Raw genomic sequence first — 72,089 nt, 5'->3', positions numbered from 1 at the left:
TAGAACGGGCGATGGATGAAAACAACCAGCACCTCCTCAGTCTTATTTTGTGCACCTACAAGCAAAGAAGGCAGAACAACATCAGTCAAACAAGCAGTAAGCCAACATGAACAATTGAAAGACACACAGGCCAATGTATAAAAGACAAAACAGAAGACTAATACTACCAGCACCACAGCTCCCAGCCACATGAAGTCCAGAAAGAACCAATAAAGTCAAGCAGGCCTATATATATACCAATATGGACAGAAAAAGGAGGATGCCTGCTACACATGACAGGTTAATGCGAGGAATAAAAATACCCCGTGGCTAAGAGATTGTAAACCTACACCGCAAAAACACATACAAAGGCATAAAATTATTACACACACAAAAAGTTACCTACACCCCTGCCCAGACAACACATTTGGGAATGCAATGCCATACACACATGCCCTAATGATGTTAATTGAATAGACCGAATGAAAACAGCTACATAAAGCACCCCCGCTAACTACTACCTCTGGGACTGGCCTACTGTCTGATGAGACCAAAAGCTGGGAGGCCAATGATAAATGCACAAAGGAAGTACCTACAAAATGGACGCCACCACATGGCCTGGCCACCCACAGCAACATGAAAAGAAAGAGAAAAGAGAAGACAGACAATAAATGCCTATGGGAAAGGGACAATGCTGTGCTTTGCTTCACAAAGTAGCTGCACCGCTGCCCACGTGGTCAGCCCACCCAGAAACCAGAAGACAGACACAGGAATTGTTCCATACTCCAAAAACTACAACCAAATGACAACTTCAGTTTTTTTGGGTGCACAAGAAACACATTCAACATTTTCGAGAAACTTTTATGCAACTCGGGACATATTGTTCGCGAGATTGCAAAATCGGCGTGTTCGGCAGCGCGAATTGAATGAAACGTCGTTATCGCGTTCCCGAGCAAGTACATTGAGCGCGCGAACAAGACAAAAAATGTAATGTCGCGTGTCCAAACTGTGCGACGTTACCAAAAGTACGCAAGCTGTATTCCTAAGGTTACCTACTGGCAGGGAGTGCCATATTAGTTACACACACCCAAAAGCTGAAAAGTACCCACATAAAAATTTTTTTTGAAGCAATCCAAAGCCATACACGATGTACACATTAAAGAATCACCACAAAAAGAGTTGATTAACTTTAATGCACCTATGGCTATGAGTAGTAGTACCTCTGCCCTACTGCCAGAATAGTCAAAAACCTTGGATGCCTATGGCAAAAGCACAAAGGAAGGACACACAAAATGGCCGCCACCATAGGGCCTGGCCACCAACAACAACATGGAAAAATCACAAAGGATGTATACACAAAATGGCCTCCACCACATGGCCTGGCCACCAACAACAACATGGCAAAATCACAAAGGAAGCATACACAAAATGGCCGCCACCACATGGCCTGGCCACCAACAACAACATGGCAAAATCATCACAAAGGAAGTACACACAAAATGGCCGCCACCACATGGCCTGGCCACCCACAACAACATGGCAAAATCACAAAGGAAGCATACACAAAATGGCCGCCACCACATGGCCTGGCCACCAACAACAACATGGCAAAATCATCACAAAGGAAGTACACACAAAATGGCCGCCACCACATGGCCTGGCCACCCACAACAACATGGCAAAATCACAAAGGAAGCATACACAAAATGGCCACCACCACATGGCCTGGCCACCAACAACAACATGACAAAATCATCACAAAGGAAGTACACACAAAATGGCCCCACCACATGGCCTGGCCACCCACAACAACATGAAAAGAAAGAGAAGACAGACAATAAATGCCTATGGCAAAGGGACAATGCTTTGCTTCACAAAATGGACACACCACCGCCCAAATTGGTCACCCCACCCATAAACAAGAAATCATTACAAAGAGGACAGAAACTGGAAGTGGTCCATGCTCCAATAAGAGAAAACTACAACCAAATGACAACATAAATGAGGACTTTTTGTAGCACAAGAAACACATTAAACATTTTCGAGAAACTTTTATGCAACTCGGGACATATTGTTCGCGAGATTGCAAATTTGGCGTGTTCGGCAGCGCGAATTGTACAAACGTCGTTATCGAGTTCCCGAGCACGAACATTGAGCGCGCGAACAAGACAAAAAATGTAAGGTCACGTTCTCACACTGTGCGAAGTTACCAAAACTACCCAAGCTGTATTCCTAGGGTTACCTAATGGCAGAAATTGACAGATTAGTTAAACACACCCAAAACCTGAAATACCCCACACATAAAAATAAGATTTTCTAAATCAATCCAAGCCATCCATGATTTTCGAATTAAGGGTACACCACAAAAACAGTTGATTAACTTTCATTACCCTATGAGTAGTACCTCTGGCCTACTGGCAGAGTAGGCCACAAGGTTGGAGGCCTATGGCAAGAGCAAAGTGGCTGGAAACATAAAATGGCCGCCAACACATGGCCAGGCCAGCCACAGAAAGTTAATACAATGAACTCAAGCATCCCTACACACTAACTACATGGAGTACTAGGGTCAGCTATTGGCTTAAAAAAAATAAAAACATTTAAATTACACAAACAGAAATTCCACAACAGACATTGCTATTGCATAATGACCATAATCCAATGCCATCCATGATGTTTGTTTACAAACTGGAATAAAAATTTAAACACAGACCACAGAAACATGATTGGACCCATGGGTACCTCTCTATGTAGCCTGGATGAAATTAAAAAAAAATACAAGTTGGGACCTCATAAAAGTACAGGCCTCCATCAATAATTTAAATCCAGGATTGAATACTGTAGTTAAAAAAAATCTCAAATCAAACAAACACAAGTCTACATCATACTCACTCATACATTACTCAAACTTACTTGAAAAAGAGAATTCCAAATCCAAAAGTCCTCAATAAATCCAAGAAAAAGCAGTAATGCAGCCAAAACACACAGAAAGTGATCCTTCCAGCTCAAAACCCAAATGAAAGTGAGCACCACATGGACAAAGCACTGGGAGAAGCCTGGTGGACAGGAACAGGAAGTTGTAAACTCAAGGGCCCTTCCTCCTTACTCTACAAAAAAAGAGTAGAAACAAAAAGAGGACTCCTTCCCCCCAAAAAATACAGCCAAAGGTACAACTTTAAGGGGTTTTTCACTTTTTTGCTAACCAAAATGGTAATTTATTATGGTTTTAACATGCTCGCGAGTTATTCTGTGCAAGATTGCAGTTTCTGCGTGTTCGGCAACTCGATCTTACCAGCAAGCATCCTCGCGCGTCCTTATGACGCTATCGCGCATCCAAATGACGTTATCGCGTTCGCACAGTCGCAAGGGATTGTGCGGGAGGGTTTACAAACATGGTGGCACACGCGACCGGGAAAAAGCGAACGCAGAACCAAGGTAAGCCATTGCTGCGCACGCGATAATGTTATTCAGCGCGCGAGAACTATGCTACGCACCGGATCGCGGAGTAATCGACAGCTATGCGTTCTCCACGGAACGTGGAGTTGCCGAAACTCCGCAAGCTCCGCGAATGGAGCGTAGTTCTTCACCCAGGGTTAATAATGTACTTCATAACCGTGCAAAGGTATATCACACTAAAAATGGGGTATAAACTTGGTTACATCCTTATTTCCTTTAAAACTCTAAAACCTTATTAAGGAGCCGGGATATGTCCACTTTGTATAGACCTTTTTACATGGTTTACTAAAAATCAATCAATGTATAAATACAAAAACCTCCAAATATCGATGCGCAAATCACATCCTGATTCTAAAATAATATACTGTGTCAGTCATGCCCTCCTGATAGCAAATGATTTCAAACAGTAATGGGATAAATCGCCTGACATAAATATCTATCCCATCTTCACATACATGATCAGATTTGAAGAGTGAATAAAAGTAGTGCCAAATGTGTTAAGTGTGCAAATTACTAAAACAAATCACTAAATAGTAAACGGGAAGGAAAAATGAAAACTATGGTTGCCTACATGGTGGACTGAGCCCAGTCTCAATCATTATGCATTGTTGATGACCACAAGTACCAGATTAAATTAAATTGAATTAAAAGTGCAAAAAGTCAGATGAGCTATACGAAATACTGGGTGAGATTACATATTAATTGATGACTATCTTTGTCAATATCATAGGAAAACAGAGTTCAGCAAGCTCCGAAGTTAAGAGCTAAGAGCTAAATAATACAAGACTAGTCTACTATGATACATAGCCATAGCTGCCACTTATGACTAAATGTATCATATCTTGTGGAGGTGACTGTCTCTATATTACATAGATTTAAATGATAGAATACATGATAGCAGGTGGGATCCTGATTGGTATGTCATATAAACTGAGGATCACCTTGTGAACACTGAATCATAAGACAATAAAATGATCTAACATAATAAATACTTATCAAATGATTAAAAAACATCTTAAGACCGCTTATTAAAAGATACCTGTTCACTACATCAATGATATCAAAAGTCAATCAAAGACTAAACTTTAGATTAAACATGTATGTAAATCCTCAGTGACGTTCAATCCACCTGGGTGTTTAGCATCAAGCTGTAAAATGGACTTAGTTTCTAATTTACGGAGCTTGGCTTTCCAGTCACCCCCTCGTCTGCTTGCTACCACTGCGTCAATCACAAAAAACTTAAGACCTTTATTGTCGCTCTGATGAGTTTCCTTAAAATGACGAGCTACAGGGTAGGTATTACCCTGATTTGTTATAGCCCTACGATGTTGTTGGATGCGTTTATGCACTGCATGCTTCATACTACCTACATATCTTAGGTGACAGGGGCATTGGAGAACATAAGTAGCATATTCTGATTTACATGTGAGGACCTTGTTTATCTTGTGATCCTTATCACTAAAACCATCCTTGTATGTCTTGGTGTTCACCCCATGGGTACAGGATTTACAGACTTTGCACTTGAAAAATCCACTATTGGTTTGTAACCACGTGATTTTTTCAATGACCTCGGGGTTAGTATTGACCAGGCGGTCCCTCATGGAAGGAGCTCGGCTGTATGTAATCGTTGCTTTGCGGGGGAGAGTAGGGCCAATCACAGGATCGCTCAAGATTGTCGACCAGTTTTGGTTGACAATATGATATAGTTCTCTATGCTTTCTGTTGAATCCTGTGATGATTCTAAACTGATTTAGTTGGACAAGTTGCTGGTTTTCATTGGCTGGATTGATGGGTTTATTAATAGGGACAGAATGATTGTAAGTTTCAAGCAATTCCCGTCTGTCTCTAAGCATGGATTTCGTGATAGCTCTGTCAATTACTTTTTCAGTATATCCTCTTTTGAGGAATCTACTCTTGCTGGCTGCTTGTGCCTCCTTAAGATCTGTGTCGCTGCTGCATACCCTCTTTAGTCGCAGCATTTCACCATAAGGTATGCTAGCTGTCAGATGAGTCGGGTGTGCGCTATCCGCGTGCAAGATGGTATTACCAGCAGTTGCCTTTCTAAAAAGCCTTGTCTCAATTTTGTTGTTATTAACATACACTTCAGTGTCTAAAAAGGCAACAGTGGTTTGGCTCATTGACACAGTAAAATTCAAATTAAGCTTGTTTACATTAATTGCTGTCACAAAATCCTCAGCTTCTTTCCTCCCCCTTTTCCACACCACAAACAAATTGTCTATAAAACGATACCAGGCAATAATATAGGTGTTAAATACCTCCTTATGGTCGACCCTGAGGACCAGTTCCTCCCAAGCTCCCATGTGTAAACAGGCGTAGCTTGGGGAGAAACTGGCCCCCATTGCAACTCCTTGTAGTTGGCGGTAAAGAAGGCTGTTATACATGAAGATATTATTGTCCAAACAATATCTGAGCATTTGTAACAACATGATGTTGTGTTCCTTGAATTGCTCTCATCATCGTGAAAGATAATGTTGTACAGCTGCAATTCCATCATCATGCACTGAACTCGTATATAATGAAGATACGTCTAGTGCTAGCATCCAGTATTCCTCTTCCCAAGCGATGTTTTGGATTTTATACAAAAAATCCCTGGTGTCTTGAATGTAAGAGTCTAAAGATTTCTCTGAAAATAAGAGAGGGACCCCTTAAAAGTGTCAAGGGAACTGAGGTACAAACCTAAGCTGAAAAGTGCAATTCCTTTGGCTCAAGTGGAATTATAAATGCAATAGTCGAAACAATTTAAAGCAATGAATTTTTCACAAATATAAAATTACTATGTAATTACATTTATTCAAAAATTAAAAAGCGAAAGATAAACACCTTTCCAACATACAAGAAGTTAAAAACATTTCATATTATAAATTTCATAAAATTGAATTATATCCTTCAACAAATATTACAATTCTATCATAGAAAAAAGGCTCTAAAATGATGACTTTCAAAATTCTAGTTATGACCAGCATAAAAAGAAGAAGAGACAATATAACAGTACGACCTGCTCCCTTGTCAATTACTCAAACACATTCTAGAACAATTGTAATAAACCTCCTAATCAATGTTTTGATTTCATCAACATTCAACCAGGTAAGGTTAGTCCTTAAATTGTGTGAATCCCAATCTCAACGTGTTTCGATGGTATCTTGCTTATACTCCCATCTTTATCAAGACCAACAATATTTCTGTCTCCTTTTCTGGTATTCCTGATAGTAATTTTCTTTAATCCTGTTTAAGACTTGTCCACAACTGCTTTTACGATATATTTCCGCAGTCTTGATATGGACGATCCTTTCTTTAACAATTTCTGTTATTGCTTAATACTGGTTCTCCACTCTGTTTTTTAAGCAAAGCGGTTATGTTGCCTGTTGCTCGGGCGTCCTGGAGTTAAGGATCTCCAGAAGGAGAACGAAGTTTGACCCCCCGGGACCTGTATCTGGACACCGATGTCACCTGACCATGTCATGAGTGATGTAATATGTGACGTTATCAGCAGTGCATTGCGGGGGTGCGAGTTGAAGCTAGCTCTGCTAACTATAACATTTGAATTTCTCTGGTTTTGTACGAGTGAAACATCCAACTAACTATAACGTCCCTGAAACCTGCTTTTTTCAGCGAATTTCAATGTTTTTTTAAATGCTAATTTCTAATAATAATGTTCATTAAACCTATAGTTTTTTCAATGATTTTAAATTATCATTCCATTCTCAACCTGGTGACAACAGCCGATATCGCCAGTTTTCCAGCAATAGCTTCCGCAAGAAAAATTGCCACAAATGAGAGCAACAACTAACGCTATTAATATGCAGAGTAGGCGTTCTCGTACAAAAATAACACAAAAACACCACTTCCCGATATTTTTAACGAGCAGCCAAATCTTTGTTGCGATCCAAAAACAGGCGATAAGCCGCGTTAGCAGTAGAAATCTAACATCTGTCTTTTACTGATGTAAAGCAGGATGACTACCATCAGTGTGAAAGGGAACCCAGCCCAGAATCACATCTGAAGACCAGCCCATGTTATAGAGCTCCTGATCATGTACCTCTGACACCCAAGAAGGCCACAACACCCACTGCCACCACCCTCAGGACCTGCCCCCCGGACCACCCCCTCCCTACTACCACCGAGGCAGCACAGAACAGGACAGCGAACCTTCCAAAAACTGCATGGCCCCTCAGGCACACAATAGCTGAATGTTGGGAGATGTGGCAACCAAGTGTGTGTGAAGGACGCAAGTCACCCACCAATAATAATGCACACAATACCAAGTTTAGCAGTGATGTGCTGGGCAGACCTCACTATGCAGAGCACGAACCTCTCCATGTGGACATATACTGCTGGTACTTGTAGTGTTGTGCACAGTGGACGCAACCATGTTACCTCAAGTATTTAGGAGAATGTCGGTCATTTAGCTGTGTTGTCCCCCCTGGAAGCGGAAGCGGAGTGGGCTGGTCCAACGTACCCCACTCCAGCATAGGAGTATGAAGAAATAGGCTGGGGCTCTGGGTGTGGTTCATTTGTGAGAAGGCCAAATCGTCTGCCAAGATGGCGGCCCTCATCCTGCCATGGGGCCTCGGCTGTGACCGCCGGCCTCCTCGACACAGGCCCCCTGCGAACCCAGCGGCACAGCACCACAGACTTATGTCTGTACATACTACTGCCTTCGATCTACACTGTGGAAAGCAGGGCTCACAATTCAGATGGAGTGGCGATTGCAAATTACACATTGCTCCCAGTGTGGCCCACCCGGCCCATGCACCATCGCAGGCCGCGCACATGCTGAGCGCCAGGGGTACCACTAACTCAGTGCACCACAAGTCTATGCCACGTGGCCTTATTAAGGCAGAATTCATTAGACAAAAGACATTGCTACCAGTGCGGCCCGCCCGGACCACAAATCATCGCAGGGTGTGCACACACTGAGTGCTTCAGGTGCCACTAACTCAGTGCACCATAAGGCCTTGCCACGTACCCTTCTTAAGGCAGAATTCATTAGACAAAAGACATTGCTACCAGTGCAGCCCGCCCAGACCATGCATCATTGCAGGCTCCGCACATGCTGAATGCTTCTGATGCCACTAACTGTGCAGCTCAACTCAACACCACGTGGCTGTGGGCCCTTGCTGACCACAGCCTCCGGCCTACACTGCTGTCAGCAGAGCTCACAATTAAAATTGAGTCTTGATACATTAATTATGGAGTCCAGTAGGCAACTACCTACAATGTCCCTAAAACCTACATAATATCCTTTTAGTATCCTTGCTTCAAGAACTTGTTTTACATCAGTTAAAGCTCTACTACAATGACCATATTCATCTTGCAAGTCCAAACGAACACTGAATGACACTCTGCACTGCGGACAGCAGAGCTCACAATATGAACTATAACGTCCATGAAACCTACATATTTCGACAATATATTCCATACATATTTCATGTTTTCTTCCATACGCCTACACTGCGGTAAGCCGAGCTCATAATTTGAATTCAGTCTTGATTTATTAATTGCAGAGAGAATTGTGCTCTATGTCCTCGGATTTTGTTAAGAGGATGTGACAAGAAGCATTCCTCGATGTCTGTGCTGACTACTGCCTTCGATCTACACTGCGGATAGCAAGGCTCACAATTCACATTGAGTCGTAATTGCAGATAACGCAGTCCAGTAGGCAACAGATATTGCTCCCAGTGCGGCTCGCCCGCACCACACATCATTGCTAGTTGCGCACACGCTAAATGCTTCTGATGCCCCTATCTCAATGCAGCACAATTCATGGACCCTTTATGATACATTGCTTTGTATATAATTTCACATCTGCTGCCCCTACCTCAGTGTACCACAAGCCATGGACCCTTTACAATAGAATCTTTTGTATATTATTTCACATCTGCTGCCCCTACCTTAGTGCGGCCCCTACCTTAGTGCTGCACAAATCATTGACCCTTTATGATTGAATCTCTGTGTCTGATCCAATGATTACTGTTGTACTTGTTACCAGCACCAACCATTCCCGGAGGGATGGCTTACAGTCACCCCACACTCATCCAGCACAGACGTCACTGGACATGTGACCCTGGTAATAAAAAGGAGTCAAGCGCACGTGCCCGTACCCAGTTTCACTATCTATCTGTGTCTGTGTGTTCATTATGTATGCAAGATGCTGCCCCTGGGCCCTACCACATTACATTGTGCTGTGGACAGCGTATGCAACCATGTTACCTCTGGCAGTGGGGAAAACTTTGGTTATGTAACTTTGTCTTGGTCATTGTACAAGTACGTACGTAGAGACTGGATCATTAGAGTAATGCAAGGCGAGTGTATAGTGAATTTATAAATACTTGGGGATTGGCGGAGTGATTGGGTAAATACATATGTTGGCGGAGCCTAACCCCCGAGCATGAGCTTGGCTCTAATTGGCTGCCCTCCATGTGCCAAAAACGGAAATCTGGGCTTTGCTTGAGCCTGCATTGCTACAGCTGCAACACTCCACTGAATGTGCAATAAACACTCATATCCACACAGATGTGTCATGTGCACGATCATTCATGTGTGGAAGTATGGATGAATGTAGGGTCAGTGAGTTCCCCTACCTTCCATGTTGGCCATGTTTTGGGTCTTGGTTCACAGGGTGACACATTGGCGCTTGCTGCCTGGGTGGCGGCTGCACTACAACATGGACACCCGCATCAGTTGATCCCTCATACAGCCCAGGCTGGAACCACACCCAGAGCTCCGGAATCATTCTTCACAACCTCTCGCAGAAATGGCATATGCCAGGCCAGCCCACTTCGCTTAGGCATACAGGGAGGGGCAACAGCGCTACATGGCCCAGATTTTTATTGTAGTGATCTGCTGCTCACAGGTCTAGTTGTCAGTAAGCCACAGCCACTCCCTGCCGCCTGGTTTACACCCACACCACACCCATGAAACACAGGCATGAGAGGACACGTGACCCTGCCAATAAAAAGGACCGTGCGCACGTGTTCCATGCCATTTCCATTTCAGACTTGGTGGCACGGGATGCACTGCAGCCAGCACACGCACACCGCCACGGGACGGTGACTTTCGGTGTACTGAGGTAGGGGCACTGTAAGTGCTGAGCGGGTGTGCAGCCTGCTGTGATGGCCCGTCCCGGAGGTCCGGACAGGTCAGGTTTTGTGTGCCCTACTAGACCGCAGTGTAGGACTGAGCCATCGAACTGCGGGGGCCTACCGCCACGTGGCGTGGCCTCACTGGTCACAGCGTTAGTGCCACCGCAAGGGCTGAGCGTGTATGCAACCTGAGATGATGGCTGGTGCACTGGAATGTCCTCTGCCATGGTGAAATCAAGATGCAGCACCAAATGTGAGACCTGGTGGCCTGCAGAGCGGGGCTGCATGATATGCAGAGTGCCCTGTCCGCGGGCCCCGGGGTTGGGGCTTGCAGCGGCACGTGGTAGGCCCTCTTTTCTACACGGAGTTTGCAAAAGGTCAGCAGAGAGGCTTGTTTGCGCAGCAGCGGGCAGTCACCTCCTGGTAGTGGTAGTGCATGGGGTGAAGCAGCAGGCAGACACCTCTAGGCAGTGGAAGTGGATGGGGTGCAGCAGCCTGGGTGTGCAGCAGTGGGACAGCTATTTAGGTGTGCGCTGTTGTATGTACTCTACCGTTAAAGATTCTATACTAAGTTTATGATGAGTAATCTTGAGGGCTGCCCTATATCCCTGCACGTGGTTGGAGACACACCGGTGGCAGAAAGGTGAGCTGTAAGGATTTTTTCCACAGTGTCAACATTCACTATCCCTCTCCATCTCTTCCTTTCTGTCACCCACACTCTTTCTCTCTCTTCCTCTCTCTCTCACTCTATCTCTTCCTCTCTCTCACACTGTTTCTCTCTTTTTCTCCCGCTTCCTCACACTCTTTCTCTCTTTCTTTCTCTCTTCCTCTCTCTCACTGTTTGTCTCTCTCTTCCTCTCTCACTCTTTCTCTCTGTCTTCCTCTCACTCTTTCTTTCTTTCTTGCTTTCTCTTTCTTCCTCTCTCACTCTTTCTCACTCTCTTCCTTGATGGACTCATGAACGCACAATCTTATCTTGCTTTTTGTCTAGCAGTCCTATGATGTTGCGTGGCCATCCTGCAATCAACACTCACCCTGAATTGTGAGCTCGGCTTCACCGCGTTTACACAATGGGTGTGGAAGTTGCTTCGGCACGTGGTGGACGCTCTTCAACACATGCCGGTGGCAGAAGGTGAGCAGAGAGGCTTGTTTGCACAGCGGAGGGAAGTCACCTTCGGGCAGTGGGAGTGGATGAGGTGCAGCAGCCTGGGTGCGCAGAGGCGGGCACATACCTCTGGGCAGTGGAAGTGGATGGGGTACACTAGCAGGGCCGGACTGGCCATAGCTGGCACCGGGCAATCCCCCGGTGTGCGCATGGCTGGGGGCCGGTTTTGGGCCCCTGGGGGCCATTTTTGTTACAGGGCCCCGGCAAAGAGCTCGGCGGCACCTCCAACCCCCCGAGTGGGGAGGGGGGGCCGGACGAGCACTTTACCAGGGCCGGTTGTGGTTCCCAGTCCGGCCCTGTACACTAGCCTGGATACTGGACAGCGATTTAGGCGTTCGCAGTTTTATATACTCATCCATTACTGATTCCATACTATGTTTCAGATGACTACGCTGGAGGGCTGTCCTATATCCCGGCATGTGGTTGGAGTCACACCGGTGGCAGAAAGGTGAGCCTTGAGGATTTTCTCCACAGTGTCAACACTCACTCTCCCTCTCCATCTCTTCCTTTCTATCACTCACACTCTGTCTCTCTCTATCACTCTCTATCTCTTCCTTTCTCTCTGTCACACTCTTTCTCTCTCTTACTCTATCTCTTCCTCTCTCTCATACTGTTTCTTTCTCTCTCTCTCTCTTCCTCCCACTCTTTCTCTCTCTCTCTCTTCCTCTGTTTCTCTCTTCCTCTTTCTCACACTATTTCACTCTATCTCTCTCTCTTCCTCTCTCTCATTGTTTGTCTCTCTCTTCCTCTCTCTCTCTCTCTTTCTCTCTGTCTTCCTCTCACTCTTTCTCTCTATTCCTCTCTCTCTCACTCTTTCTTTCTTTCTCTCTCTCTATTCCTCTCTCTCACTCTTTCTCTCTCTCTCTCTCGTTTGATGGACGCATGACGCACAATCTTATCTTTTTTTTTGTCTTGCAGGCTGTGATTCACAAATTGTCGAGGGATGACACGCCATGGCTGTACCTACTTTTATTTTGTTGTTTTGTTTAAACAAAATGTTTTATATTTAAATCCATAGATGACTGAGTTTCCTATTTGTCCAACCTCACATGCATCTTTTTTATTATAATTGTGCGACATCAGCCAATTTATTACGTTCCAGATTTCCTAAGTTTGCTATCATATTTGTTTGTGGGGGGGTGAGGGGGGATGGCGGACAACGGGCTGGTGGCAGGATGTGTTGGGCAGTATTTTAGGGTTTAGGCCAGTGCAGTAATGTTTGGGTAGAGTAGGGGATCGTGCTGAGGATAGTGTTTTAGGGATTAGGGTAGTACAGTAGTATTTGGGTAGTGTAGGGGGTCGTGCTGGGAGTAGTGTTTTAGGGTTTAAGGTAGTGCAGTGGTGTTTGTGTAGTGTAGGGGGTCATGCTGCGGACAGTGTTTTAGGGTTTAGGATAGTGTAGTGGTGTTTGTGTAGTATAGAGAGTCCTGCTGGGGGTAGTGTTTTAGAGTTTATGACAATGAAGTGGTGTGTGGGTAGTGTAGGGGGTCATGCTGGGAGTAGTGTTTTAGTGTTTAGGGTAGTGCAGTGGTGTTTGGGTACTGTAGGGGGAGTGCTGGGGATAGTGTTTTAAGGTTTAGGGTAGTGCAGTGATGTTTGTTCAATGTTGGGGATCATGCTGGAGGTTGTGTTTTAGGATTTAGAGTAGTGCAGTGGTGTTTGTGTACTGTTTGGAGGTTTGTGTTGGTAATAGCGTTTTAGGGTTTATAGTAGCACAGTGGTGTTTTTGTAGTGTAGGAGGTCATGCTGGGAATAGAGTTTTAGGTTAGCGCAGTGGTGTTTGTGTAGTGTAGGACGTCATGCTGGGAGTAGTGTTTTAGGATAGTGCAGTGGTGTAGGAGATCGTGCTGGGAGTAGTTTTAGTGTTTAGGGTAGTGCAGTGGTGTTTGGATAGTGTAGGGGGTCATGCCGATGGACTGACTCACAGAGCTCTGAGCCGATCGACTGGCTTCTAAAGGCATAGCCACGACCTGGTGATGTGGGGAGAGGTAGCGTGAAAGGGGTATCTCACACAGACACACATGCGGAATATTTTCAGTGTGGCCTCGCACAGGTAGAACTACGGACCCGATGGCTTGTAGAGGGAGCGATGCAAGCTCCAGACTGAGTCACAAAATGTTTGACAGCTTGCAGACCCAGAGCTGGGAGCCGACGCACTGACTTCTAAAAGCATAACCGTTAACTGGTGATGTGGGAGAGGAACCGTGAAGGGGGTATCACGTGGAGACAGTGCTGCAGTATATTTTTAGTGTTGCCTTGCAGAGGTAGAACTACGGACCCAATGGCTGGTAGACGGTGAGATGCAAGCTGATGGACTAAATCACAAAATGCCTGCCAACACTTCCTAGTTTCAACAATTCACAGCCAATTAGCCGCAAGCTCATGCTCGTAATCCCTCAGCCAATCAGATATCAGAATTCTCAAATATCAATATCTGTAAAATTAGATTTTTCTCAAAAACTACTGAACAGATTTACACCCTTTGAACAAAAGCGTGCTTTCTGGACCAAGACCTTTCTCCCTGCCAAATTTGGTTTAATTCCGTTCAGCAGTTTGACCTGTAGACTTGTCTAAAGTTTCCAATGGAAATTGCATTGAGAAAACACATTTTGAACCCTCTTTTTTTCTCAGCCCCCCCTTGACCAATCACCCCCAAACATTCAAGATGGTAGCTGATCAAAAAGAGAAACTTTTTGGAAAATTTCTTAAAGATTTGAAAAACAATGCCAAAGTTATTAGCACATGGAAGGCTCCAGGAGGGGGACCACGCAACCCCCCTCCCAACATGAGTGAAGCCCTGGGGCTGCGGGGGCCCAAGCGGGCCACTGCAGCCCCAGTGAGCCACCACTAATATTTTTTAAGAAATGCCCTCGGATCCTTGCCCGAGGGGCTTCATTAAAATAAAACGCGGGTACTAGTGACCCCAGCGCAAATTGCGCCAAATTGTTTTTTCAATGCTTTTTTGGGCCCTGTGGGTTCTTCTGGGGCCCCCTGAACAGGCCTAGAGGGTCAGGGTGTTTCTACCCTGCCCCCCTCTCATGTTTTATATCTTTGTTTCTCTGTTTTCCGGTGACTCGCTTCTACCGAGTCACAAGATGGCTGCCATCACTTCCTGGTTTGTAGTGTCGGCAGCCAATCACAGTGAAGCTCGTGCTGGGGACTTAGGTTCTGCTCAGATATCGAGACTCTTATTTTTTTAATTTCTCAAAAACTACTGAACGGATTTACACCATTTAAGAGAAAGGTCGCTTTCTGAACCAAGCTCTACTTTTTTGCCAAATTTGAGGTAATACCGTTCAGTAGTTCAGTCTGTAGCCCGTCACAAAGATTCCTGTGGAAATTAACATGGGAAAATGTGTTTTGGGACCCCCCATTTTTCTCCGCCCCGCTTGATGAATCACCCCCAAACTTTCAGGATAGGAGCTGACCTGGATAGACTTTTTTTAAAGAGAATTTCACGAAAACTTGTCAAATGACGCCAAAGTTGTTAGCAAATCAAAAAATGCTTTTCCTATGGAAACTAGGTTCTAACTATAACTACCTACTGGTGACCGCCAGTAGTTAATGATTCAGTTCATCTCCATTTTGGGATACGAAAAGGGCACACCAAATGAATTTTTTTCAGGTGATAATTTATTCACAATTCAAAGAAAATCACGCCTGCATTCGCATCTTGTAAAGTGATATATGAATTGTGGTATGTTCTGTGACCAGAGGAACAGAATAAGGGAGAGAACACTCATGCAGCTACAGCGGTGCTGGGTGAAGGGTCCCTCTGACTACAGCAAAGCATCAAACACTGGAAGCATATCAGAACCTACTCTCTTTTTTTTGCAGAATTATTATAAAGAAAAACCTTACATCAGCAAAAAGTTTAATTTCACATTAAATGTTGTTATTTAAAGTTTGTGAGATAAAAATACTTTTTAAAAAATAGGTACATCCAACATTTTATAATTTCATCCGTAATAAACATGATGATGACCAAACTTCAAGGTAGACAAAGTGCTATTGGTGCAGTGCATTCAGATCCTTTAAAATGCCAAAAAACTCCTTACTCTACATTATAAAGTTCAAGATCTCGTATTCCGAATAAGCATCAAACATTACATCTAGCCCAATAATGGCAATCGACTTGGAAAACAGAATACAATAACACTCTTGTGATTAAAGTGCTGTGCATGTTCAGTATAGTGCAATACAATGTTTTGATAGTTCAAGAGTTATCATATTTATACAATCTAACTTTAGCCAGCTACTGACTTACTACTTTATCCATATACTTCCAGACAACTATAAATCTTTTTATCGCACCTCCCTTTTTGCATAGTAGCAAAACAAGGCAATGGCTGGGAGATCGGCACATTCAACCAAAATGTCTCAATAAAGTATTGTAAACAGAGCATTTATTTAGGATATATATTAGCTGGTGCTCCGAAGGAGGAAGAGCTATCCCTTCTTCCCCAATGGAACGGTTTCAAGTCTTAATGTTATTGTTCTCCAGGCACACAGAATAAAATTGAGATTGTGGTTTTAAGAGACTTTTTTTATTCCTTGATTCTGATGAACAGAGCCCTTTTGCCAACACGTGTTTCGTCTCAAGCTGTTGAGGGAGAGGTGTGGCGCCGCGGCCAGGACGACTGACGCTGGAATCCGGGGATCACGGTTCGATCCCTGGTGCCAGCAGCAGATTTGCCCAGCACCATGTGACTGGGCAATAGCTTGTGTAATCTTCCCGATGGCCCCCAGCGCCTGGAGCCCCTTACGGGTGATTGTTTGCGCTTTACAAATGTGGATTATTATTATTATTATTATTATTATTGATGTCACAGCAGACTACCTTAGGGCAAGGTTTTAGACCCCTTATGCAAGCTCAGTATTATGGCTTGTCAGGTAGTATCATTGGTCGTCACGTCCGGCTCTATCTTGAATTGCTGAGCTTGATTTTGTATGTAAATGATTGGATGTATTATTAGTCGCTGTATGTGTCTCCTTCACATATCTCAGTCCGCCGTGTGTGTTGGCAACAAGTTTTTGGTCCAAGCCATAATACCGAGCTTGCGTAAGGAGACTAAAATCTTGCCCTAAGGAAGTCTGCTGTGACATCAACAGCTTGAGATGAAACACGTGTTGGCAAAAGGGAAACCACAATCTCAATTTAACTCTGTGTGCCTGGAGAACAATAACATTAAGTCTTGGAACTCTTTTTGCATAGGCCTCCTCAAAAGTTTTGGTTCAAATCATTTTATAATACCAATTTAAATAGTCTGGGGCTTTAGTTGTCTTCCAATTCTGTAAAATCAGGGCCCGTGCCATAAGAGAGGATATTGCTATAAATGCTTCCTCTCCTTTAAGGATTGGGGAGTTTTGTCTATGTCTTTCTATCCCAAAAAGTGTGATTTCCGCTTCTGATTGTAATTTCCTCTCTAGGCCATCACTTAGGGCAGAAAAAACTTTCTTCCAGAACTGGGCCAACACTGTGGAAGTAAAAAAGATATGACGCCAGCCCCCTTGGTCCAGTTGCTGGCATTGGAAGCATCTATACCTGGGTGCATTTTGGTTAGCGCTCTAGGAGTATTGTACACCATCCAGCGTGATAAAAATGACATTATTTTCAAATTAGTGGCTGTTAATGCATTGTTGCCATAATGCAAGCTCACCTACCACTCTGCCACTGAGAAAGTGCACTGTGTTTTGAGAGTAATTTTATCTAGAAAACTTGATATTATGGTGCACAGCCTTTGGCTCAGTAAAAGACGATAACAATTCCCCCCCTCCCTTAGATTAGTTCTAAAAAGGGCAGCGGAGACAGACCCTGGGGCGCGACTAGATAGAAGGCAGGAATTTTTTTATAAGTTGAATAATTTGAAGATACCCTAAACAAAAAAGCTGGCACCGTACTCCACACCTTGCTTGTATCTCTTGCCAATTTAAAAACCTCCCACCTACTATAAAATGGCCAAGTTCTTTAAAACCCTTAGATTCCCAGAACTTTATCTGATTATTCTGGATATGCAGACCCAGACTTGCATTCTGAAAGCTTCAAATGTTCATATCCAGTAGTGTAGGTCTCCCTGGAGTAAAATGACCGAAGTCTAAGCCCATACTCCTGTAGTGTCTTGTATCTAGTTTTCTTTGGGAGTATAGCCATTTTTTATTTCTTTTTAAACAGAATCTGAGATCCTGCTTCCTGCACCATTTTTTCAACAAAAAACTGTCCAGAGCGCCCTTATAGTCTATCAAACGAGCCATTATATCCGAAAGAAAAAGCCTCTTAATAGATGCGAACTAGGGGGAGGGCCAGCCCCCCTTGGCTAATGTCTAGTTGTAGGACTGGGAGTTTTACCCTTGAAGCCTTCTTACGCCAAATAAATTGGCAAAAGATTGCCTTTAATTCTTTCAAATATGACATATTGATTTTGAGCGAGACATTTGTAAAAAGATAAATGGTAAAATTGAAATTTTTATAAGAGCAAATCGGCCAATTAATGTGAGCGGGAGGAGGGTCCATCTATGTAGTAAACTCCTAATCTTGGTAAGCATTAACCCAAAAATCAATTAAAAAGATCCTCATAGCGATTGGTAACGTAAATACCCAAATATCGAATTGGGTCATGGGAGCACGTTTGCCTTTGAAGATTGCCTGGAAGAAATTGGTACCCAGAATTAAATAACATTTCTGCTTTATCATGATTGATTTTGTGGCCCCCAATTGATTCAAACTGCGTGAATTCTGCCAACGTTATTTCCATATTCTGCTCTTCAGATCTAAGATAGAGAATAATATTGTGTGCAAACAGCTTTAATTTAGATATACCCTCCATTGGTGATTTTATCTCATGGTTATTCCTTATCCTAATTGTAAGGGGTTCTAAAAAAAGGTATATAGCACAGGAGAAAGGGGGCAGCCCTGATGGGTGCCTCAATTTATGTCAACTATCCCTACTGCGAGAGAATTTATGATAACCTGGGCCCCTTTATATAGGTTCCTTAACAGATCACTTATTACAGTTTGAAACCCCATAATTCTCAAAATATAAAAAAGTGCATCCCAATTTACAAGATCAAATGCTTTTTCAGCATCGACTGTCATAATTAATGCAGGGGTTTGGTTGATGTTGAAATAATCAAGAGCCTGAACTAAAAATCCGGTATTCGATTAAATTGATCTGCCCACCACAAATCCTGTCTGATCGTTATGGATCAATGTCTGTGCTATTGGAGAAAACTAATTTGCCCACATTTTCATTAGCATTTTATAATCAACATTCAACAATCTAATCGGCCTGTATGCATTAACATCTTTGGGATTCTTACCCTTTTGTATGAAACTGACTATGATGGATTCTTTAAAAGTGGATAGAACCACATTTCTCGCTTTCACAAAATTAAAAAGCTCAATCAAAAATGGTATTAGTTCCTCAGAGAATACTTTATAAAACTCAGTGGGAAGACCATCATTACCACAGGCCTTCCCACTGGACATTGAGGAAAGGACACGCTGAATTTCTTCAGCAGTAGTTTTAGCTATTGTTTACTCTGCCTGCGTATTTGTTAATTGAAGGAGCCTGGTGCCATAAAAGTATTGGCCTCATTTGATGCCATATATTTTGTTGCATTCAGCTTATGATAATCATCTAGAAAGATTTTTGCAATCTTTTCCTTCTCAGCAACAAAAAGCCTGGTCCCTGGTTCCTCCAGTTCTGATATTAATGCTGCCTCCTGTTTAACTTTGCTTAACCAAGCCAGTAGTTTCCCCACCATGTGACTTTCCTCATGAACACGCTTCTGGAACTCCCTTGAGCTACTTATTTCTTCAAGGATAAAAAATTCCCTTTGCTTCTGCTTAGCTTTGGTTAAGGTCAGCTCGGCTACAGAATGTTGTGCAAGGCTACAATTTGTCAGCATTAAAGCTAAATCAACTGTCTGTTTCAATTCTGTTAAGAGTTCTCTCCTAGTTTTAAACTGTACAGCTGTAAAAGCCTACATCTGCCCCCTAATTGAGATCTTAAAGGCTCCCCAAACAGAAAAAAAGTGCTACTGTACCCATATTCTCCTGGAAAAATACTTTTATCCATTTCTTCGTATCCTCAACCCGTTGAGTGTTCAGGAGGAGGAGGCGGTCCATTTGCCACCGGAACTTTTCCCTTCTCTTTTTTTTAACTAGTGAATGACCTGAAAAATAATTAGCCCCATTTTCTGCATTTCAACAATAAATATAATGAGAATTAAGAAAAAAATCAAAACACGAGGTGGACTGAAATCTGCGAGCATGAAAGGTAAATTGTAAAACTTCTGGGTGGGCCCTATGCCATGGATTGATTAATTTATAACCCTGCTTTATAAAGTCTACTACTGTTTTAGTCTTGGGTTTCAATGTTTTTTGTTTAATTAGAGTAATCCCATTCTAAATCTTGACTAAAATTAAAGTCCCCACCTAAAATTATGGGGCCCACTGCCCCTCCAGCCATCTCATTGATCTTCAAAATGGTTTTGGGATCATCTTCTATTGGGGTCTAGTAATTCACAAATTTATAAAGCCTCCCGTTCACCCCGGCAACTACCCAAATCCACCTTCCCTGGGGGTCTCTCAGGACTTGCGGGATCCCCCAATCGATCCTTTGCCCAAAATAAATAGCTACTCCTCTTATTGCCCGCCCTGCTGAAGCAAAGTACGCCTGTGAATATTTGGAGATAAAAGGTGTTGGTGTGTTTGTTTTTAGATGAGTTTCCTGGAAAAATAAGATTTGAGGAGAAAAATAAATTAACCATATTATCATTGCGCCATATTTTTGTTGGTTAGAAACTCCATTTACATTTACAGAAACTATACGCACTTTAAACGCCATCATGTCTTACTGGTAAAGCCAGGCAGTCACATTATGAAATGAAAGCTTCTATATAATAAATCCATATTTTTTTATTTTTTTATGCGTTTTTATATAGCGCGAACTTTACCCGAAGGTGTCAGAGCGCTTCACAATTGGAACAGCAGCGTTACATGAGGAGGAAATTATAAGTGGGCATGATACAAAAGCAAATGTTACATTACATGAGGCAAAGGTGACAATTGTGCATGTATCAAAAGCAAACAAAATACAAGAAGAGGTAGCAAACGATACGTTACAAGAGGAAAAAGTGACATGTGTGCAAATTACATAAGCGTACAAGATACAAGTAGAGGTATAAAACTGCAATAAATGGGAGAAACTCAAAAGACAAGAACACACTGGGAAGGCACTTCTATACTTTTTTCCTCCCCTTCTCATTTTCTCCTCTTCTTGCTCGCAATTACTTTTTTATTACTATAATCCTGCTCTTTTTTTCTATTGCTCCTAAACCTACCCTCCACCCCCAGCCGCCCTCACTCCCCCCAACCCTTGCCAGCCCCCTTGTCCCCCCACTTTTGGCAATTGGGGAATCGCTCAGCAAACCCCAAGCCTCCCTCCCCTAATTGGAACTAAGTCTGGATGCCATGGTACTGCACCCTAAGTGAACTACTCCTTCCCCCCATCCTGTGTATTCCGAACTGTTCAGTATTGAAAAAGATCATCCCCCATTGTCCTTTCTTATCTACTTTTTAATTGTAATTTCCTGTAGCAGTTTCTGAGCTTCGTCAAGATTCTCAAACATATGGAACTTCCCTTAAACTGAGACTTGTAACTTGGGTTGCTGAGCAATGACTGCTTGAGCACCCTGTGCCTTAAACAAATAAAAAAGTTTAACAAATTGCTTGCGCCAGCATGCAGCTGCTGCTGATGTATCCGAAAAGGTACGGCAGCTAGGAACCTTGCCAGTTGAAAATCGTCTCTTTTGAATTGCCCTAGTAAGTATCTATTCTTTCACTATTGGGGAATGGCTGTGCTGGTATCCTGTGTGCTCTTGTAATTGTTAGGTTACCTGTAAACTCCGGCAGAATGTTGTTTTTAATACATTTCTAGATCCATTTGTGGGCTTGAGAACCTTCACACCCTACTGGAACTCCCACTAAGCCCAAGTTGGAACGTTGTGAAAGATTTTCCATCTCTTCAAGCTAGCTTTCAAGGAGGATTTTCTGTTTTTTGTCGAGTGTAGCCTGATGCTGCATCAAACTCATTTGATCTTCAAGCAGGGAGATGCGAGATTCGGCCTCTTGCATTCTGGCCGGATAGCTACTGATTGCCTCTTCAATTTTCGGCAGACGATGTAAAGGTGCAATCTCACTTGCCTGTGTTGCCTTAAGCTCTCGTATATCATCCAGAATCAGACTTAACATGGTTTTAATATCATATTGGGCAGTGTGACCTCTTTCTTGTCGTGTTTCTAATGATTGCTTTTCTGAGGAAACATCTGTTGCTTGCCGCACCTGATCTTGCTGACCCATCTCAGATAATTTACCTAAGTTGGAGATCGTTGTCCATGACTAGGAGTCTATAAAGGCGGCATTCTGAGGTTCTGCGAATCGGAGAGCCCTTTTTTCTTTTTCCACAATGCTTTGCAGCTGAGTGAGAAATTGATCAGTTTGAAGGAGTCCTGATGGTAAATGTCACAATCCACGGTCCGCAACGTTATGGAAGGGCGCTGCCTGCGCGCCACAGAACCCTCGTTGGTCAGGAACTACAATTCCCGGCATGCATGAGCATGCCCAGAAGCAAAAGCCGGCACAGCGAGGCAGACGCTGCCGATTATTCTTCTCTTGAGGTCGCGTTTGGTGTTCTGAAGATGCGGTAAGACTGTTCCGATGTTATTCTGCTAGTTCCGGGTTGCATCCCGCTACGGATTTGGATGCAGGCATTGGAACTTCTACTGCGCTATACTTGTTACATTTTGGCTGCAATTCTGCCAGTTTCGAACTCTTTGCTAAGATTCCTGGTATACTATTTTGACAGCATTGAGGCATTAGCCTGTTGGTTTGGTGGTTTCTCCCTGTTGGCCGAGGTCACGCATCCTGCCGTCTCATGCAGGGAGAGATAGACCCTCGAAGAGCGATCCTTATCGAGCTCTTGTGTATCTGAGAGTCCTGTTTTGCTTGGTGTGGTACAAATACCCTTGTGGTACCATCAAGTGCACTGAGCCAAACCTTGTGTGTTGGGAATCCCACCACGGAGTAGAGTGGGGTGTTTACTTGGCTCACCACAACAATTGGAAACAGACAAAGTTAAGAAGTATTAATCCTGTCTGTTATTATATGCTTTTTCCACACGACTTTTATTTATTCTGTCTATATAGGAGAGAGGATATGAAGGGTTACTGTCAGTGGGTTTGGTTAGGCACAGAGATGTTATATCTTAGTTAACCAAAGTCCTGGTTCCAGCCTTAATCTCTCCATATAGTGAAATCAACCGTATTTTCCTTTACAGGTAGGAAGAGGGGGTTCTAGGTAGTGTACAAGGGGGAAGGTGCCTAGAGTGTATTGTGAGTTGTGTGATCGTTAATGTGTCTTGAATATTCTCTGTTATCATTTCAGATCTCCCTCCCTGCTGTCCCCTTCCTTTCCTTCCCTCGCTTGATTATCCTGGTAGTCTGTGTGTTTCACTTCAGACTCCGGGGCCGTCAAGAGGTGAAACCCTTATAGCATCGGCACATTCCTGAAGAAAACGGAAGACGAAGCCTGACAGAATAATCGGACCACGGCTTTCTCTTCCCGATTGTGCTGAACGTCATGGCGACCATAGAGGACGTAATGGCGGCTTTGGCATTAGTACAAACCGAATTAGCCGCCTCTAGACAGGAGGTAGCCGCCTCAAGGTCCTTGACCGCCCAGTTACAGACTAGGGTAGACAACCTACAGAGGGTTCCTGTAGGCCCTGGTGGCAATCCTGTTCCTTCCACCTCCGTTGTTGTCGAAATGCCTGCGCAAATACCCCTGGCTCCCCCTGAGAGGTTCCTAGGGGATAATACGAAGGTCAAGGTCTTTATGACCCAGATACTACTGTATTTTATGTGCAAACCCAAGATGTTCGCTACAAACCAGGCAAGGGTAGCATTCTCGATATCCTATTTAGGGGGTGAAGCAGCACAATGGGCGGTTCCCGTGGTGCGGCGTGATGACCCCCGACTGTATGATTGGGCAGAGTTCCGCGTCGAATTCGAGAAAACCTTCGACAGAGGAGCAGAAACCTTTTCGGCAGACAGGGATCTCTTGGAACTGAAGCAAGGCACTACAGACCTGGTCACGTACCTCAATAACTTTCGCCGTTTGGTGGCAGAAACCGATTGGCCAGAGTCCAAACAGTCTGCCGTCTTTTATCAGGGGCTTAAGGACGAATTGAAAGACGTATTGGCAACCATTGATCCACAACCTCGTACCTGTTCTGCTCTCATTGAACTCGCTTTGCGTTTGGATCATCGCATGAAAGAACGGAAAGGAGACAATAAGAAAAAGGATCGCCCGGTAACTCCTTATGAACCACAAGGGGAGAGGGTCACAGCGCCAGCAGAAGCTATGGAGATAGGGGCGGTGAGGGCCTCTCTGACATTAAGTGAAAAGGATCATCACCGGAAGCAAGGCCTCTGCCTTTATTGTGGCAAAAAGGGACACAATTTACGAGATTGCCCTTTAAGCCCAAATATGGGAGATTTCGGAGCGGACAAACAGCGGCAGGCACCATTGATAGAAGACCGGAAAACTCCAGTGCTTGAAGGCAGATGAAGGGGAACCCTCAAGCGCAATTGTCATCCCTTCAATAACCCCTGGTCGTATCTCAGAGAGAAGCCACCTGTTCCTAGAAATGCTCATCGTCATAAACACAGAGGAGAAGCACGATAAGGCCATGATAGACTCCGGAGCCACTGGGTGCTTTATGGATCACGGAGAAGCCAAGAGACTGGGAGCACTCCTCATTGCCAAGAAACTCCCAGAGACGGTGTATGCGGTGGACGGCAAAGAACTAGAGGCAGGTCCCATTAGGTATCACACCCCTGAGTATGATCTTAGCTGTGATGGTTCCCATCACAAACGCATATCGTTCAGCATCATCAATGCACCACACTATGGAATCATTCTGGGTCTTCCATGGTTGCAAAAGCATGAACCTTTTATACACCGGACGTCCAGATCTGTACAGTTTTCCTCTGCTTTCTGTATGGAGCACTGCATTCAGGAAACCCGTGGTCCTTCTCGGGTGTTATCAATGATACACCATATAGCCACAGTGGCAGAAAAAGAGGTAGAACTACCAGTTGTATATAGAGCATATGAAGTGGTGTTCAGTGACGCACAAGCTGAGGCACTTCCGCCTCATAGAGAATATGACTGCCGAATCGACCTAATACCCGGAGCGGTCATCCGAAGAGGAAGGATTTACGCCCTAACGATACCAGAAAATGAAGTCCTGCGTGCCTATTTGGACAAATACCTCGCCGCAGGATTCATCGGGCCTTCAAGATCTCCCGCAGCATCTCCGCTGTTCTTCATTCCGAAAGCCAATGGCGAGAAACACTGTTGCATTGACTACAGAGCGCTTAACGCTATAACGGTGAAGAACCAGTATCCCCTGCCGTTGATTCCGGTATTGCTGGAGCAAGTCCGAGCGGCTAAGGTCTATACGAAGCTTGATTTGAGTGGGGCCTACCACCTTGTGCGGATAAGACAGGGTGACGAGTGGAAAATGGCCTTCAAGACGCAGTATGGGCTCTTCGAGTATCTCGTTATGCCCTTTGGGCTCTGTAACGCCCCGGCGGCGTTTCAGTTCTTTTTGAATGAAGTCCTACGGGAACATCTGGATAGCTACGTGGTGGTTTATATAGATGACATGCTGATATATTCCACCACCACCGAACAACATGTCGTACATGTGAGTCGTGTGCTCCAAGCTCTGCAGGACAAACACCTGTATTGCAAGATCACCAAGTGTGAGTTCCACGTCACTATGGTGGAATTCTTGGGCGTGATACTCACACCGTCTGGACAGGTGATGGCCGAAAGAAAAGTAAAGGCAGTAAAGGATTGGCCTCGACCTTGTAACCTTAAAGACATCCAAAGTCTGTTGGGATTCGCCTACTCCTACAGGTGTTTTATTCAGGGTTTCTCCGCCATGGTCACGCCGCTGACCCGGAAGAACATTCCGTTCGTCTGGGATACAGCAGCACAAACCGCGTTTGACCGCCTGAAAGCCGCTTTTTCTACAGCCCCGGTGCTCACGCATGCCAATCCAGACACTCCTTTCATTGTGGAAGCTGACGCATCCGAGGTGGCGCTGGGTGCGGTTCTCTCCCAAAGGAACGAACAAACCGGGCATCTACATCCGATTGCCTTCATGTCGAGGAAGCTGAGTACAGCCGAAGCCAACTATACCATCGCGGAAAAGGAGCTTTTAGCCATCAGAGACGCATTCTTGGAGTGGAGGCATTGGCTTTTGGGGGCGAAACACTCGGTGACAGTTTTTACAGATCACCGCAATTTGCAGTTCATGCGAGCAGCCCGACATCTCACCCCAAGGCAACTGCGTTGGATGCTGTTTTTCGAGGAGTACCAATTCGTCGTCACCTACCGTCCTGGTATCAACAACAAAAAAGCAGACACATTAACACGACAGGAGAACCCTGCGATGCACGCCATAACCCCGAATCGCACAATCATTGAAACCACCAAGGTCGTGTGTGCCATACAAACAGGGGACTTCGTGATGGGAGTGAGAGCAGGTGCAAGAACGTGCGTATGGAGAACCTGGCTTCGACACCATAAGGAATGAAAAATGAAGCAAGGGATACCAATGAAAGGGCCACAGGTGTTGGTTCCTACCAAGACCCTCAGAAAACCGTTTTTTCTTGGTGCCATGACGCACCTAGTGCAGGCCACATGTGATATGCAAAAACGCTGGAGAAGGCATTAAGACAATTCTGGTGGCCTTCTATTTGTCCGGACATGAATAGATGGGTGAGAGAGTGTGCCACCTGTGCACGTATGAAATTCGACCGACAGCAATCCCAAGGGCTGTTACAACCCTTACCTACCCTTGAAAACCTGTGGGAGAGGTTTTCTGTTGACTTCATCGTTGGTGTTCCTAAAGATCAAGGGAAAACAGCCATAGTAGTAGTGGTGGACTACCTTACCAAAATGGGCCATTTCATTGCATGCACTCAGGACCTCAGGTCCCCATGGCTGGGCAGTTGGAACACCTACTATTGGTAAACGTAGTACGCCTACATGGCCCACCCAGGGTTATAGTCTCAGACAGGGGGGCTCAGTTCACGGCCCGTTTCTGGAAGACCTGGTGCTCTGAACTGAAAATAACATCTTCGCTTTCCACTAGGTTCCACCCCCAAACAGAGGGGCAAACAAAGAGACTAAACCAAACACTTAAGCAATATCTGCGTAGTTATGTTCAGGATAACACTGGGTCATGGGTGGACTGGTTGTGGGTGGCAGAGATCGCTTACAACAGCACACAACACTCTTCCACACTACATTCTCCCTTCTTCTGTTCTTATTGGCATCATCCCAGATTCAGTCCTCTATTGCTCCCTGGTTCCGCCATCAAATTACCTGAGGTTAAGAAGAGGTTGCTTCGTGTTCGCAAGATCCTCCTTGCCACACGGAGTAATCTGGTGAATGCCAAAGCTAGGTACAAGAAGCAGGCTGACAAACACTGTAGGCCTCTTCCGGTGTACAAGAAGGGTGACCGTGTGTTGGTGTCTACAAAGTACAATAATTTTAAGAATTACAGTGTGTTCAACCCAAGATTCATCGGTCCCTACCGGGTCATAAAACACATTAACCCTGTGGCTGTGAAGGTGCGCCTGCCCGCACACTTTAGGATTCACCCGGTATTCCATGTGTCCCTTTTGAAACCCTCTCAGTGCCTGGTGAGACGGGCTCCCCTGCCTGTATGGGTCCAGCAGGATCGCGAATATGAAGTGCGGGATGTGCTGGATTCCAGGTTTGTGAGGGGTAGGCTGCATTATCTACTGGCTTGGAAAGGCTATGGCCCTGAGGAGGACTCTTGGGAGCCGGCCGGGGCGGTACATGCTTTTCGTTTGGTGGCTAGGTTCCACAGGTCGTTTCCGGACCAGCCTGCAGGGGGATGTACTGTCACGATCCACAGTCCGCAATGTTATGGAAGGGCGCTGCCTGCACGCCACAGAACCCTCGTTGGTCAGGAACTACAATTCCCGGCATGCATGAGCAACGTGTTCCGTCATCACGCGACTCACGCTCACGCATGCCCGGAAGCAAAAGCCGGCTCAGCGAGGCAGACGCTGCGATTATTCTTCTCCTGAGGTCGCGTTTGGTGTTCTGAAGATGCAGTAAGACTGTTAAGATGTTATTCTGCTAGTTCTGGGTTGCATCCCGCTACAGATTTGGATGCAGGCATTGGAACTTCTACTGCGCTATACTTGTTACCTTTTGGCTGCAATTCTGCCAGTTTCGAACTCTTTCCTAAGAGTCCTGATATACTAATTTGACAGCATTGAGGCATTAGCCTGTTGGTTTGGTGGTTTCTCCCTGTTTGCCGAGGTTGCGCATCCTGCCGTCTCATTCGGGGAGAGATAGACCCTCGAAGAGCGATCCTTATCGAGCTCTTGTGTATCTGAGAGTCGTGTTTTGCTTGGTGTGGTACAAAGACCCTTGTGGTACCATCAAGTGCACTGAGCCAAACCTTGTGTGTTGGGAATCACACCATGGAGTAGAGTGGGGTGTTTACTTGGCTCGCCACAACAATTGGAAACAGACGAAGTTAAGAAGTATTAATCCCGTATGTTGTTATTATATGCTTTTTCCACACACCTATTGTCTATCCTGTCTATATAGGAGAGAAGATCTGAGGGGTTACTGTCAGTGGGTTTGGTTACGCACGGAGATGTTAAATCTTAGTTAACCAAAGTCCTGGTTCCACCCTTAATCTCTCCATATAGTGAAATCAACCCTATTTTCCTTTACAGGTAGGAAGAGGGGGTTCTAGGTAGTGTACAAGGGGGAAGGTGCCTAGAGTGTATTGTGAGTTGTGTGATCGTTAATGTGTCTTGAATATTCTCTGTTATCATTTCAGATCTCCCTCCCTGCTGTCCCCTTCCTTTCCTTCCCTCGCTTGATTATCCTGGTAGTCTGTGTGTTTCACTTCAGACTCCGGGGCCGTCAAGAAGTGGAACCCTTATAGCATCGGCACAATCCTGAAGAAAACGGAAGACGAAGCCTGACAGTAAATTTATGGCAGAACCTTGTTCTTGTGCTACAGGCATTAACATTGAACTTGTTTTGGATTTGATAAATAGAGGGTATTGCTTCGATTTTCCTTGCGCCGGGCTAGAAGTACCTTTTTTGTGTACCACTTTATTCAACCCCTCATCTTAAATCAGGCTCTCATCCTTATGCTGTGTTTCACCACTTCCTTCATTAGAATTAGCTACTTTTCCAGCTAAAGCAGTATGGGCTAGAGATTGCCGTTCAATGCCTGTTGCTTCTGCCGATCTTGCCTGGATAGTTTCTATGACTTGGGCTCTGGCCTTGACCTCCATTCCATGTTCCGTCAAGTCTTCTTCTGAACTTATGGGGCTTGAAACTGCGGCTGACCCTCGGCGAGATTTTTGAGAGCGCTCGGCTGTTGCCACTGCAGAAGCTATCTTAATGTGTGCTACTCATGATTAGGATTTGAGGCCCACTGTCGAATCTACGTTAGCCATCACGTTAGAAATCTTTAAATGCTTCCCCATCATAGCAAGCCTTAAACAATCCTATTGAAAACCATACCTCGATATAGAGAACCAAACTGGAGGCTTATTGAAAAAGTAAGAAGACATTTTGAGACAAACCGCATTCAGCGGAGAAGGCAAATCTCTGCATAGTCTGCAGCGTAGCGGGGTTGGCCAGCCCCCGCCTCCACCTCCCCTATATTAACAATGCATTTTAGAACATAAAATAAATTAAAACCCACTTACCTGTACTGCGGCGCCCAGGGATGCCCTCCCTTTCTTCGTCGCTGTTTCTTCTAATCCGTGCGAAAACTGAGCACACACGCGCGTCCGCACATGCGCATTTCTTGTGAGGAATGCGCAGGCGCACGCACAGTTTTCGCTTGTATTAGAAGAAACAGTGACAAAGAGGAGGAGGGCAGCCCGGGGACGCTGCAGTACAGGTAAGTGGGTTTTCATTTATTTTTAAGTACTAAAATTCATTATTAATATAGGTGGGTGGCGGGTAGCATTGTGGGGCTACACGGAGTGCCATGCAGAGGGCCATGGAGTTTTTTTGTACATCCGTGGCCCTCCGTGTAACCCCCCTATGCCCACTACCCCCAGGGTTACTTTCAATTAGAAAGTAGTCCAATCTGTAAACGTGACTATATTTTTTACTGTGGTAGGTATACCCTCTCGCCTTCCATCTCAGATGCCTCCAAGCATCTACTAACCCAAGGTTCTGCATGAAGCTTTCCAGCCATGCCTCGTTCTTGGCACTGGGGCACTATCCCTCCGTGTAGATCGGTCCATTACAGGATCCAACAGCATATTAAAATCCCAGCCAACAATCAGAGGGACTGATATATCTACTAAACTCAGTTCCAACTCTATAATATACTGTGTGTCGTCCTCATTAGGTCCATATGAACTCACTATCTGTCCATTTCATAACTGCTGACCCATCTACCGGAGCTATCCGTATTTGAGGACTTGAGCTCAAACCCACTGCCTCTTCTAATTAAAATTGCGACACCCTTGCAGCATTGTGCTTGGTCTGAGACTGCGAAATTCTGGATCCAACCACACCTGCCAAACAAATCCTTACTCTCACTTGCAAACAAATGTGTCTCCTGTAAAACCATGATTTGCGCCTGACTTTCTTCCAGATACCTCAGCACTACCCTCTGTCTGGGTTTTGACCTAAGGCTGTTCACATTCCATGTAAGTATATCAATGCTAGCTATTGTTCTTCCTCTCTAATTCCACTTCCTGCTTCATCACTGATTCAACTCTCCCAACTGCGTGATTCTGAGGACTTTTTTTGTTTTTTTAACCCACTGCTCCCCACCCGTGCCCCTGCTTGAATTTCCTGCTCGGGGTTTAGATCTTCCTTATTCTTCAGGATCGTATTCCGTAACAACTTGATTATAAAGGCCTTCATGTCCGACCACTCCTCACCTTCTGGGATATTCAGAAATCTCAGATTATTCCTTCGGGAATGGTTTTCCAATCTCTCAAGATCTTCCCTTAAACTTTGGTTTTGCTCGGCTAACTTAGAAGTCTCAGATGCATTGTCACGTACTGCTTTACCACTACCACATCTTCTTCTAACATCTTGGAGCAAAGGGTGACCGCGTCTAGTTTTTGGGTTAGCTCCAAGCAGGAGGTTTGTATGCCTACATGATCTGCTTCCGAGACTTCGAAACGGTGCTTACTTTAGTTTTTTTAGACCCAATAGAATACTTGACAGAAAGTCATCTGAGTTTCCCTGGGTTGCTTCAGTATTTGCCACTTCTGCACTTCTCTGACTGTATCCATTTTCAAATTGTTTGGACTCTCCTGGAACATCTGTTGGATCCAACTCATCAAACCTGTTACTTACGGGGATTGTAACATTTTCTTCTTGAGATACCACAGAATTATGGTTGGGCTCATTCTGTTGTGAAGATCTGTCAAAGCTGCGTGTACCACTATTTATACTGCTTACATTTGCCTCACAATTAGCCCGCATGCTGAAAGTATCTGATCCCATATTTTAAGGAACTGCACCACCAGAGCCATCTTTCTGCCTACTTGGTAGGACATGAAAGAATGATTTGAGTGAGGGTGTGATTTTAATTTTAATGGGTGATTTTGTAGCTTTGTTATTTCCACTATTTTTGGCTAGAGATTTTCCTTCTCTCCTACTCTGGAGGCTCGCTCCACCTTGCCGACCTCGCCTCTACTTAGCAGTAACTTTTGCTTCTTGCGTTGTCCCTGGAAGAGGGTCTGACGAGATAGATAAAAAACTCGCCTTACCTCCTCTAGTGTTCCTGGTCCTCAAAATGTACCTGGAGGGTTTGTCTCCAGCCTCACCTTCCTTGATGATACCTTTCTCCATATGCAAGAGTTGACTTGCTCTCTCACACCACCTCTCACTCCACCTCTGTGCTCCTAGTGTGGTTGGCCGGTCGCCAACCGTCTCCTCAGCTTCCTCAAGTTGTTCTGACTCTGCCACCACTCCTGCCGCCGGCTTCCCTGGAGCGATGGAGCTCCACCGCCACCTTCTTCCACTGCATCCCTGACCCATAACACTTCGGCTGGCTCTCAGAAGACACCCCGTTTGCCACCCATGAAGGGGCCCACATCGCCAGCATCCCTACAATACGCTAATTTTATTTCGGTATTACCCCAGCGGTGGCTCTCTTCACATGATTCTGTTACACTTCCCTAATAGTGCCCGCGGCCTTCTAGCTCACGGCAGACATGTTCCCGTGCTACGAACACAGGTTCCAGAATCGTGGAAAGAAGCTTCCATAGTTTTGATCTTTAAACCAGCCAAGGACCTCGGGAAATGTGAGTCATACCGACCGATCTCCCTGCTGAATGCGGACTATAAGATCTTTGTTAGCATTCTAGCGGGCAGATTGGCTAAACTAGCTCTCCAACTGATTCATGTGGATCAAGAAGGATTTATCCCTGGGAGGCAGATCCACAAATTGACCCAAAAAATTAATTGGTAGCATAGACCTGGCTACATCAAGGGCGGTACCCTTGGCGGTAGTTACATTGGATGCCGCCAAGGCCTTTGACCGCGCATGTTGGGACTATTTATGGAAGTACTGGAGGTTATGGGGTTTGGGCCACAGTTTGAACAACACTAAAAGCTTTATATAACCGTAAAACAGCTTGGATCCTCGTCAATGGTTCTATCACTAAGAGTTTCCTAATCTTTAGAGGAACGCGGCAGGGGTGCCCCATCTCACCATTATTGTTCGATTTTTTTATATCGAACCATTTGCCCAGATGCTTTGTCAGGATGATGAGGTAATCGGGTACGTATAAAAAAAGAAAATCGCACTATATACGGATGCTCTTGTAATCTTTACAGCAGATCCGGTCTCAACTATTCCAGGGTGGAAATTTTAGCTAAAGAGTTTGTGGCACTATCTGGCTATCGGGTCAACAACGTGAAAACTGGGATATTGTGTTGGAATGTCCCAGATTGGAAGGGAGAAGTTCAGAGAGAGATCAGATACCTTGGAATAGGCATCACCAACTCATTAGCATTTTACATGCAAAATACATCTGTGCAAACATACACCCAATACACAAAGTTTTAGCCAATCAGAAGAGTTTGAAAACAAGGTGTTGTACAACCAGAATACTTTCTGCTTACATGTTGTGTGTTATCCAGCCCCCAAAGTTAATCAATACTGGTACCCATGGTTCAGGGTTGTAATGGCAGGACAAGTCTGTATGCTTCAAAAGAAAGGTTGTGGAATAGGAAAACACAGGGAGAGAATAGCGAAGGCCAAAAGATAAGATACGGCAAGAGAAGAATACTAAAGGCTAACAGATACTTGATACAGAGATTAGGTAGTCCAGACAAGGATTAGTTAGGTCCGCTAGTGTCTGAAATGGGTTTCAAGACAAGGACGGAGTGGGTTTTTGATATGTTGCAGTCCAAGGGGCAGAGACACTTGTGGTACTGAAAATTCTGGACCCTGCTATTGTATGGTACCGAAGCTCTACACTCGTGTCAAAAAATATCATCATATCATGACAAATTTGGTATCTGCAGACCGGTAATGATTAAGATACTATGCCTATGTATTTGCGTCACGATCGAGTGACGCGATCACCCTAAAATCATAGTTTTCGTCTTGAACCCTCGGGCTCCATTTTGTGAGCGGCATCCATTTTGTGGTTGCCCTTACATAGTCAAAACGACCAAGGCCGAATTTGATCTGAAAGGACACGTACACCTTTGCTGACTCCTCCATGACCTGGGCGAGCTGACTCCACTGCCTCAAGCCAAACCTGTTTGGGCAGTTCCTCGCCCAGTGGCCGAATGAGATTAGTATCAAAGCACAACATGTCATAAACCATTCATCCCATACAAGCTACGCTTAATCACACACACACCTGTCCTCGTTTCTTTTTTATGACTAGCTTTACAAGGAGGAGGTGCCCGATTTTATTGGGGGTCCGTCGATATCTGATGGAAGTTCTGGGCCTTGCTGGATAATCTGTCACGAACTGGACAATCTAAAATATGGGCTTGCCATCATGACTCTGCTTTTTCTTTGTAGTGAAAATATGTATATGGTCAAGTTATAAAATAAGGAATGTTTGCCTGAAGCTTATATTTGTGTATAAAAAGTAGAGGCTGGTTCTGTAAAAACGAGCAGTCTCCTGAGAACATACATGCGCTTCATGCTGTTGTACTTCTAGGATACCTGTTACTGGTTGCAGCCAATAAACTCGATCCTTGACATCACCTAGAAGACTCTGTGTTTCTGTGGTCCAAAACAGGAAGAACTCAGTGTACCCCTGGCACCGCCAGGTGGGACATTAAAGGATCCTTCTCAAGATCAGCATCAGTATTTGGGGAAGAAGTTGGCAGCACTGGGTTACATTTTTCGATTGCCATGCGATGTTGCCTATCTGAAATCTCTATTGCATGATCTATTTCATTATCTTTAAACTGTTGGGCAGCCTGTATAACAGTCATGCCTCTTTCTTTCCCATCTCTTTTTACCTGTTTAATTTCTTTCTGTTTGGCTTCCTTGCGCCAAAGGCGAAAAGAGTCAAACATAGCCGGCCGGGCTTTTCTTTTAAACAAAGTAGCTTCTAGGTTATCTAGAATGTCAGGCTCAAAACTACCATTATGTGGCCACTGTAAAACACCATCTTTCTTTGTATAGCGGACCCACACTTCAATAAAGGTGATGGGGCCCGCACCATGTTTAGAATAGAGCTCAAAAGTAGGAGTTCCAGCCAGAGGAATTGGACATGAGTCCTCCAGTCGGGAGTCCATATCGCAACAAAAACACCACCATTTTTTAAACATATGAAACCAGGCATTGTTACCTTCACTGGCTTCCTACAAACAACAAGGGGCTAATCAAATAAAACAGCACAAACGTACTCACCCCTTGGCTTAGGTTATTGCAATAATCGAATCAAAGAACCAAAAACAAAGAAGTGGGAGCTACCCACTAGTACCTAGCCAAATGTCTTCTCACGCCAACAGAGGTCCGTCTGATGTCTCGCTATACCAGTCATCACCAAAAGGGCCCAAGGCAGGGCGAGGTCAGGGCAGCAGTCACCAGCAGCCATTGGAAAGGAGAGGCCACACTTCAAAAGACCATCGGTCCACTTTTCGACATACAGGGGTCGCTGGTGTGGGGGCGCCTCCTCTGGAATTTTCCTGCGGGTCTACTCACGATCCTCGGGCTCGACCGCTACCTCTGAAGCCGCCCCACGTTGGGCTGCCAATTGAAAAACTGGGCCTTTGGGCCTGGCGGCGCAGGGAACGCCTGAAATCTTGGAGTTCACCTGCCTTGTTACACAGAGACACGGAATACTCTGTTGGCGTTGAAAGACCAAGTTTATTAGCTGCAGCCAAGCACAGTTGTCCAAGAAGTACACCAAGTAGGTTCTCAGGAGACTGCTACTTTACTCCGTGGCTCACAAGCTTTTTACAGGCAAAATACATCTTTCAAACATACACCCAATACACAAAGTTTTAGCCAATCAGAAGAGTTTGAAAACAAGGTGTTGTGCAACCAGAATGCTTTCTGCTTACATGTTGTGTGTTATCCAGCCCCCAAAGTTAATCAATACTGGTACCCATGGTTCAGGGTTGTAATGGCAGGACATGTCTGTATGCTTCAAAAGAAAGGTTGTGGAATAGGAAAAAACAGGGAGAGAATAGCGAAGGCCAAAAGATAAGATACAGAAAGAGAAGAATACTAAAGGCTAACAGATAGTTGATACAGAGATTAGGTAGTCCAGACAAGGATTAGTTAGGTCGGTTAGTGTCTGAGATGGGTTTCAAGACAAGGACGGAGAGGGTTTTTGACATGTTGCAGTCCAAGGGGCAGAAACACTTTGTGAACCGAGCAGCCTGTGTAAAGGCAACACAAAATGGCGGCGAATGTAAAATGGAGTCGAAATTAAAGAACCTCATCATTATATGGAAGGGTTATTTCAATTAAAATGGTGTTACTACCCAAGTTAACATGTCTTTTTACTTGTATCCCTCTCACTTGATTGATAAACTAAAGGGGAAAATTGGTTAGTTTTGTCTGGGCAACTAGGGGAGCTGGGCTCGCCTGGAAGAAACTGAGGCGTACGTTGGAAAAGGGCTGGTTGGCTTTTCTGGATTTAAGACTATATTGCATGGCCTTCCAGTTTAAAAACTGCAGAATCCGTTTAGGCAAACTGGGGCCCCTGGAATGGGGTGGGCTATTGGAGGAAATAGTAAAGGAGTGGGGCTCTAAAGGGTTTCTTTATAAGTTTGGGGCATGGAAATGTTTTAAAAAATTAGACTGAAGACGCTTAAGGCAGCACTTACCAGTGGTTAGGAATAAGGAACATACTTGGAATAGGCTACTTTTTGGATTGTGCACCAATTTGGGACTAACTAGGCACGCCAGGGTGCCTCCAAGATCAGCTAAGTATCCCATTAAGGAGGGCTACTCTACAGGGTGGTTAAACCAGGCAATCTTAAGAGAAACCACATCTTTACAGTTTACAGGCTATATTGGACGCCCCAGAAACTTGCACAATTTACATTAGCCCCAGCTCCAAGATGCCATAGATGCGGTATGCTAAGAGCGGACGATCAACAAATGTTTTTTTAATGCCCCCAGCTATAGGAGTATTGGTATATGGTCGAGAAAGTAATCAACGATATTCTGCGGACCAATATAATAATGAGCTTAAAGTTGATACGGATAGGGCTGGAAGATGAGCTGACTTTGTCCCTATCGGCAAATAGGCCGGACTTACTTTTTTATATGATCCTCCTTGCCAGAAGAGAGATCTTCGAGAGATGGACAGACCCCATACCACCTTGTGGTCTTGACTGGATCTAGGCGTTTAAAACTATTTGCAAAATGGATACAGAAATTGAGGGTGGCCCATGTAGTAAGATCTGGGATGATTTTTTCAGTTGGAATCGAATAGTAAGAACCTAATTTCCTTGTCCTATGATTACACCTGCGTGGAACTAGTAACCAGGAAACTGGATGGACTGGATAGCAGGACTAGATGTTCAATTGCAAATTGCCTGGGGCGGTACAGGTCGGGTATCAGGCTTGATTTTGCAAACAATGGTCATGTGAGGGCAAATATATATATATTTTTTTTAAATATCAAGTTCATATAAAGGCAGACAGCAGCTGCCCTAAATTCATTGAAGGACACTATGGGCTTGAAACACTTTCTTATGCCACAAATATTCCGAGGACCATCACTAGTTAGGTTCTGCATACAATTTTCTCCTAATAATGAGATTTAAAAAAAAAATGAATACACTACTGCTGGGCATTACGTGATTTTTTATCAAAGTGAAGCTTGTACTGCTCCTGCTGTACCTTTACACGGTGGATGAGATAACGTGCACTACTGCCACTGGACTTGTTCTGTACGTGAAGTAATCCTGCACTGCTGCCATGGTACAGGTTACTATGTTAGGGAAGCTTGCATGCTCAGCTTCCACAGTGTGTCTTATATATGAGGGAAACTTGCACTGCTACGGTACCATGTACCTCTACTGAGAATGAGGGGGACGCTGTAGGTATACCAGGGCACAAGCCGGGGGTACACACGGGTACACAGCGTCTACACACTTTTTTCACATGGTGGATGCCGTCCACCCTGCCAAAAAGTTGGGCCCCACTGAAAAATATGCTGAATTTGTCCTGGTGTAATTTGCAAACACCGGGAAACATTCAGCAGTGCCTGCACGTTGTTGTCTGCTTTTGATCCGTAACACAGTGCAGGCAGGAGGGTCCTCTCTTATTTCCAACTCCTGCTGGGCCCATAACAAAGGCGGAATCTGAGGGGTCATCAGTTCTCCTTTTGTAGGAATCTCCTCCGGGTTGGAAGCGGTCGGGAGCCACACACCAAGAAGCAAATACAGCAGAGGGGAAACAAAGGCTCACACCTTGTTAGCACTTCACACATGCTTAAGAGAGGCAGCTTTTCACTTTGTTCGGACTCTGTTTAGGAGATACTTGTGCACTGTAAGAATGTCAGATGTGTAGGTCTTTCCCAGTATTTACACAAAATAAATAGCATTTATATAGTGCTTATTACCCCTAAGGAGATGTTGTAATAATTTGAATATCACTATCTATTCTTGTAAAGCACTATGTGTAGAGGAAGTTTACGCTGATAAAAGGCAACATTGTTTTATGTGTAGCTTACAAAAGTGTGAATCTTCAGGAGGGTTTCCCTGTACACTAGGAATGTGCTCCAATGCACTCTGTTAGACATGTTAAACATATATGTGAGGGCTTAAGATATGAAGTCACACGCTGTAATGTCACTTGCATACTTATTCACAAGGTCAGTACCCCCCCCCCCCCCCCCCACTTCTTTTTTTGGGAATTGTGCCCTGAGGTATACAATGTCACTACTTTTACTGACCTTGCAAGACTGAAAAACCAGAACAACTTCAACTTCATCTTGACTCTGCGGCTGCTTGTGGCCCACGCAGGGGGCCACTCAAGAGGGCGGCCCTCTAGTGCCATCTGGGCACCAACCCACCACCTAAGGCGGGTACTCAGGGAGGAGTACCCCATCCTTGCCTTTGGTGAGATATGCCCGTCACTTCTGGCGCACTGAGGATTCCGGGAAGGTATATAGGTCTTCCCTAACATCCTGGCATCCTCTTTTGTGCCGGACACGCCGTCTCCCACCCTACTGCTTACCCGGCGTGGGGGGTGGCAGGCAAGATACATGGAATGTTGTAATGTTTTCTTTTTAGTTGCAGGTGGAGGTACAGGGCAATCTGGAAGGGTACCTCTGCAGGGCACAATAGGGGTGCCAGAGCCAAATCCTATTAGCCTCATGGGAGGTTCCTGGAAAACCGTGTCTGTGCCCCGTTAGTCCTTTGGGCGGTAGTGGGCCTGACAACCGGGGGCTTGCCTTTTTACGCTCAGCCCTGAAAGGGGCGTGAGTAATAGGAGACCAATCTGTCACATGATTTATTTATTTATTTTATGCGTTTTTATATAGCGCAGACTTTACCCGAAGGTGTCAGAGCGCTTCACAATTGGAACAGCAGCGTTACATGAGGAGGAAATTATAAGTGGGCATGATACAAAAGCAAATGTTACATTACATGAGGCAAAGGTGACAATTGTGCATGTATCAAAAGCAAACAAAATACAAGGGGTAGCAAACGATATGTTACAAAAGGAAAAAGTGACATGTGTGCAAATTACATAAGCGTAGAAGATACAAGTAGAGGTATAAAACTGCAATAAATGGGAGAAACTCAAAACACAAGAACACACTGGGAAGGCACTTCTATAGGCATGGAGTACAGGATTTCCTAAAGTGGAAGAACTTCCTTCAGGGAATAGAAAGAGCGTGAATTAGATTTGGAAGTGTCTTTGAAGGAGGAGAACTTTGAGGTCAGTTTTGGAGGACCAGGAAGAGGTGGTGGTCCGGAGCTGAGGCGGAAGTGAGTTCCAGATTCTCACCGCGTTGCCTGAAAAGGATTGGGCCATCGATCTTTCCTTTTTGACAGTGGGAGGTTCAAGCAAAAAACTTTCCACATTACGTGATGGTATATAGAGTCTCCAGAGAGTTTCAGTTTATTCACCAGGTAGCGAGGAGAGGAGTGCAAGGCTTTGTGGGTAATACAGGCAGCCTTTTAGATCGATCTTGCCTCAATGGGTGTAGCACTGATTGGGTTCTCCCCAGTGCTGATTGGCTCATCAGGCGGGCAGGCAGCACAGTTGGTTACAGCTGCCTACCCTTGGATCGCCAGTAATGTAACCCACTATATTGCATACTTTTGTATGGAATAAACCTGCAGCATTATTAAAAACAAAAGTTGTGTTGTGTATTTATTTATTTAGCATGCATGCTATGTGTTTGTGTGGGTGGGGTGTGTTGCCAATGGTGGCACTAAAATCTTTGATATTAAGGCTTCTTGCAAGGCTCTGCAAACATGGCTTTAACTCAACAAGTAATTGAACACAAACAAGCTATTGAACACGATTCATGTTCAATGTTATCGCTTCATCCCAAACAAAAAGCTTGAGGCAGATTGCGGTGCGCGCTCTGCTCAGACCCGCCCCATTTCCACTGAACTCCAGCTTTGCCCTTTGCACGGCATGCGAGCAATCTTTCTGTTTTTTTGTGTTCTGCACTTCAACGAGCCTAGGGGGTGTTTACTGTATGCGTTCACTTGCTGCTATTTTCGTTAAATAATATATGCACTTTATTTCTAAGCTTTATCTTTGAATTCTATTAACAACCCTGCCTCAAAGTCCCCGCCTAATCATAAGTTCTAAAGGTCGAGGTTTGCAGAAGCTTGCCTGGCACAAAGAACGTGGGCACAGAGCAAGAGTGGAAATTTCCTAAACCCTCAAGGGGCCGTATATACCCGGCAGATAGAAGTGCAAGCTGCGCTCGCATACAGAACGACCTTTGGTGGCACTGAAAACCTACCGGTGAATCAAACAACAGGTAGAAAATAAATTAACAGAAAAGAGGATTGCACGCTTCACTCACGTGTAGAGTGTACTATCAAAGCAGTGAAAACGTACTGGGACACTTCGAAATTGAACAGAATTTCCCCGACATAAAAGAGCTAAAGGGGTCGTATGGTACCCCTCTCGTATAAAGAGCACTTGCAGCAGAGGAAGAGTCACCCTCGTGCACAGCGCAAGAGAAGAGAGCGGTGCAACCGCCTGTCACATATAGAACGTGTAACTGTGGCAACCGTGTAAGCCACCCTAACATACAGTGCACGCACGTATCCTGGCTGCAGTGCAGGCTTAATTCGCTTACACAGCAGAGGCAGAGCCACAACAATATCCGTGCAAGCTTCCTTTGGATAAAACAAGTACTTTCCAACAGCAAAAGTGTGAATGTTTTGAGGGTCTACAAAAAAAGCACGAGACGTTTACGGGAAGCTGTAACAAGAAACGTGGTGGTGAAGGAACGCTCGGAAAAAATGAGTCATCAAGAGAAGGAAGTTTCCCTTGAGCAAAAACTAGTTTCGCTTTCATGCAAGAACGTGCTGATGGGCACGCATATCTTCGTGTTGTTGTGAGCATACGTTTGTCGGGAGACTGCGGGGCGTGGCCCGAATACGGCCTTTCCCGGAATAGGGCTGGCTTCAATTAAACCAAGTCGGCTCCAATAGTGGGGGAAATTCCCTGGTGTTTTTTTTTTAACCAAGTTCACAGGCGAGTAGAGTGCACAGTCCAAAAGAAGCGAGTCTGGACGACAGAGGGCCCGCCACTCTCCCAAACCTGCCATATTAAGTTGACCCGCAGCCGCCCGCCGTCGAGTTGAGCAATGGCGGCGCCCTCTCCCCGGGAGGTCCTGCAGTCCGTCCTGGATGAGCTGCTGGAGCACGAGCTGAAGCGGTTTAAGGCAAAGCTGAACCAGGGCGGCCTGCTCGAGGGGTGCCCGGCCATCAGCAGGGCTCGGCTGGAGAAGGCGGACTCCCTGGAAGTGACTGACCTCATGGTGAACCATTACACAACAAGCAAAGCCCCGGCGGTGGCCCGCGAGGCCTTGGTGGCCATCAACCAACGAGAGCTAGCCACCCGGCTAGCGGGATACTAACAGGTGAGGCGCGAGAGGCGTCACAACGCCATGCCCTGGAGGTGGGTTTGTTACCCCCTAAAAACTCCACCCTACTCTTTGTCTAACACAGATTGGAACTTGGGAAAGACAAGATGCCCATTGACGAACATAGAATGCCAGAGGGCTACGAATGCACATTTTGTGTATGGCACGTAGGTATTCTTTAGTGTTGAATTAATGAGCCATTAGAAACTTAATGTGATAAAAAACAATAAAATATACACGTTTAAAAGATTCAATACACATACTTTGGGGAACAGAACAATACGCCGTTGCTTGTGTATGGTTATTTATATGGCACAAATCGAGCAGAGCTGCAACTGAAGTCTTTACAAGCAGACGCATCGCGTGCAGATATAGGTAAAAAATAAATACGATTATGTACATTTTTAGCAGGAGTGAAAGCAGTGCTTTAAATGGGCCGGTACTCACAGGTACTGAGTACCGGCAGTTCTCTGCTCCCCAGGAGAGTACCGGTACTCATAAACGGCAGGCACATTGGCTGCTAGTGCTGGTGACTTGTCACCGACAGCCAAGTCACTTGTATAGCAGTGACTGGTGAGCTCAGCCCCCGCTGAACGATTCAGCGGGGGCTCATTTGCATAGCGTCTGGTGTTCACCATCCTGCTGTGGGGGATTCGAGACACTCTTGGGAGGTACATCAGGGAAATGTGTGTAACGATTTTTGTGCACGTCCGCTTGTTTCTTTCTCTGTGACTGCATGCTCGAGTATATATATACTATTGTGAACAGCATATAACAGTATGAAAACGGTAAATATCATAAAACAAAGACATGTTAAAACATCACGGCGTTTAGCTTTCCTTTTGTGAAACGAGTTAACCAATTTTTTTAAATAGAAACGCATTTCTCATCAGTTTTGGTATTGAAGTTAATAAGTATAAGCATGTCATGCTCTTAGCCCCCCCATTCGCCGCATTTAAATGAGTACCTGTACTATTTTATTCCCCTTTAAAGCACTGAGTGAAAGGAATGCAGAAACAGAAGCGCCTCGAGACATAACGCATCCTTAACTAGTAGTTTAAATGCTTATTGAAGATTTGAGTTTTGATATCCTTATGCAGACAAGTGTGGCTGGTGAAGAGCACATACATGGAAAAGGTTTGTCCCAGAATCTTTAGACGTTCCTCTCGCTGTGTCTTGTTTTTTGCTGATTCTCAGTTTTTCAGCTCCGAGGGATGACAAACACCATACCATTACTGGGTTGTAGGCAGATCTTGAAGATGAAGTGGGCTGGGATCAGGAGCCTTATGGAGTTGGTGACGTGTGTCTTCTCATAATCGGCAGCCGAGTGGGAGATGATTTTCATTCATGGAAAAGAGGGGGTTAGGGACATCTGCAAGCAGGTTGCCACTACACTAACTAGAGAGAATCAGGACTTTCCTGGTAGATCTGGTTTAGTTCCCTTTACTCTTGGTTTACTTTACTTATGGAGAGTGGGCTGATGTGTGTGTTTTTCTAGCAAAGCGCGTTTCACGGATAAGTCTAGGTCAATGATGAAGCAGAGACCTTTGAGTTTGGTCTGAGTTGTGGGTTAATTCCATGTAGTAGCAGGCTGTTTGAGTCAATCCTGTCACCTGACCGTGGGCGCTGATTCTAGCAACATGGTTGTATTTCTTTCTCCTAGGATTTAGTTTCAGATATGCACTTGACATTGACGTTTGTTTAAACTACAGGCATTCTATGAACCCATAGTTAGAGCTTGAGGAGACTCCTTGGGACAGCAGGATATCGTCCGCCTATTTATTGGCTAGCACTCTGAGATTGGACTCCAAAGGGCTCCCTATATATTTTGAAGACATTTAGAAACGGTATGAAACCTTTATGGACTACACAGGTCATCATTAACCAACGAAAATATGGCAAGTCGATTTGTAAAAAAATAAACTGGGATTGAGTGTTGAGGTAGTGGATGGATATCTAGAGTACACTTTTGGCCAATCAAGTGCTCAATGAGTGGCTGTTCTTGAATCCTTGGAGTTCAGACCGCAGAGCGATCTTGTTGACTGTCATAGGGGTTGCATTTGTGTGTGATGCAGGGAGTGGTTGGTGGCAAAATGTAGTTGGATGGCTACTGCCTTTTCGATCATTTTTCATTAAACAAGTAGGTGATTGATGGGTCAGTAGTTAGCTATGTCTAGGTTGGGTTTCAATATAAACAGAAGATTCAGAAAGAGGGAATATCTTTTATTTCGCAGATTCACCGTCTATAAAAACCGGACAGTGCTATGAACATGAACACAACCAGAGTTAATAGCATATAGATTCTGGGCACCAAAAGACTTTCAAAAGTTAGGAGGAAGCATCGCTCACCATATTCCCACTCTTATTACTTTTCTGCAGAGCTCATGGTGGGCTTCAGCAGAAGCAGCTCAAGCTACCCGCTGTCCCTACCTATCAATCTCACATATAATCTGCTGAATAGCAGGAGTTTTGGTGGGTGGCATGCATAACCCACTGAACCTTTCCTGAAGTTTCAGAGGGTCCCAAAGCCAGATAATTTTATATCCAAGGGGTCATACTGTGGAAAAAATGCTTGATATATGAAGAGTGGTTTCGGAAGTGAAAAAGCATGCAGCAGTATCCAAACCTGAGGGAGAAACCTACCACATGTAACCCCCCCTCTCACCTGCTCTGTGCCAGACTCGCTGTTTCCAAAGGAAGTCCGTTTCATTGCTGTGTAAGAGACTTCTGGTTGTCTACTGAAAGTCCACAGCCAGCAAAATGCACCATATTTAAACGTGGTCGAGAAGTGCATGCCTGCATTGGAGTTCCCCTTGATCAGTGCAGTATTTACAAGTTCACAGTCAGAAGGATCGCATAGGGTCCATCCTTCATAGATATATTGGTGTGGGGATCCCTGGTTAAAACACAGCTGGGATGCAGGGGTCATACAAATCTTGGTTGTGGTTAGTTTCTTCCGGAGTTTGATTTTGGATCCTTCTTCCTTGGTTTGGTGTTGAAGCCCACTGCACATAGCAAACTGTTTAAAAGGTCGAGAGAAGACTTGCTTAGGGGGTCTGTTGCCTAGAAGAGGTTTAATTTAGGGCCCGTGGTTTGTTGAATCTTTGATATGCGACCAACCACCACCACGTCGTCCACTACCATCACCACCACGCCCACCACAACGTCAACCACCACATCAACCACCACCAGATCCACTTCTACCACTACCTTGTCTACCACCACCACGTTGTCTACCACCACCACGTCCACTACCACGTCCACTGCCACTATGCCCACCACCAAGTCCACCATGTTCACCACATCCACCACCACCACCACGTCCACCACCACCACGTCCACTACTACCACGTCCACTACTACCATGTCCACAACCACCACCACCACTATGTCCACCACATCCACCACGTCCAACACCACCACCATGTCCACCACCACGTCCACGTCCACCACCACAACTACCTTGTCCACCACCACCACATCCACCACCACCACATCCAACACCATCACGTCCACATTCACCATGTCCACCACCACATTCACCATGTCCACCACTACCTTGTCCACCACCTCCATGTCCACCACCACGTCCACCACAATACCATGTCCACCACCACATCCACCATGTCCACCACCACCACGTCCACCACCACCACCACATCAACCACCACCACGTCCACTACCACCACGTCCACCACCACCACAACCACTTCCACCAATTTCAGAATGTCCTTATGGAATGCCAGGTCTAATATAGTAGGCGTGTCTTCTCCGCTGAGTGCAGTCATCTTCCACTGATACATGTTCACCTGTATCATCCTGTGGAACCTTCATTCTTGGACGATATAGCATAGTAATTATCATATATGTAACCAGGAGACATAGTTCCAAATCTGTCCTCCCTGACTGATTCAAATTGTGATAATGGGAACTTGTGCTCTCTCTTTGGATGTACGTCATTACAACGCATGCTTTTACAATGCATGCCTTTATGACGCAACTTTTACAACGGAAGTCATTACAATGACTTGCATTGGGGGGCGCTGGATAGTGAATAGTTTAATTTACTATTCCAACTCCAGTCCCCGTGGATAGTAGGGAAGGTGTTGGATAGTAAATTAAAACTATTCCCTATCCTAGAGCGCCCCCCAGCGCAAGTCGTTGTAATGACTTGCGTTGTAATGGTTGCATCGTAAAGGTACTTTGTTGTAAAAGTTGCGTTTTTAAATGCTGTTCCCCCCTCTCTTTTGAACTTTCTTGCTCGGTTCTTTAAGTTTTCTAAAATTAAAGGTGTCTAGAAAACTCTGGCCATAATTAGGATGTTAGCCGGAATGCCTCCGACCACAGGTTAGAGGCTTTCCGACTGACATCCTTGGCTTGAATTCCGACTGCCGTATTATGATTACGGCGATCGGAATTCAAACCGGCTAGTAATTCCGGATGGCTTTTGACGAGCCCGTCAGCCAGTCGGAAACCAAACCTAATCCCATGCGGATAGCACGTCTGCCTACATGATTGATGTCGGGATCCTACAGGCTTTCCATGTCGGGCTTTCCTACATGGAAAGCCTGACGGAAAGCGCCTTGGGGGGGCCCCTAGCAGGGACCCCTCTCTCTGTGGCCTCCGGTTGGGTCCTGAGGGTACACCTATTGTGCCACCTGTACATCCGTTCACAGTGTGGCAGGCACCGTGTGGTGCCTGCCACATTGTGCAGAGATGTACAGTGACTCCCATTTCTCAATGGGAGCTTGTGCTGCGGCTGGTTTCTGACATCCGCACAAGCTCCCATAGGGAAATGGGAGTCTGCGACGGCACCATGTGTGGCCACATCATAGCTGCTGTTTCTGACCGACGACCCGAGATCGGTCGGTCAGTCTCGAAATCGCGGGAATGTCGGTAGGATAAATCTCCGATCGACATCCTAATCATCCCCCCTGTGTTTTATGTACCTGTTGCTTTGTAATGGGACATGCTCCAAATTAGCTTACCTTGGGAAGCTTAACCTTGACCGTCGCAGCAATACAATACTAAGATGATTGGGAGTCTAACCTTGCACACACTACGGTATGGTTTAAATTGGAAACGTCTTCTGTAACATTCTGAAGTTGAGAAGTTTGTGACGCGTCTGGAGAGATGGCTAGGGGTGTAGGAAGGGTGTTTAGCAATGGAGGTGCATTACCTTCCCTTTGAGATGAGTCGCAATCCTCGTGAGATGTCCGGCAACACTGTTGTGGAAGAGCAAAGGAACATTTTTATTCATCAATAAAATTTGAGCTTAGTTTGCCAGAACTCACCTTGAAGTTTAGTTGCGATTTTACGAGCAGTCAGCACAAACCATTAAGATAAGCTCGATGGAACCATGGTTTAGTCTGGGTGATGCACTTTTGTGCAGACATTTGTGATAAAATTGAGAGTAGTTCATGGTACCTTCCATTTACCATTGTTTTTGATCTTCTGGTATAAGCGCATCACGAGCTGTCAACATTTCTAGCTATGATGAGCAGGTCACTATATGGGGTCTTTTTGGTCCCAGTATCTTCAAGCCTTAAAGTTTCAGCAAGCTTTCAGCCACCCTTGTTTTTTAGCCCGAGCCTATGTGCTGTCTAGGAAAACGACCTCTTGGAATCGCTCTGGACTTCTGACCTACGGCTTGCGGTTACGAGCAACACAAGCGCGCGCACCACTTGCTGGACGCTGCAGCTGCATTCCTCGCTTTCGCCGCCACACGTGTGAATCGCTCTGGACTTCCAGCCTATGGCTTGCGTTTACGAGCAACATGTGCAAGTGTGCACCACTCGCAGGATGTTGCAGCTGTATTTCTCGCTTTCACTTGTGCCGCCGCACGTACAGGCAGCTACAGGTTGTACTAGGCACAGGTTGGCAAAGCTAGTCCCACTCACAGGCTGTCTCTCAAGGGCTAGACTGTCCTCAGAAGCAGGAGCTCGGAGGCAGCATTGAAGGGCTCCTGGGGTATCCCAGCCTTTCACGGCAGCTCTTCTGGCAAAGGGTGAGCTCCTGCGACCACTTAGCACAGGGCACCGCACCTTTGAAAGCCCACCCTAGGGACGTGTGTGCCAGCGAGACCCCTGCATCAGTGCCTGCTCGCGACCAGGTCAGTTTCCAAACTTTACTTAGTGCTCATCTTTTACTTCCTCACAGCCACGCCTCTTCCCTGAACTTTCCTCCAATCGGGGGCAGAGAAAGGGAACTCTTCAACCAATGTCCTTGCTCTGAGAAAGGAAACTTCTCTCATGTTAACACTCATGTACTTACACCACAGGGATCTGTCTCATTCTCCCCCGCGCCTGGACCATTTGGGCCCCTAAAAGTACATTTGTCGCACCAGATTGCTATGTTTAAAAGAGAAGAGAGACGCAAATTCTCGTCCACCACTATCCTTTTTTCCCCTTAAATTAAGATGTGAGGAAAAACACTGCCTCATATTTTGGATTGAGTAATAGGGCACCATCTCGTTTCTACTCAATTAATACAAAACGCAACCTCTGAATGTTGTCAAGGGATTTAAAAGTGATGCGCATTTCTAGTGAAAGATGCACAGCCCTTTCGCAGAAAATCACCATTATAAATAAAGGGAATTGTTTGGCATAGATGAGAGGCATTTTTTAAACCCAGCTTATCCAAAACCTGTTTTAAAGTTCAGTGATAACCACTAGTTAACCTATCTATCACTTTACCACTTAGTGTGTGGGTGGATGGTCGAAAGATCGACAGATATATAGGCAGATAGATAGGTAGGTAGATTTATTTATTTATTTATGGAGCTTATAGAGCGCGCAGCTACCTCCGAAGGAGGTGTCCCGGCGCTAAGATAGATAGATAGATAGATAGATAAGCCGGCAGACCAATAGATAAATATGCAGATAGAAATGTAGGCAGTCAGCTAGATATAGAACGAAAGATATAAACACAATTTACTACCAGATAGACAGACAGACAGCTAGATAGGTAAATAGCTAGTCAATCGATCAATAGACATACAGATGGATAGACAGATAAATAGACAGACAGCTGAATAGATAGCTAATCGATAGATAGACAGTTAGATAGCTAGATTGTACATAGAGATATAGCTATAACCTGGAACAGACCTATGGATAAATACGCAGACAGAAATGTGGACAGTGTGATTCTGGGCAAATTGCTTACTCTCCTAGTACCTACCAAATAATGAATGTGTCCCGTGTAACATAACTGGTGCTTACGTAAAGCGCTCCAATAACTTCGGGTCGAGTTCGCGCTATATAAATCTGCACACAAAAAAAACACATCTCTGCCCAATCACTGTTAAAAAAAATAAAGCATTGGCATAGCCAATAGGACTCGCTTTTAGGACCTTATAAGTATTTAGTTATGCAGTACAATATCCTTGGTGCAACAACATTAACTGTTCCATGGTTAAACACTTATAAGGTCCCAAAGGCGAGACCCATTGGCTATGCCAATGCTTGTTATATTTTAGATGGGAAGTAATGGTGTTAGGTTGTGGTTGGTTTTAAAAATATATCTGTGTCATTGGCGCAGGAGTGCAGAGGAATCTCAGGAGCTCAGACCAATTACAGTAAACAGACATATCTAATGGGAATGGCATGCTGGTAAATCCTACCCTTTTTAAGAGGAACGCAACAGTGAAGACATACTTGGTTTTCAGGTCGTGTATAAACTTGTGTTGTCGGGTTAAAGGACAACCTGGTGCTCCAGGGGGAGGGACAACTGAAGAAGTCTATTGCCTTTCCAGGAACAGGGGAAACTGGTTTTCCTGTTATGTAATACCACTGACAAGTCAGGTCACTTGCCACAAGTTTTATTCATATTTCCTGTTCCTCCCACAAAATAAGTGCAGAGATAAATAGTCTGTGTTTAGAGACCAGTCGAGAGTGGATTCCTTGTTACAGACTGTACACGAGGGTGAGTATGACATGACATGGCTAGGCAGTTTAGGGATGAGATCGCTCCATTGTCCAGACCTTGTACTGATGCTCATGCTGTTCGTGTTTCTTGTGCTCCTGAGCAGGATTCAATGGCATTTTATTGAGTTAACTCCGGGCCAAAGAGGTGGATTCTCAGAGTGACTCTGAAAGGGGGCAAGAAAAAGACAGACCTTTAGTCCCTGGGAGGAGGGATTGTTTATTCTGATGTGAGGAAGCAATGGAGTAGAAACCTCTGGACAGAAGGGGTGGTGCTTTGTTCGTGAACAGATGAAGATGGGTCCAAGTGATCAGGGTGAGCGTAAGGTTATGGTATAATTTGAAGCCCCAGCAATCAATTTTAAAGAGTTTTATTATGAAGAGAGAATCAGATGGCCTGGTGAGGTAAAGGGATAGGGGGTGTATGTGGAAGGCTGAACAGAGTGTGGTGTATAAAGTGAGAACTTTCTCAAGATTACAAAAATCCAGTTACTAGAAGCTAATGAGGATCCTGACACAGTAATTCAGCTTGCCTTGCTCATGAACACTGTTCAGAGTACCGGTCAAGTGGAGTGAGAGTCCAAGCTGTAGAGTGCAGATGTTGAATACAGAGGTGGTGGACAAGATAATGAAATGGGGAAAAACATCAAGTGGTGGAGACGATCAAGAGGGCGAGCCAGGTCCTTGTGTAATACAACAGCATTTAAATTAAAACAAAGTTAGCCAGCTATCTTATTTGAGTGGAGCTTGTGAAAGACTATCTCACGAGGGTTGTATAAGCTGGTTAAGGAGAGGTGGACGTTATGTCTAAGAAATATTAGGTACTCAAGGTTTTGGGAGAAAGGAGACTGGCTACAGTGGGAGAGGTTAGTCAGATCCACCAATGAGTGTACAGGGAAGGGCAACTACTGTTCTGTTGCAGTGCTTGTGGCTAGCGATTGTGTGGTGGTGAAGAGAGATTTGAGGGTCCTCTGTAGTTGGTTGTTGTTAGCGGAGGAGGAAGCAGGTAAATGATTTGAAATATCTGCAATAAAAAATATAAGGAGTTGCCAGAGCCAAGGTTGAGGCGAGGGTGTCAATGCACAGATTTGACATTTTTAGGTTTTTTGATAAGTGAAGATTTTCCCGGTTTGTGGCGGCAGAAGCATGTGTGGGTAAAAAAGGATTCAGCAGAAGAGTTCCACAAGGCCAGGGGTGTTTGAGGTGAGGGTGAAAAAGAGCTCGCCATCGAGTGCCACAGAGGTTTGTGGTGTTAGTTCACGTTGGCCGGCTGTGGTTTATGGGAAACGATTCAGCAGCAAAAACTACATATGGAGAGAAAGGTTGGAATTGGCGGTGCAGGAACAGCATAGGGTGCAATAATACTCACGTGGGTGAGGAGTAGTTGGAGAAAAGGAGTATGTAGATTTGGAGAAGAAGGTAAGCTTCGGTACTTGCCTATGGAGGGGGAGAGCTCAGCCAATGGATGCTAGCAAGATGGCATCTGAAAGCAACTGGGTGAATGGAAAATTGTCCGAACGGTTATTGGTGTTAGGTCACCTAACATCAGGAATAGTGGAAGAACGGTAGAGGATGCAGAATCATGGGTTATGATGAAACAAGGGTGTATTATACTTTGGGGTTAAAAAACCGAGTAAGGTGGGAATTGCAATCATGACACGGAGGACAGGATAGCAACTTTCTTCCTCCTAGTTCATCTTCTGACACCTATCTAAAGCCACCCTTCATCCTCATATCCCTCTGCCCTGCCTTTTACTACCCACTTATAATTTCTTCCCTATGAATGGACTTACCCTGCCCCTGTCAATTACACCCTGTCGAATTTCTGTAGGCAACAAAGATTAAAAGGAACAGTATTTTTAAGTAAGTTTTTGTCAGACAGGCTCCCAATTCAGAATGAGCAGTTAATGAGAAAGTAACATGCAGTTTGAGAGAAACTCTCAAGGGGCAGGGACGGGAAGGGGATAGATTGCTAGGGTACCATTCAGAATCCTAAACAAGTTCATTGCTTGTGGCTTCGGGCCATCTCTTGCACGTGGCAGAAGGCGAAATTCGAGCATTACTATTGTGTGTATATATATTTTAAAGGTGGTAAACAGCATAGAAACGGAATATAAAAAGCCTACAGCTTGGAATGGTCTGAAGAATTGGTGGAAAATCTAGTTAAAACCCAACAAGAGTTGCAGAGCCAGCAACCACTGATGAAGTGGTTAGAAAACATGGGCTTCACAACCTTTCTCCGATATCGCCTACTGTGAATCCAGACACCTGTTACATGCAAGTATGCTGTGGTGCACACATCTGCTCACTGTCCTTACACACAAAATGCTCATTCTCTTTGCTGACTGTCCCGATTTTCTGAATTTTAAAATTTGTTTCCATTTCTGCACGCTCAAAGAGTTCTAATGTAGCCAAAAACAGCAATATTTATATATAATGCTAAAGCTTCAGCAAAAATAAACTGAAAGGCCAGTGGCACGGGTATGTGTAGTCAACATGGTCGTTCTCAACAGTCCATGTCGCTTCAAAGAAAGATGGGGATGATGTGTAATTCCCTGGAGCGCGACAGGCAGTCTTAGATGTGATGAAGGAGGGTATGCTTTCTGATGTGTGGAGAGCCAGGCACCCAGATGCCAAAGTGGGTACTTGCTACACTTGCCACAAGGCTACCTGGTCCAGATTAGACTTCTGGCTGGTGTCTCCGGAGGTTGCAACGTGGGTGACAAAGGTTGATATACTGGCCAGGTCGCTGTCAGATCACGCCCCATGCGGATTGGAGCTGCGACCCCCAAACGCTATTCACAGGGCATTCACATGGCGCCTCCCACCACACGCGCTCACGGACCCAGTATTTGTAGAAGAAATTAGAGACGACATAGTCCATTATTTTGCCGAAAATACTGGATCAGTCTCATCTGAGGCCATAGAATGGGACGCCTTTAAGGCTATGATCAGAGGTCAGTGCATAGCACGGAAGGCGGGAGTCCTGCGTGCCATAAGGGACACGTTAGCTAAGCTGGAGGGGGAACTGAGAGACCTAGACGCTGCCTTTAGTGCTGACCCATCATTGGAGATAGCTGGGGCTCTGAAAACCAAGCTGCTAGCTTTTAATGAGGAAGCGGAGAGGGAAGTACGGTTCCTGGGAAAACGGGCAGAAGCACGCAGATATGGGGAGGGGGACAGGCCGAGCAGAACACTAGCTAGGTTGATAACTCCTTGCACACAATCCAATTACATCCACACCATATATGACAAGGCCGGGAACCTCGCGATGGGCCAAGAGGCAGTACTAGGCGCCTTCGCGGATTTCTATGCCTCCCTCTACACCTCCAGGCAGCCCACGATACCGCCCACTTTGCAAGCCTTTTTGGATTCCATAGCTCTCGTATGGTTTAACAATAACCACCGCCAATACATGGACCTCACTGTCACGGTCCAGGACATAGCCCAGGTGATAAAAAGCATGCCGGCTAACAAAGCCCCTGGCCCAGATGGCCTGACAACAGCCTTCTATAAAACCTATGTGGATGAGTTGGCGCCGAAACTGCATACAGTGTTTGTTGAGGCCCTCGAATTGAATTCCCTACCAGACTCCATGCGGGAAGCCCTAATAATTACACTCCTTAAACCTGATAAAGACGAGCTACACCTAGATTCCTATAGGCCCCTTTCTCTGATAAACGTCGATGCTAAAATCTACGCTAAGGTAATTGCGGATCGATTGCAGCCTATGCTGCCTATGATTGCACTCCCTGATCAGTCGGGGTTTATCCCGGGCCGCGCAACATCACATAACCTCAGAACCATTTTTTCTGTTCTCCACTACTTGCATCCATCTGTACAGGCGGCGGTGGTGTTCCTTGACGCCACCAAGGCATTTGACTCCTTAGAGTGGCCTTATCTGTTTAAAGTTTTGGAACGGATGGGCTTTAGCCAAAACTTCATGACCTTGATTAAACTACTGTACACGGAACCTAGAGCTAGGGTGAGTGTCAACGGTCTCGTGTCTAAGCCCTTCCGAGTCTCCAGGGGGACAAGGCAGGGATGCCCTCTGTCACCCCTCCTCTTTGCCATTGCAATGGAGCCGCTTGCGGCTCGGATAAGACAACACCACACTGCAAGGGGCATCGGATTTAGCTCTCGGAGCTTACTAATCTCGTTATACGCGGATGATGTCACCCTATACATCATCAATCCCAAGGACAACATGAATCCACTACTTCGGGAATTCGTGAGATTTGAGGGCCTAGCAGGAGTGTCCATTAACTGGTCTAAATCGGTTGCCTTCCCCTTGACGGACGAGACTAATCGCCCGGCTCCGGACTACCCTTTGAGGTGGGAGACGGACGCTGTTAAGTATTTGGGAGTCTGGGTCAGTCGGGATGTGCAGGAGTTGTGGACACTAAATTTCGGGAGGGCGGTAGACTGGCTGGAGGGGAAAATTGAGGTCTGGAACAAACTGCCCCTTTCCCTAGTCGCAAGGATAGCCTTAGCAAAAATGGTGGTTCTCCCCAAATTCTTATATTTGTTCGTGAACGTACCGCTACCAATGACAGCACACTTTCACGCTCGTGTTCGCTCACTATTGCTGAAATTGGTGTGGCTGGTGGGCAAGCGAGAGTCTCCTGGGACCTACTCACACTACCGCTCCGACAAGGAGGTCTCGGTGCTCCTGATCTGAGGCTTTACTCCCTCTGCGCCCAAGCGCAATTTCTGCACTTCTGGGCCTTCCCTACTCCCTATCAACCGCATGTGGCGGTTGAACTGGCCGTGGTCGCCCCTTTGCCGCTGCGAGTGGCTCTATACGGTAAGGTCTCCTGCCCGTCGCGAGAAGTGGATACCGTGGAGATGATCCGCTGGGCTTGGCGTGAACTGCAGAAGAGAGCGGGTCTCTCTTTGCTTTATGCTCCGGCCATCCCCCTTCGGGGTAACCCGATGCTGCCTTGTCTCACCGCCAGGGGAGACGTCCTCACGATCCGGGGAAAACGGCTGCACACATTCGCTGATTTATATCCGGATGGTACCTTCGTCGAGATGGACACGAACGAGGATGTCCTGCCAGAATCTTTCGATGACACGCTACTGTACCATTCCCTCCGTGAATCCTGCAAAAAGATAGGACCCCACTTCCCAGAGGAGCCATGCACACTAGACGCCCTCCAGAATCTGCTTTCACGGCCTTCCCCCAAAAAGCTGGTATCGAGACTATATAACTGCATGCAGGAGCAGGCACCGATCACTAAGGCCATGGCCAAACAGGCATGGGCCGCGGATCTGACTGATCAGCTAACGGATGACATCTGGGAGTACTGCTGTAAGCAACTCACGGCACTGTCTCCGAACTATCGACTGCGGCTCATACATTTCAAGTTCCTACACCGCTATTACCGCACGCCGACATTGTTACACCGAATGGGCATCCGCGCAGATGCCTCCTGCTGGAAATGCGGTGGGGAAGATGCGTCCTTTCTCCACGTGGCGTGGAGCTGCCCCAAACTGGATTCATACTGGTCGGAGGTTTTTACAGCCATAAATCAAATTACGCATAGGAATGATACACCAACTCCTCTCCTGGGTTTGCTAGGTTATGTTAAAGACACTGAACCCTGCGACAGGAAGCTACATGCCCTACTCCTTCTCTATGCCAAACGACAGATCGCGCTACATTGGGGTAGGAGGGCTCTCCCCTCATTCACGGGGTGGATTAGAGATGTAACATATGGCCATACACAACTGACACACTACTGGGAGACTATGCCCACCGCTTCCAGACCTATTGATATCTGGGACCCGTTCATACAGTGGGCTAGAGAACGTGAGGGCTCGGACACCCTGGGGAGATCACCGGATTCAGGTGTTTCAGATGATATGGGCTGACTGTGTTCATTACGTGATTGAATGCTTGTTGCTTGTCAGCCCTGAGGTAGTGCGGACCTGCCCTGTATTGTCACACGCCCTAGCCATGCAACCCCATTGGCCCTGCATATGCCGCTGACCCTATCCCCGCAGACCCTCCTGCGGCCCCAGACCTCGGCGAATAGCCCCACTTATCCTCCTCCTCTCCCCCCCCCCTGCCCCCCCCCCTTTTTTTATTCTCTCGCCTACATGTTGAGGAGGTGGCAATCGCCACACCATCACCCTTATCGCGACTCGCCTTTACTCATGACACTCCAGCACAGGTCCGCGCAGCCCTAAGGACGGATGATATGTTGCATAGCAATTCTATGTACTTGCACCGCAGTTTGCTGTTTTAGTTTTTCTGACTGTTGGGGGGGTATGTTGGGAGAAAACAGTGCTGCTGGACGTATCCTTCCTACTGGCCGCCGCGGCGGGTTATTGACCGCTGTTCGCTCCAAGGCGACCTGGTTGCTTCCTGATACATCTGCATGTCTGCGACACTGAGAGAAAAGTAAGATCACTTATGCGCAGGTGTTGTACTGCTCACGACCACGTTACTACTGTTTTATATATATCACTGGGAGTGCCAGCTCCGGCTGGACGATAGCCCTCGGACTGTTTTACTGACCCTTGTGCATTGTATACCTGATAGCGGCCTGCCTCCGGGTTGTTGGCGTGACGCAGTGTACATCATTTGTCTCTTTAATACAGAGTAAATGTCTTACACCAAAAAAAAAAAAAGTTTTACAACCCACTGAAAATGCCAAAGGTTCCAGGGACGTTAGTTTCATTTTTACCCACACAACCATAGAAAAGTTAGCACTTAAAATTTTAATAGGTTTTTTAAAAAAAGCAATTGCCCATGAGGGGATCCCCCCATGTGTCCTATAGGTTCAGGATACCTGTATCCTGACTCGTGTTTTCACACTGTCAAACCCCCAATCTTCCAGGGTATTGGTGAGCTGCCAGTAGATTCAGAGCTATCCGTTGGAGATGTCTGCTTTAAATATAAATGTAATCCAGCGAATTCTTTATTGGTATTTCTAGTAAGTATATTTCTGTTGCAGTCTTGTATTCAACCAGAAATATGGCCATTCTGCAGTTCTACTTAAAAGCGAATTTCACACCACACATGGGTAACCCTTCAGCCACAGGCATAAAAGCATCAACAGCTTACCTTCTCTTTCAATAAAACTTCTCAATCTGCCCAATCTACCTTCTCTTTAGGAATGCTGGAAATCTCACTGGATGGAAAGCAATTTCCTTCAGCTGAACGCTGCAAAAACTGAGGTTCTGCTCTTTGGAGATGCCCCCTCCTCTGGTCACCTTCCTGGTGGCCCCCAGAACTAGGCACACCCCGACCCCGGCAACCACAGTCAAAAACCTCTGTGTTCACCTTCAACAGTCCCTAAACATGAAGAAACACGTTACTCACACAGTCTGATCCTGCTTCCACACCCATGGCTTACTAAGGAAAGCTTTTACTTATCTCCCAGACACAACAAGGAAAACCCTAACACAGGCCCTGATACCAAGCAAGCTGGACTATTGCAACGCCCTATTGATCGCAGCAAATGAGTCCTCCTTAAACCAATTGCAAATGATACCGAACACAGCCGCCTGCACGGTTCTGAATGCTCCCCCCAGATCAGCTTCCTCTCCCCTCCCTCATCAGCTACACTGGCTGCCAATACGACCGCGCGTGAAATTCTAGATCTGCTGTCTCACACACAAAGCTATCTGGGGCAATGGCCCTCCCGATGTAGTAGAGAAACTTCGCCGCTATTACCCGGCTCGGACTCTGCGCGCCAGCTCCCAATCGCTCCTCAAAAGCCCCAACATAAAAAAGGCTAGACCCGGAGGCAAGTCCTTCTCGCACACTTCATCTGGAATCAACTACAGCTGGCCCTAAGACAGTGTTTGGACCATCTTAAATTCAGAAGACTCCTGAAAACTGCCCTGACAGAGTGAGGGAGTGAGAGTGGGAAAGGGAGGGAAAGGAGGGAAAAGGAGTGACAGAGTGAGGGAGTGACAGGGGGAAAGGGAGACAGTGAGAGGGAAAGGAAGGGAGGGAAAGGGAGTGAGTGAGGGAAAGGGAGACAGTGAGGGAGTAAGAGAGGGAAAGGGGGGAGGGAGTGAGAGAGGGAAAGGGAGACAGGGGGAGTAAGACAGAGGGAGGGGAACAGAGTATGGGAGAGGTAGGGAGAGTGAGGGAGGGAGACAAAGAGAGAGCAAGAGATGTGTGTATCCCGGGTCTGGTGGCTCAGTGGACGAAGGTGTCCGCTGCAGGGACCAGTGATCAACCTCATGGTCAGTTGTGTTTTTTTTTGTTGCTCTAGCCCTGCCACCTCCCCCACTGACCCCGCCCCCACTGGTGCGGCCCTCGGACACAAACCACAGTGTAAATTTGGCCCCTGAGAGAACGTTTGTGAGTACCCATGACCTATGCTGTGCTTCCAAGCGCTGAGATACCCCCCTGGGGGTGATTCAAGAGCTATACAAATTAAATAAAATCATTAATTAAATCAAACAGGTACACATGCTGCAAACTGATAAGTTAATGACCATCAACAATTAGCTTGCAGCCTGTAATGCTGTGGATGCACTTCCACCCTTCCTGCCTCCAGGGCTCACACTGCATATTGAATGTTCAGATCTGTTTACTCCTTCCTCAGCTTTGCAAATAACACTTCTTCCGTACTGAGTTTCACCCAAAAAAATTGTAGTTTCGCAGGAAATTAATTTCTTGGAAATGTGATGCCCACCCTCAATATTCCAGTCACCGCCCCCTCTGTACAAGGACTCCTCAGAGCTCATGGGCGTTCATAGACCTGGCATGGATTTTTCCATCCTATGGCCTGTCTGGACATACTCTAAAATTTAGAAGTCCTGCATATGTTCTCCCCGTTGTAAGATGCCTTTTCTAATAATACATTCTTTCTGCTTTTTTGTGATCTGAAATCTGAGTTCTTTACTTGCACTGTACACAAGACTTTTGCTGTTACTTTTGTAATAGTTAGTGTGCATTTGTTCTGCAAAATTTTGCTAAAGATGGTTTAAAACTTGTGTTTACTTTTAGGGTGAGAATCCCTTTGAAATCGTTGAACAAACAGGAGAATCGGTAGTTGAGGAAACAACTGATGCGAATGATGAAGACAATGAGCAAAACGAAAAGGAGGACATTGATGGTGAAAACGATGAAAATGAGGAGCAGATAATGTGGAGGCAGAAAGTGCAGATGCGGATGATGCTGCTGACCCAAATGATTACTCTGGGGACTTAACCACCACTGATGAAAACTAGTTGAGAAACTGCCCTGAAAGACCAAACACTTTAGCACACTGCATTGGTGGACTTAAAGAACAATTTTCCGCAAAGTTGAGCAGTTCGTTCACCCTGCATGCATTCCACTTCTGTTTTAATTGCCTATGGGCAAACCGGTTTTATGTTTTGTTTTTTTAGTATATTACGCACAGCAAATGCTTCAGTATTCTTCCAGTGTAAATTGTTTTGTTCATGGTTACGTTTAGAGTAATTTTGAGCAGTTGGAGTTCTAAACATTCCAATGTGAATTTTTCCAGTTTTTAGCGCCCAATGTAGTGTTGTATATAATTCAAGCTGTTGTAGCAAAGAAACACTGATTATGTCCTGCAGTAATAAAGGCTTACAACAAGATTATACACTTCTTTTGCACCTCTCCTATGTGGTACTGTCTACCTCAAAGAAGGGGTACACTCAAGGTGGTGTTTTATGCCCGGAGGTAGCGCCCCAGGGGGGAGCACTCGCCTGTTTAATGCTGATCAAAGGCTCTTTGCTGAGGTGTGAGATTGGAGAGGGTGCCGAGGGTATTCTGGGTGACGAGGTGTCACTGTAAGGCCTGGTAGCCTCTACATAATCAGCAGAGGTGAGGATGGCAAGAAACATCCGCTCTGCCTATGGGGGCCTTGTGACACCAGCTGGGTGATTCACCCACCGAGGTGTTCCTTTCTTGCTTTAAAGTGTTCGATTTGTCTTGTGTTTTTTCTGCACTTTTATTTAGCGCGAACTCCATCGGAAGGTATTGCAGCGCTTTAAATGAACACTAGTTACATCACACAAGGTCACTTTTTAAACAAGAAAAACAAGCATTTTCGGAAATTATGTAGAATATTCCATTTGTGGAGTGCTGCAGTCGGGGCCGGAGCTGAATTTTAATCAGGGGGGGGACTGCAGTGATGGACTGCAGTGTGTCTGCAGTTATACCAATGGCATAAATCACGACGAGCCAGACTCTGCACCCACAGGCACCAGCTCCCGACTGTCAGGGTGGTCGGGAAGCAGCAGGAAAGGTCAGAGGTGCCAGGGAGAGGGGGCTGGACACACAGGAACGGAGGAACCAAGGAAGCAAGAAAGAGCGGGGAAGACGAGGGAGGAAAGGAGAGGAGGAAGAAAATAATATGATAAGGAAGAAGGAAGAGGGGCGAAGACAGGGATAAACGGAGGAGGGGGTTATGAGGGAGGAGAACAGAAGTGGATTGACAGAATAAAGACTACGGAAGTAAAGCTCGAAAACGAAGGAAGCAGTAGAGGCGGGCATGCAGGGTGGAAGGAGTAGAGGGGAAAGATCAACAGGATAGAAAGAAGAGAATGGAAGGAATAAAGACTGGAAGCTGCACATTGGGGACAGAAGAAATAATGAGCAGAAGTAGAGACGGAGAAAGGCAGACGGACAGAGAAAGAGACTGAAGAGGATGGGGCAATGTTGGAAAGAACGAGGAATGAGGTAAGAAAGAGAAAACCGGAGCGAGAACAAGGAAGGTGGAATGAAGAAAAGGAAATCAAATAAGGAAGGCAGTAATAAAGAAGATATGAGAATACAGGTGATGAAGTTGTAGAAAATATGGAGGAAGGGGAAGAAAGGAGAAAGTACACCAAAGCATGTAAGAAAATAAAAGATGCATCGAAGATGAAGAATGGGAGACAGGGAGATTGACAGAGAAATACATGAAGGAGGAGACTGAGAGAAGGAGATAGGAAAGTGAACAAGTCAGTGTAAAGTGGTAGGTGGAATGAAGCACCAAAAAAAAGCGAGAAAAACTAGCTCTGGCATTGCGCGGAGTGGGGCGGGGGAGCGGCTTCCTTTCAAGTCTGATGCCGAGGCATGGTGTGGGATGTGGCTGGCGATGTGCACGCGCCTGGCTCACATGAACTGAATTGAATCCGCAGTTTGGGGAGACTTTTCGGAAGCCTTACTATAATCTCGCCGAACAATGCTTACGCATTGGTTTAGCGAGACCTAACAATTAATGTGTTCGTCTCTAACACAACTGGTGCTCATGTAAAGCGCTCTGATGCCTTCAGGTCTAGTTCGCGCCCCCCCACCCACAAATGTATAAACTTCACACAGGATGACTTCCTTCAGGATGTCCTGCACTGCTGCAAGCTCCTCAGTCCAGGGCGGCACCTCTGAAACTCAATTCTTGCAAGAAGAATTGACATCCACCTCAAATTGTGAAAGCCTTCAAACCTGGCTGTTTATAGTTCCTTGAAGCTGTGAGACAGCATGCTGCTGAAGCACAGGGGATACGGGTTTGCAGTCACAGAGGTGTAGTTTGGTCAGTAAGATTGGGGGTGTGAGCTTCAGATTTCCCAACAATTGCGCTGGCATTTAATGTTATAATACATTATACAACAAGCAGGGTGCATGAGAGGGGCTAAAGTGGCAGTGGAAAGGGAGACAAATGAGGATGGGTAGCGGTACTAAGTGAGAGAAAACACAATATTTTGTAAAATAACCAACATTTATGAAGACTTTTAAAACAGAGAGGAGACAGTGTATTTTTTGTCTGCATGTATGCAAACATTCCTGGTGAAATCCGACCGACACCTCACCATACCCGACTTAAAGCATCTGTACCCAACTATTTACCAGAAAAAGCATTTATTAGGGGGCTGTAGCACCACAAACACCCCTCCAAAGATACGGGGCCCAGATCTCAGGATGGGACCTAAAGAGGTCACCAGGCAATCTATCCAGCCCCAGTGCTTTACCCAGTGCCAGTCTCTCTATTGCGCGGACCACCTCCCCAAGGCTAAATTCCTATCTGTCGCCAGATTGGGATAGGACGGCAGCAGCCACATCATTGGAACCTTCGAAGATATCTTCGTAGAGCTTACCAAAGTGGTCTTCCCACACAGAGGCTGCAATGTTGGGCTCCACTGCAGTTTTTGGTTCGCCGGTACCAATGTTTACCAAAGACCAGAATCTCCTAGAATCCCTCGTCTCTAGGGCGAGAGAGAGATCCTGCCATCTGTCCCAGTCCCACTCTGACCTTGCCTGCGCCATTATGTCCTTATATTCCCGCCTAAGCTCAGCGACCTTGCCCCTGTCTGTTCCAGCTTTTATTGCTGTTATTAACTCAGACTTGGACTTTTTACAGTCTGAGTTATACCAGGTAGAGGTTCGAGTCTTTTGCTTGCGCTGCACTACTTCCGGGAAAAGAACCTCACCCAGAACGCCCACTAACTCTTCGTGGATTAAAGCTAATTTATTATTAAAGTTTTGAAGTCTGGGTTGGTTAATTAAATTATCCAAGTCCTCTAACTTGGGGAGTGCTAGCTCATACAATTTCCTAATGCTTTCTTGCAAATTTACCAGTTTCTCCCATTTTACCCTACGCCTGTTGAAGGTGTACCAGGTTACTTAGGTCCTCCCTGGTCTCAGCGGGCTGCGGTCCCACTGCAGCTACAGGATACACCATGTCTAATAAAAGTGAATTGTGGTCACTGTCCGTTCGTGCAACTACTTTAAAATCTTTAACCTTGGACCACAGGCCAATATCTACGAAAATGTAGTCCAGCCGCGATTCCTGATCCTTCCTGTTAAAAGTACATATTGAAGGGGTGTCTGAGATTGTTCGCCCATTGCAAGCCCTTAGAGCAAAATTAAGTGTCAAAGACATAATTTGCACTGCAAGAGGAGACCAAGATTTGGGATGTGGAGATTGACACACCGGAACACCCCAAAAGTCATCTTCTGCTGTGAGTGCGCCTTCCCTCAACCCTTCCAGTGGTTCGAAGTGACTATTGAAGTCTCCACCCATCAGTATCTTACAGTCTTTGGGTAGTTGGCCCAGAAAGGACGAGAGATCATCAAGTGTAGGTGACTCCATGGTGGGACCAACTGGACGAAAGTACACATTTATGATTGCTAACTTAGGGGCATTGGGCCATTCGAGCAAGACACACTGTATGTCCTGGGAGGACGTAACTACATTCTCCACAGTGCATCCAATGTGGCTGGCTACCCACACCGCCAAGCCGCCCGAGGGTCTCCCCTTGCCACTCCAACTGGCCTTGATTTCAAAGGTAGCATATCCCATTCTGTACAGGGGTTCCCTAGCCCAAGTCTCTTGAAAGAGACAAACATCACTATTAGCTACTAGGACATCCCAGTTATCAGTATGTATTTTGTTGGCAATGCCCGCAACGTTCCAGGACAGAACCTTCAAAATTACGAGTAGAGTTTTAGATTTGGAGGCCAATGACCTAATTTTAGCGTGATGAGTGACCACTTGCGCAACAGAGGAGCCTTGTGATTGTGTTAGTTCCTGATTATGTGAGGCAGAAGATATTGAAATCGGATCAGGCTGATCTGTGGGTATCAGAGCGTGGGCATGAGTACTACCAGGTAAAATGTTATCTTGTGCCCACGCACTGTAGAGGGTTGGATTATCTACACGGGGCATTTCATGTTCCCGAATGGTTCTGACAGCACTACTTCCCACAGTCCCTTGCCCTTCAGTCCCTTGCCCTTCGACATTCACCTGAGCTGAAGACTGAAGAATCTCCCTTGTGGCCAAGGAGTGACCACCCTGGGCAACCAGGCACCATCCAGCGTTTAGTTGCTTCGACAGTGAAATGGATCCCAAACAAAAAAAATAAGCTCCTGAGTGGCGCCGTGTCTGGCTGCCATAATTGAAGACACATGGGCTTTGGTGCGCATAACAAACACCAATAGGCCGTAGGCGGAGTTAAGCGACCGCCTATGGCCTATTGCGTGTTTTGTTATATAACAGCACGCATGCAAAGCCCAATCACAATGGACCTTGAAATGCACATGCACGACCTATGTGGAATTTCAAGGTCCATTTTTGAAACCCTAGTAAAAGTGCTTTTCGCTCGCTTCGCTTGCAAGCCCTAAAAAGGTGAAAAAGATATCGTACCTGATGAGAAGACACTGGGGTAACACTCTTTTGTCCAAAACTGAAAAGATAGTGCAGAAATTATATGTTAGAATGATTAAGGAGCTGCAAAGAGGGTATACAAACACCATCACCCTAGTCAACACACACTGTCAACCAAGATTAGGCCTGTATAAGTTCCCTTTTGACTTAGGGAGTACACAAAACAACGGGGAGCAGAAATACTACCTGCTACCCATCAATGCCAGCAAAAGCCTAGTCAACGCACACTGGCAAACTAGAACAGGCCTGTATAAGCTCCCTTTTGAGTTAGGGGGTACAGGAAACAACAGTGAGCAGAAATACTACGCCAGCCAAACCCTAGACAACACACACTGGCAAAGTAGATTAGGCCTGTATAAGCTCCCTTTTGAGTTAGGGGGTACACAAAACCACGGGGAGCAGAAATACTACCTGCTCCCCATCCACACCAGCCAAACCGTACACAACGCACACTGGCAAAGTAGATTAGGCCTATCATCACTGGATAGTATGTATGAAAAGGCCATTATCAATAAGGGAAAGTAGAGAAAAACCCTTCCCCTGAGGAATATTCTGATTTGGGAGGGAGTGAACGGAATACCTAACGAGAAATATTGGCTCAAGCCTATCCATTCACAGTCTGTTGGAAAATAATAGTCTAAAACCCGGTCCATTGGAAAAACCGAGCGAAAAATCAATATGCACACATTTGGTATAAGAGCGCCCGCCATGTGGGGAAAATTAACCCCACACCAGAGTCCCGTGTCATATATCCACCAGCTAACCTGGCACTCCCATGTTGAATGAATCGCAAGGGACTGAAGAACCTGGAGTTATAGGGGAGCGCCAGCACGCAGTTAAGCGCCTGACAATTTTCAGTTGTTATCGGAAACCCTGAACCCAAAAAAGGTGATTGCTTACTTGACGGCGGACATGCCAGAAACCTTGGTAATCAGGACACAACCCTTGGCCATGGGTGTTGAAGTCGGCATGGAGGTCTTCATACATCAGAAATGCTAGGATCTGTTTCTGCTGACAGTGAAGGTGTAATAATAATTCACATTGGCAAAGCGCAAACGATCACCCGTAAGGGTCTCGAGCTGTAAATGTAAATGTGTTTCGATTTATATAGCGCACTTTAACCCAGGGGCCTCAAGGCGCTTGCTTAGGGAACCCGTCCTGGTATTCCCCTGTGAGATACCCCGGCCGGGTATCCACAAGGTGAAAGCCAGGCATCCCGCCGCGAGGGGCCGTAGTGGAGATTAAGCAAGCTATTACCCAGAGTCGCAGAGTGTGACCCCGTGAGTCGAGTAGGCACCAGAGCGAGAATTGTCGACTCCGTGGAATTTTTTTTTTTGAGCCCGAGACCCGCCGAGGCGGGGAATCGAACCCTGGTCCACGGCTGATCTCAGCTTCTGGGTCTGCCGCCTCTAACCACTGAGCCACGCTTCTCCACTCCACCCCTCCACTGTAGGGGTCGTCAGGAAGATTAAGCAAGCTATTGCCAGAGTCACATGGTGCCAGGCTAATCTGGCGCCGAGGATCGAACCGTGATCCCCAGATTCCAGCGTCAGTCGCCTTAACGCCACACCCCTTTCCAATATAAGGCCTTAGAAGGGTGTCTAAGGGAAAAGGAGTCAACCCCTCCTTTAGTAGGAGGAACAGGAACCTCCTAAGTTGGCGGTAGCTCAGTTTACAATATATTTGAAAGAGCCAAAGAGGCTAATGGGAACGAAGGTAATAATACCAGCACACCAAAGCGCCTGAAGGAACCCTTGCACGGAGAGCTCCAGAGTGAGCTTCAAGGGGAAGTATGTGAAGGATTGCACCCTCAGACAATGCCAGAGAACGAGATAATGGATGAACCCCCTGAGGCATAGGGGAACGGAAGTGCAGCTGGAACCGGCCCTGATATTGTGTATTCCCGAAAAGGGACCGGAAGCAGAAACCCTGAAGCATAAGGGGTTATAGGCGAAAATGGCGATAAGAAGGTGCAAACGTAAAGGACCGTTATTATGACGTATCCCCGGGGGTCTAGGGGAAGGCTAAACTTGCCCCAAAAACTCCAGATACCTTGCCACAAAGTTAATGGTGAACGACCCCCCATGTGGCATGGATAAATCATCCATTTCCCAGAAAAGGGATTTACATCTCTTGGAGGAGAAGGGGTGAAAAACGTACCCAAAACCGTATCGTGGACCCTGCAACCCGCGGAGTCCCCAGAGAGACCGAACTATCTAGTACGACAGTGCTGGATAAATCCATCGTATTTAAGATCTAGAATCAGGCGGGAGTGGATGTCAATGGTAGGAAGAAGACCGACCTTGGCGGTAGGAGAAATGAAATAGGAAAAAAGAAAAAGGATAAGAAACAAGACAAAACAACAACGCCCAAAGGATATGCGTAAATAATAATGATGGGCGGTCATAGGGCTTACCACACCGTGTTGAGGACTGACACTGGGATGGAAAAATCCCGATTGGCACCAAGTGCATTCTGGGGCGAATGCTCCTTTAATGTACGTTTCATCCTCCTTGTAACTCACCCAGCCTTGTAAGGGTGTCCGAATGTAATATTGTAGTGCCAAGCACCAATCACGCCCGTGTAAGGGTGTCAGAATGTAATATTGTAGTGCAAGGCACCAATCACGGAGGAGTAAGAGGGGGAGCCAACCCTTTGCACACCAGAAGTGAAATTAATAATATAACCGGCTCCTCAGCAGAGCTGTAGTCGAAATCATTGCAGCCCACAAGGGCGTAAGAGCCATGTCTAGTTATAAGGAGCGTGTGCGCACTCCGAGGGCCCTCCTGTTGTTACAGCCGGTAAGGCGTAAGTCAAAAAATTGCTCCGTCTGAACTTCAAGCATTAGGAGCCTAGGAGCAATTTGGGAACACGAGCGAAGGGCGTAATCCAAACTGGTATAAGTGGAACCTGATTGGGTTACGCCCCCGGCTCGTAATCGTCTCTAATCCGCACTCAGCCACTTGGGAAGGCCTGTCGCGGATAAGCGAGAAACTGCGCCATGATAGGAAGTAGTCCCCGATGTACTCATGGAAGTACATTGTGAAGGTACTAGTTTGGGACAATATATAGTACCTACCTGCACTGAATACGTAACCCTTGGCATTAGTAAGATACCTTACCATCACCCGACAGTGGTGTAGTAGTAACGCTGGAACCCCAGAGCGGGGCCAAGCTCTCCCAGCCCCGTCTGGATTTAGCGTCCAGTTGGGCCATCGTATGTAGAGTCAATCTATAACATGAGAGCACGCCATCTCCACACCAACGTGAGCGTCTTAAGGCTGCGTGACTGGAAGTGTTAACCATTTCGTGTTATGACACAAAGACATCGTCTAGGCAGTTGAGGCATGAAGCTTATAATGCAAATTGCACAGGCATTGCAACTAGAAGCGCACATTGGTAAAACCCCACCGGTCAAGGAACATTTCAAGTATCCCGCCCGTGGGCGAAAACAATTCCTGTCGGGAACACTTAGTAAGCGTGAGAAACCAAGGGACAGTAAATAACACAGAAAAGCTGCAAGGTCCCTTCTATTACAGGTGGAAATACATATGAACACATATAACAGAGATCCGTCAGGCCTTTATTGTAAAAGGGGTGTAAAACGGGTATAAAAACTAAGTCTAATAAGGCCACCCGCGTTGAGGATAGACCGCCGTATTTTGATCTTAATTTGATTTTGATTTTGACTTAAGACTGACTGCTCCTCCAAAGACACCTCCAAATCTAATTCACACCCTCGCTATCTTCTGAAGGAAGACCTCCCATTATCGAAAAGTCTATTGTCCTGGACTATGGAAGTTCCTTCCGAGTGTGTTCTGGTAGTTTGAATGTTTACCATTTTTTCCAGTATTATCCTTGTACCGGTGTATGGTACCCTTTTGTAACTTGCACATGTCACTTTTCTCTTGTAACACACTGTTTGCTACCTCTCACATTTTGTTTGCTTTAGATACTTGCACAAGTGCCACCATTGCCTACGTAACGTTTGTTCTTGTGCTGGAGTGTCTGCCATTTATTGCAGTATTATACCTCTACTTGTACTTTGTATGCTTTTGTAGCCTGCACACATATCACTTTTTAGGTTTCGACCTGGCGAGGGGCACACAGTGCCCCTCCCAGATCGAAAACTTTTGTCTACAGTAGGGATGTTCGGACCGCCTCTGTTTCCCATTGGCTAGCTCCATAAATGGAGGCTAGCCATTGGGAGACAGAGGCTGTCAATCACGCTTTCTCGGGAAAACGCGATTCGGGGGCGTTTCTCGGGCTTTTTTTAAGTCCCGCCCCTTTGTCCCCGGCCGCGCTGTGATTGGCTGCCGGCCCGGGACACCCCCGTGACGTCATTTCACGGGCCGCGCTGTGATTGGCTGCCGGTCCGGGACACCCCCGTGACGTCAGCCAATCACAGCACGGCCCGGGACCTGACTTGTTTTATTATCTCGCCCCCTCACCAAAGCAGGACCACCTTACACTTATGACACATCTCTAGTGTGTTAGGAACTAGGTTTAGCGCCATGCCTCCAGAGGACTACAAACTGGTAGAACATTAATGCATGGCCAGGGATTGTGAAATCCACTGATGCGAGTACTTTTGAGATGGTCCCTGAGGCTCGTAACAGGCCATCTCCTACGTAAGCCATTGCTTGGCTTACTGTTCTTGACACGTGACCACGCCCCCCTTGTTTCATTTTGGTTCCTGGTTGCTGCGCGTTTGGTGTATTGTCCAGCTCTCCGTCCCGTCTTTAATTATGGGTTTATCCAGCCTTGGCCCCGGACTCCTGCGGACCTCCTTGGTCCCCTTTCAAGAGAGGTACATTCCTGTTGGCGTGCACGTCGCTGTTCCGCTCCGCCCGCTTCTAAGCCGGTCAGTGCATCACACCTTTAATTTTGGCATCTCCCTTTCGCCTTTATTCGAGTTGCTGCTCCGCTCCTGTGAACTTGGAGCCGGCCAGCACGCGACCCCCCCCAGCCTCATATTTCTTTGCTCGTGAGCTCTGCCTGCACGTGCATTGCTGCTACGCTCCTAATTCCTGAGCCGGTCAGCACGCCGTGTCATAGGTGTCACTCCTCAGAGTTCCCATCATTTCTTTTTATCGTATGTTTTGCTGCTCCGCTCACGTACTCAAGCTGAGCCAGCCAGCACACTACGTTTTGGAGAATTGTTTCCTGTACACACTCACGTTGTTGCTCCGCTCTGCCCGCTACTTTGAGCCAGTCAGCACATGATTTTTCAAAGGCACTTTTTGTGTAGTTTCCCAGTCATATTATCCCATTCCCTTCGGCCCTATAACTCATCTATAGAACCTTGAACCTTCCCTATCCCTCTCAGTTGTTTTATACACCACCACCCAATATCCTCCTACAAACCTGGCAGAGTGATGGATGAGAGTATCCCCTTAGTGTAGTACATGCAAAACAGAAACATCCTAGATACATCAACTACTGGCTCCTGTTTCTTTCACGATGTTCAGGGATTTTCCTCTCTCCCTTGGCCTTGTTTTTTTAGCCGTCTCTCTCCCGCCCGCCCACTGTCCGTGCCTCCTCCCTCCCGCCCGCCCACTGTCCATGTTCGATGCCTTCATAAATAAAAGAAATAAATAAAATCCCCCTCCCTCCCGTTGTCCTGCCTTCTCCCTCCCTCCCGCCCACTGTCCGTGCCTCCTCCCTCCCGCCCGCTGTCCGTTTCCGATGCCTTCATAAATAAAATCCCCCTCCCTCCCGTTGTCCTGCCTTCTCCCTCCCGCCCGCTGTCCGTGCCACCCCCCGCCCACCCACTGTCCGTGCCACCTCCCGCCCTCCCACCCACTGTCTGTGATGCTGTGAGGAGAGGGGAAGGTGTGTGGGAGGGGCAGGCGCGAGACGGCGCGTGCCGTGCCTGGAGAGAGGAGCGTGGTGCGCGAGACCGGGGGACATGCACTTCTCCATCCCAGAGACCGAGACCCACAGCGGGGAGGGCGGGTCCTCCTACGTGGTGAGTGATTGGGTCCCTGAGGGCGCCCGTGCCTCTCACCCCTCTGCTTTACTCTGTGCCCTTCTCACCCCACCTATCTCTGGCTGTCCCGCTGTCTGTCTGCGGGTGTTGTCACCCTCTCCTCCTGTGTCCAGCTGGCGGTGCTCCTTTTGATTTTGATTATCCTGCATCTCTCGTGCCCGTCACCCCTCTTCTTACCCCGCCCCCATCATGCCGGTACATGAGCATCCTCCTGTCTGTACCCCCACTCCCCCTCTGCAGGGCCAGTCTCCCCTTCTGCCTACAATAGACTAGAGTCGACTCTGCACTGGCGTGGCTTCCGTTCTGTTGTGCCCGAACACCATGCAGCAGCCGGTGCCCACGTGAGGGCCACAGTGCCCGGGAGGCTCTCAGCACATCCCTTGGCGCCTACCTACCGACTGCCCCCAGTGCCACGTTAAGGAGGCGGAGTCATCCCCCACCTGCCCCCCAAGTCTGCCCCGTTCGTCAGAGCATCAGATGCATTTTTAATATTATTTACATAGCGCTACCCGTACCCCCTTGTGGCCTGAAGCGCTTCCTCACTTCTTGAGTGGCTACTCTGTGTATGTCTAGCGCTTCCTGGCCCTGTCCTGGTCACGGAAGCGCTACCGTTTTCACTGACCCCCTGGGCGCTTTTCGTGGTGCAGGATTCGTAGCCTGTTGCTTGTACATTGGCCTCTGTGGGGTAATTGGGTGCAGCATGGAAGGTTTTGTATGTAGTGCTCGCAGCTACAAGTTTTATCTTTGAAATGCTGCAAAGAGCGAGTCATCTTATAATACAAACTTGGAGCGCAGCATTTTATTAGCCTCAGAAGGATGAAAGGCCCAAGTGGCTCCTCCAGCGTGTAAGCTGCAGGTTGCAGATACATCTCACTTTCAGGCGCATTAACCCACTGAGCTATGCCGACGGGCTTTCCTGCTGTTTCTGTTTAGAGATCGGATGCCTGATGGTGAACTTTAACTGCAAGTCCTGCCTGGCTTCCTCCCGCCACACTGGCCCCGGGGATCTCACGGGCCGTTTACAAAATATGAACCAAACAATGCAATCCACTAAATATACCATAATGCACCTTGACACCACGATCTTCGCCCTGCTCACCTGGCTCCGGCCTCCATCCGGAAGGCCTGTCCTGCAGCGCTCCGTGGGCCCCCTGCCGGGGCTGGCCCCCTCCTTCTGAGCCCCTCCCCCCCGTCACTCACCTCTTGGTGGGAGCTGATTTAGAGGCTGTTCCAGTTTATTTACTGCCTTTCACTGAGTGAAACGCAACCTTTGACCCCGCGCACTCGCCAGGATCAGCAGGGGACGACCCTCACCTGGGAGGGAAGGAAGGAACAGGGGGCTATAATTACAAGGAAATGGCGCAGCGGGGTGTTGCGGCCAATTTAGCTGTGCCATGCCGCGTCATTTAAAACAAGCGCTGGCGTTGCCAATAGGTTTCGCATTTGGAAATTTGGAGCTATTGGTTTTGTAAATGACATTTTATATTTATATATCGTTATTGGCATTGTCAATAACAATATATAAATATAAAATGTCATTTACAAAACCAATAGCTCCAACTTTCCAAAGGCGAAACCTATTGGCAACGCCAGTGCTTGTTTCTCCTGTAATGTACCGATTGCTACCTCATGTATTTTGGTTGCTCACTATTGTCATTTTTTATCATGTAACTTAACGTTTGCTTTTGTAATTTGTTAATTTGCAATTGTTTCCTCTTGTATCATTACTGGTCCTAAAGTGAAGCGCTCTGACACCTTCGGGTAAAGTCCGCGCTATATAAAATCGCATAAATAAATAAATACATACATAAATAAAATTAAAATAAAAGCCGAAATTGCAACTATGCCGAACCCAGGATTGAACCCGGGTCCTCCAGCTCTGCAGTCAAACGCTCTCCCAACTGAGCTATTGAAGCGTGCTTGAATTATGACGACTCACGCCTGCACTTGTCTGGCTCCGCCATGAAGCCTCGTGCACCGAGCCTTCCACAGACTCTGCAGCGGGAGAAGGCGCAACACCAGTACGCCGCTTCCCCGGAGCACTCCACCACGCAAGCAGGCCATGGGGGGGAGTTAAACCTGGTCGAAGGGGCCGCACTGTCAATGTAGGCAACGCTCTGCGGAGTACACCGCGCGGGGGCCGCTCCGCCCTACACTAAAGCGCCAGAACGGCTCCGCCCCCGTGACGTAGGGGGGGCAAACCGCCATGGGGGAGCGACGGATAATAGCTTGGTTCTGAGAATCATTGTACCCTGTGACGTAGGGGGGGCAGCCACTCACGGGGACCCAATGATTCTCAGAACACCGGCGGCTCGGGGCTTACTCATCACACTATCTGCAGGGGGAGAGAGGGGCTGACCTCTCAGCATTCGATACTGCTGTCAATCACTGAGGCACCATGGGGGCCGGGATTAATAATCCGGATGTGCCGGTGGTACTGTGCCGTCACATCCATTGGAAGAAAGCAGAAGCGGCAAGGAAATCTAAGTGGAGGCACTGGGAAACTCAAGTCTCTCTTATGCGGCGCGGCACTCGCTCCTCGGCCACGAGGCAGGCCTGGTGGAGTCAGGTTTTGTCTGCTTTTGTTAAATCGCTTAGTTTTTAATAGCACGCGCTGACTGAGGTGCTGTGATCTTACCTCTCTGGGTCAAGGGAGAG

General features: G+C 46.3%; 1 long non-coding RNA gene across 1 annotated transcript; it reads left to right on the top strand.

Annotated features, from left to right (window-relative positions):
* Positions 1-40,715: 40,715 nt before the first annotated feature.
* Positions 40,716-58,543, top strand: LOC147703713 (uncharacterized). Its single transcript, XR_015297597.1, has 2 exons — positions 40,716-41,388; positions 58,294-58,543. It is a non-coding gene; the product is annotated as an uncharacterized LOC147703713 (long non-coding RNA).
* Positions 58,544-72,089: the final 13,546 nt, after the last annotated feature.

The sequence above is a fragment of the Lissotriton vulgaris genome, chromosome 7, assembly GCF_964263255.1.
Source record: "Lissotriton vulgaris chromosome 7, aLisVul1.2, whole genome shotgun sequence".
NCBI classification, from domain to species: Eukaryota; Metazoa; Chordata; class Amphibia; order Caudata; family Salamandridae; genus Lissotriton; species Lissotriton vulgaris.
Note: the sequence above shows the minus strand (reverse complement) of the source record. Positions and strands in the feature narration are given on the sequence as shown.